General features: G+C 41.6%; 1 protein-coding gene, 1 long non-coding RNA gene and 1 other non-coding gene across 3 annotated transcripts; 2 read left to right on the top strand and 1 right to left on the bottom strand.

The window, feature by feature from the left end:
* Nucleotides 1–33,796: 33,796 nt before the first annotated feature.
* Nucleotides 33,797–36,591, bottom strand: LOC102416423. Its single transcript, XR_006544841.1, has 2 exons — nt 36,128–36,591; nt 33,797–34,198 (listed from the first exon to the last, which is right to left on the bottom strand). It is a non-coding gene; the product is annotated as an uncharacterized LOC102416423 (long non-coding RNA).
* On the top strand, nt 36,190–36,271 carry TRNAS-AGA. The gene has a single exon. It is a non-coding gene; the product is annotated as a tRNA-Ser (tRNA).
* A 42-nt stretch (nt 36,592–36,633) lies between the features above and the next one.
* On the top strand, nt 36,634–61,727 carry CFAP418 (cilia and flagella associated protein 418). The gene is made up of 6 exons (XM_006076254.3): nt 36,634–36,909; nt 42,409–42,496; nt 44,675–44,739; nt 45,265–45,330; nt 53,283–53,378; nt 59,314–61,727. The coding sequence occupies exons 1-6, from the start codon at nt 36,755–36,757 to the stop codon at nt 59,465–59,467; spliced, it is 624 nt and encodes a 207-aa protein (XP_006076316.1). The 5' UTR covers nt 36,634–36,754; the 3' UTR covers nt 59,468–61,727.
* Nucleotides 61,728–72,089: the final 10,362 nt, after the last annotated feature.

Raw genomic sequence — 72,089 nt, 5'->3', positions numbered from 1 at the left:
AAAAAGGAGAAGTTACAACAGACAACATAGAAATACACAGGATCATAAGAAACTGTTGTTGTTCAATCACTCAGTCATGTCTAACTCTTTGTGACCCCCATGGACTACAGCATACCAGGCTTGGCTGATCTTCACTGTCTCCCAGAGCTTGCTCAAACTCATGCTGATTGAGTCAAGGATGCTATCCAACAATCTCATCTTACTGTGCCCATCTTTGCACGAAATGTTCCCTTGGTAATTCTAATTTTCTTTAAGAGATCTCTAGCCTGTCGTATGCTATTGTTTTCCTCTATTTATTTGCACTGTTAACTAAGAAGGTTTCCTTATTTCTCCTTGCCATTCTTTGGAACTCTACATTCAGTTGGGTATTTCTTTCCCTTTTTCCTTTGTCTTTTGTTTCTCTTCTTTTCTCAGCTCTTTGTAATGTCTCCTCAGTCAACCATTTTGCCTTCTTGCATTTCTTTTCCTTGGGGATGGTTTTGATCACCACCTCCTGTACAATGCTATGAACCTCCTTCCATAGTTCTTTGGGCACTCTTGTCTATCAGATTTAAGAACTTCCCTAGTGGTTCAGATGGTAAAGTGTCTGCCTACAATGCAGGAGACCCAGGTTCAATCCCTGGGTCAGGAAGATCCCCTGGAGAAGGAAATGTCAACCCACTCCAGTATTCTTGCCTGGAAAATCCCATGGACAGAGGAGCCTGGTAGACTACAGTCCATGGGGCTGCAAAAGAGTCAGACACAACTAAGCGACTTCACTTTCTTCCTTTCTTTCTTTCTTTCCATCAGATCTAATCCCTTGAATCTATTTGTCACTTCCACTGTATAATCATAAGGGATTTAATTTAGGTCATAACTGAATGACCTCGTGTTTTTCCCAACTTTCTTCAATTTAAGTCTGAATTTTACAACACAGAGCTCATGATCTGAGCCAGAGTCAGCTCCCGGTCTTATTTTTGCTGACTGTATAGAACTTCTCCATCTTCAACTGCAAAGAATATAATCAATCTGATTTTAGTATTGACCATCTGGCGAAATCATATGTAGAGTGGTCTCTTGTGTTGTTGGAAGAGGGTGTTTGCTATGACCAGTGCATACTCTTGGCAAAATTCTGTTAGCCTTTTGCTCTGCATCATTTTGTACTCCAAGGCCAAACTTGCCTGTTATTCCAGGTATCTCTCGACTTCCTACTTTTGCATTCCAGTCCCCTGTGAGGAAAGGGACATCTTTTTTTTTGGGGGGGGGGTGTTGGTTCCAGAAGTCTTGCACATCTTCATAGAACCTTTTAACTTCATCTTCTTTGCCATTAGTGGTTAGGGCATAGACTTGGATTACTGTGATATTGAATGGTTTGCCGTGGAAATAAACCGAGATCATTCTGTCATTTTTGAGATTGCATCCAGGTACTGCATTTCAGACTCTTGTTGACTCTGAGGGCTACTCCATTTCTCCTAAGGGATTCTTTCCCACAGTAGTAGATATAGTGGTCATCTAAATTAAGTTCACTCATTCCTGTCTATTTTAGTTCATTGAATCCTAAAATGTTGATGTTCACTCTTGCTGTCTCCTGTTTGACCACTTCCAATTCACCTTGATTCATGGACCTAACATTCCAGGTTCCTATCCAATATTGTTCTTTAAAGCATTGGACTTTACTCTCACCACCAGACACATCCCCAGCTGGGCATCATTACTACTTTGGCTTATCTTCTTCATTCTTTCTGGAGGTATTTCTCCTCTCCTCCAGGAGCCAATCACAAGCACTGAAATCAAAACTGAAATCTCCCAAAAAGCAAAAAAACCCAGGGCAGATGGCTTCACACGTGAATTCTATCAACATTTAGAGAAGAGCTAATGCCTATCCTTCTCAAACTCTTCCATAAAATTGCAGATGAAGGAACACTTCCAAACTCATTCTACAAGGCCACCATCACCCTGATACCAAAACCATATAAAAACTTCACAAAAAAAGAAAGTTATAGGCCCGTATCACTGATGAACATAGATGCAAAAATCCTCAGCAAAATTCTAGAGAGCAGAATCCAAAAACCCATTAAAAAGATCATACACCATTATCAAGTCAGATATATCCCGGGGATGCAAGAATTCTTCAATATACACAAACCAATCAATGTGATACACCATATTAGAAAATTGAGAGATAAAATCCATATGATAATCTCAATAGATGCATAAAAAGCTTTTGACAAAATTCACCACCCATTTATGATTTTTTTAAAAGCCCTTTAAAAAATTGGCATAGAAGGAACTTACCTCAACGTAATAAAGTCCATATATGATAAACCCACAGCAAACATTATTCTCAGTGGTGAAAACCTGAAAGCATTTCCTCTAAGATCAGAAACAAGACAAGGGTGCCCTCTCTCACCATTATTATTCAATATAGTTTTAGAAGTCCTATTCATGGCAATCAGAAAACTAAATATAAGGAATCCAGATTGAAAAAAAGAAGTAAAACACTCACTGTTTGCAGACAACATGATACTACAGAAAACCCTAAAGATGCTAACAGAAAATTTCTAGAGCTAATCAGTGAATTTAGTAAAGTCACAGGATACAAAATCAATTAACAGAAATTACTTGCATTCCTATATGCTAACAATGAAATGGCAGAAAGAGAAATTAAGGAATCAATCCCATTTACCGTTGTAACAAAACAATAAAATACCTAGGAATAAACCTACCTAAGGAGACAGAAGAGTTGTATACAGAAAACTATGACACTGATGAAAGAAATAAAATATGATATAAACAGATGGAGAGATATTCCATGTTCTTAGTTTGGAAAAATCAATATTGTGAAAATGACTCTATTACCAAAAGCAATCTACAGATTCAATGCAATCTCTATCAAATCACCAATGGCATTTTTCACAATTCGTATGGAAACACAAGACCCAAAATAGCCAAAGTAATCTTGAGAAAGAAGAATGGAGCTGAAGGAATCAACCTTCCTGAATTCAGACTATACTACAAAGCTACAGTCATCAAGACAGTACAGTACTGGCACAAAAACAGAAATATAGACCAATGGAACAAGAAAGAAAGCCCAGAGATAAACCCACACACCTATCAGCACCTTATCCTTGACAAAAGAGGCAAAAATAGACAATGGGGCAAAGATAGCCTCTTCAATAAGTGCCCTCAGCCCTGTTGGGTAAGACACTTGTATGTGTCCTTCGGCTTCAGGGTTCTAAACCCTGGCTTCTTACTTCACATATGAGCCCAACCCTCTCTCCACAGGGATGAGAAGGTCTTCATACCTGTCCTTCAGTACCAGCTCTGCGGACCTTCCGTCCACAGATTCTCCCACTACCCCAGGGGAGGGCAGCATCCTCCAGGCTTTGGCCCCTTAGAATTTCATCCTGGTATCCCCGCCTGTGTTCGCCCAGGAGGCACTGATTCAGGCGGTGAGTCTGCTCATGACGCAGCACTGACTCCGCACAGTTCACCGTCCCGCGGTCCTACCAAGGCAGGTCCTCAGGGCGTTCCCTCTCCCCAGTTGATCCCAGCTGCTTTCTCTCTTTTTCTCTCATCTCACTTACTATAAACCTTGCTTCTACTCCTGTCTTCCAACCCCTCCAGAAGGAATGCATGGAGCCACCAAAAGAGGTGAGGAAGACTTCTCCCCTAGAACCTTTGGAGGGAGTGCAATCCTGCTGACACCTTGATTTTAGACATCTAGACATCTGACCTCCAAAAATGTGAGAGGATAAATTTCTGTTGTTTAAGCCTCCAAGTCTGGGCAGTCTTAGGAATTTATTACTATACTTTAACCACCACCTATTGCACACCTCCTTACTGTGTATATTAATAGGAGTATGTGAAGGAGACCATCAACGGAGCAGACCCTAAAGACATAGAGGAGGGAATCAGGTTAAAGAGGAGAGCCGTGAAATGACAGGAGCTTGACTTGATTGATCCAATGGGCAGCCATAGGTTCTTGGTTAAAGCATTTTTTTTTTAAGGTTCAACTAAAAATAATGGGCAGCATGGATAGAGGGGTATAAGCAGAGAGGAGTGGTTTCTGAAAGTCAGGATAGCATTGAGACGTTTGGTTTTAAGAATCCAGACATTGGATGAAGACTATGTCAGAAGAAGGACCAATGGGAATTAGTATACTAAACATAAAGAATTCCAACTAGATATCAACTAACAGAACAGGAAAGGTAACAGCTCTGCCAAAACTAATAGTGGAAAGAAAAGCTAGCTCAAATGGCAGCTTAGCCAGTGTCCATCTGAGGCCTGCACTTCGTTGGCATGGAAACAGACTGGCTGGATTTTCAGTATCAGAGAGAGGAGTCAGGTATCTATCTCAGTTGTCAAAAAAAAAAAATCCCTCTTGGTGAGTTTCTTAGTCATTTTCCATCCTGGCCTTCCACCGCTCACCACTCCTATCACCTTACACCTGCAGTATTCCCTTTGCAGCTAGCAGTCCCTCTGACTGGGACATTCAGTAACTATGAGATAACCCTAGTTTGATCATGAAGATAAGCTCTGATCCATGTGGCTGGTGACTAGACATACATCACCTTAACAAGAGCCATACTGCAGGTATAAAGAAACTCGAACAGTTAGGATCCAAAAAAAAAAAAAAAATGTAATTTACTCCACCTCTCTGCTAAGGAGATTTCCATGAGAACTTATATTCGGGGCCTGGAGAGGAGGGTGGTTGACAGGAATGTCATTCAATTGCAAGATGTTTCAGCCCAGTGAAATGGCTGTAAGAAGAAATGGGCCAGTAGACAGATGAGGAGGGAGGGGGTAGGCATGAGCACTACCCATGTATGTTTGTTAAACACATTTACTTGAAGCTAAACAATTTTTAACTACAATTGTGTTTTTTAAAATTGTTTTATTTTTTTTAATTTATTTATTTATTTTGGCTGTGTCTGGGCCCCCTACATTGGGAGTGCAGAGTCTTAGCCACTGGACCACAAGAAAAGTCCTGTTTTAATTTTTTCAACTTTGTGAAAAATGCATGCTAGTCCAGTAATGACAAAAATTCATTAAAATAGCAATGAAGTAAAAGTTCTGTTATTGAATCAGACTTCAAATTAAGGTCAATCAAGGAGCAGCTTCAGAACTGATTGGGGTTGTGGGAGACCCCCTATCTAACAGCATGAGTTAATTCATCTCAGAAATGTTTATTGGGTAACTTCTGTTTGCTAGACCTTCTTCAAGGGGCTGAACAGACTGTGGTAAATATGACAGACCAATCTCCCACCTCCTTAGGTGGCTTACCTAAAAGGTATGTTGGAATGGGAGCAACAGAACTTCCCAATCCAGTCAAAAGATCCAAGTGTTGCTAGGTCCTTAAAGGTCAATAGGATGTATTCACACAAAAATATTAATGGAATGTAAAGGATATAAAGGAAACTCTAACCTGCTCAATTGCACTGTAGCAACATGAGCCAATAGTTCTTTCAGAGGTAGAGCTTTCTTCTTTAAAAAAGAATTCGAGGATCTTTGTGGTGATGGAAGAGTTCTGTATATGACTGTGGAGGGGGGTATGGCAGCCCACGAAAGTGTTCTTGCCTGGAGAATCCTGTGGATGGAGGAGCCTGGCGGGCTGCAGTCCATGATGTTGCACAGAGCCTAACACGACTGAAGCAACTTAGCATGCACACACACACACGTGATAAAATTGCATAGAGCTATTCACACACACACAAACAAGCACATATAAAACCGGTGAAATCTGAAAAAGGTCTAATGGACCATGTCAACGTCAATTTCCTGGCTCGGTACTGTGCTCTAGTTAGGTAACAGTACCACTAGGGGAAACTGTACCACTAGAGGGACTGCTCTGCACTATTTTTACAAGTTCCTATGAATCTGTAATTATTTCAAAATAAAAAGTTTTCTAAGTATTAATAATCTGAGAGTAAAGAATGTTATGGTGACTCTGATCCACCCACTGGAAGGTGGTCTGATTCTGGTCACTGTCAGAGTTCTAAGCACATCCCTAGAAGGAAGGGCAATCCATGCAGCTTCCTAGAGTCCTAGAAATGAAGTCTCCTCTCTGGCACCTCTTTTAACATTTCTCAGGATGCCCACACCAGAGGTACACATAAAAAGCCATGGCAAACACTGGACTCTGGCTCAGGAAACTCTTCCAAAATGCCTCCCCATAGCTTGCTTAGAGCCTTTTCACACAACACACATGTTCTCAGTTCTCTTGGCATCTCACTTTGGCTCCTTCTCTGCTTATTTCCCAGGGCAGAGCTGGTAACCGTGCCCCAGACTCTTAGCACTGACCTAAGACTTCATGGATTTAGGCATCACCTCATGGTTCCTAACACTGATATGTCTCCAAAAACAACAGCTGGGGCCGTGTAACCTGGAGCCCAGCATGCATGTGTGTGTTAGTGCTCAGTCATGTCTGACTCCCATGGATTAGAGCCCTCTAGACTCCCCTGTCCATGAAACTTTCCAGGCAAGAATACTGGGGTGGGTTGCCATTTCCTTCTCCAAAGGGTCTTTTCAATCCAGGTATTGAACCCGAGTCTCTTGGTCTCGAGACCCGAGTCTCCTGCATTGACAGGTGGGTTCTTTACCAGCTGAGCCACCAGGGAAGCCCCAATCTGAAGCCCAGCGGGACCAGTAATGCTCCCTAGTTCCCTATCATGCAATCTGATTAATTTTTTAAATTTCTTTTTTCTGGTTTTATGCTCATCTAGAAGGCAATGGCACCCCACTCCAGTACTCTTGCCTGGAAAATCCCATGGACGGAGGAGCCTGGTAGGCTGCAGTCCCTGGGGTCGTGAAGAGTCAGGCACGACTGAGCGACTTCACTTTCACTTTTCACTTTCATGCATTGGAGAAGGAAATGGCAACCCACTCCAGTGTTCTTGCCTGGAGAATCCCAGGGACAGAGGAGCCTAGTGGGCTGCCGTCTATGGGGTCGCACAGAGTCGGACATGACTGAAGCGACTTAGCAGCAGCAGCAGCAACAGTTGATCATAATTTGGACATTTAAGTGGATTTTCTCCTTTAAGTGGTCACTTCAGTGACCAGAGAAAATAATCAATGTTTATTATCATGATTATTATATCTCTTGTTATAAATAAGGCAGTCTCCATTCTGGTTTCAGTGACAGTTAAGTCTATCCTTCAGTAGAATATAATAGTTATAACTCCAGGATGCTTTTGAACTGTGGTATTGGAGAAGACTCTTGAGAGTCCCTTGGACTGCAAGGAGATCCAACCAGTCAGTCCTGAAGGAAATTAGTCCTGAATATTCATTGGAAGGACTGATGCTGAAGCTGAAACTCCAATATTTCAGCCACCTGATGCGAAGAACTGATTCATTGGAAAAGACCCTGATGCTGGGAAAGACTGAAGGCAGGAGGAGAAGGGGACGACAGAGAGTGAGATGGTTGGATGGTATCACTGACTCGATGGACATGAGTTTGAGTGAGCTCTGGGAGCTAGTGATGGACAGGTAAACTTGACGTGAGGCAGTCCTTGAGGTCGCAAAGAGTCAGACACGACTGAGTGACTGACCTGAACTCCAGGATCCGGCTTCTTGAGTTTAAATCCTTTACCTTCACCAGCTCTGGGACCCCAGACATGACCACTCACTTGCTATGGGACCTCAGGCAAGAACCTCATCTCTCTGAAGCACTTTTTGTTTCTTCATTTGTAAAGTGGGTGTAATAATAGAACTTACCTCATAACAACCGCCAAAGCATTAAATGGAATAATATATCTAAAGTACTTAGAACTACAGGCTTCCCCGCTGACTCAGTGGTAAAGAATCTGCCTGCCAATGCAGGAGACGCAGGTTCGATCCCTGGTTTGGGAAGATCCCTTGGAGAAGGGAATGGCAACCAGCTCCAGTATTCTTGCCTGGGAAATTTCATGAAGAGAGGAGCCTGATGGGCTACAGTCCATGGGGTCGCAAAAAGGGTCGAACACACCTTAGCAACTAAACAGGAGCAACTTAGAACCATGCCTTCACACTATAACAGTTCTGTAGTAGTTATTATTACAGCCTGGAAATTAAGGAAAGAAATGTGGAGGTTTGTAAATTTAGGAGAAAGACTCTGTAATTGTAAGAAATGAGTTACTCCTAAGGACCGACACACTAGCAGACCCAAGCTGAGAAATGAAACAGCTTCTGAGATGTCTCTCGCTTCCAAGGCCCTAGAAAATTGGTCATTGGTCTGCCTGGTGATAAAGGACACAAACCAATGCTAAGTTTTGCCCTATAAAGTCAAAACCATTTGGCAAGTGACACAAGGCAGAGAAACCATTTAGGACCTCAGACACACCTGTTATCCTGCTGAGCCAGTTGACACACTAAACAAAAGGAGATGCAAAGACAGCCCGTGTCATGGTGCCTGAAAGTATCCCCAGTAGCAGCGTTTTAAGAGCAAGTACTGCTTGACAAAGAACCACAGCAAATTAATACTTGCGTTTGCATAGGGTTAGGGCAAGTGAAACCGTTGTAGGCTCTATCTATATGATAACAGATCCACTGTTCAAGAAAAGTTGGCTAAGGGAACCAACAAATTAATCTCACTAAATTAATTCAATTAACTTGCCAGTTTAGTATAAGATTTGGTTAACTTTGTGTTCAATTCGGTCAAAGTGTTTAAACATTTTTTATTATAATCCCAGCCTTTATCTTTAGCTCATTGCCAAAAAAATGAGAATGAAAGTTCACCCAGGGAAAGATACGAGAGTTAGACAGTGATTTACCCCATTTCATAAAATTACCAAGACAAGCTAAAACTTAGGTATGGAAAGAGCTTAGAAAGCCAAGTCACCGTGCCTGCCAGTATTACTATAATTAGTGTTCCCCCAAAAGGTGAATTTGGCTAAGCTGCATACGCAAAAACATACCTTAAAGACCAGTCACAGAATAATTAATAAATACCAAAGAAACAGCTAAATCAGAGCAGGTAATCCAGGCAATTAGGAAGGGACAACTGGATGGAGCTGGTTCCTACTGATTCCCTCAAGGCAACCAGGGAAGTGATACAGCTGTTTTCCTGAAAAGACATAGACAAGGCTGGAAACCTCTTTTGTTTTCCCTGTGGGGAGTCACCGTGCCCATCAGAAGAACTCCAGACGCAAAAATCCTATGCCCATACTATGCACAGATCTAGGATCTCAGAAGTTAGCAAAATAAAACCAGAGATTTTTCAAAAAAGAATACAGTTCCAAGGACCAATGTCCATTCATAGAAGTGCTCCTAAGGGAGGTGGTTTGGAGAATGGAGCCAGAACATGAAAGTGTCAAATCATAAAAGCCAGTATAGTCTGGGTGCTTACAGTGTGCTAGGCACTCTTCTTAAGCATCCCCATGCATAACTCATCTCAGTCACAGGAGAGCAGTGTTATCAGCTCCATTTTACAGATGAGGAAACCGAGGCACAGAAAGACTATGTAACTTCCTCAAGATGCACAGCAATTAGGAAGCAAAGCTAGAATATTCTATCTGGGCAGTATGGCATCAGCATTTATTTGACTGAATATATATTCACTTATTTTCCTGAATATATATATATATTTGCTTGAATTATATTCAAGGCCAAAGAATCCCCTTAAATAATGCACTATGTGGTCAAACAAGAGACAAAGGACTATCAAATCCCCTTTGGCTCCAACAGTGGGTGCCAGTCAATTCCCTCTGCAAACGTACTCTCAGATTTCAGCTGTTTTTAACTGCAGGTGGGCATAGGGCCTTTGATTTTTTTAAATAGATTTTTTCTTTCTTTCTCTGGAAAACCAGAGAAGTGTCCTCTGTTTGCTCAGAGTTCTTATTGGACCCCACTAAGGAAGATGGAGGGCTTCCCAAGTGGTGCTAGCAATAAAGAACTTGCCCGCCAATGCAAGATATAGAGCACACGGGTTCAATCCTGGGGTGGAAAGGTCCCCTGAAGAAAGAAATGTCAACCCACTCCAGTATCCTTTCCTGGAAACTCCCATGGACAGAGGAGCCTGGTGGGCTACAGTCCATGGGATTGCAAAGAGTCGGGCATGACTGAAGCGACTTAGCACACACACAAGGAAGATGGAGGGCTTTTTTGTGCCTTCATCCCAGGAAGCCTGGTGTCCTGAGCAGAGAAGGGCTATATCACCCAAGCCATGAGGGGCTTTCAAGAGAAGATGGAACCGTAAAGGCAGAGCAGCCATTTCTCACTGGGTTAAACTCCCATAAAACCTTTGAAATGATGCAACACATGGGACGCACCAAGAAAGGCCCCACTGGGCTGGGGTTGGAGAGTATTCTCTCCTTTTACTCATAATGATTCAAACACTGAGGGATGCCAGACAAAAATGAGGAAGCGGTGGGGGGAGGAAGGATCCTGACAGAGCTTGTGTCTGCAACATATGGAATAAGTTATTGAAGAAAGTGGCTCTTACAGAATTTTTAAAAGTTGAGGAGGGGCAGCTATGCTTCTTTTGGAGACAGAGAAGATTGAGGGCGTGGTGAAAAAATAGCAAAACGGGATTAAGATAAACCAAAAACAGAGGAGAAATATTGGGCCAGATGAACTTTCACCTTCCCTAAAATGATTTATGTACTTATGAATAGCTAGACTGGACTTGATTTCTGGGGGTGAAAGTTGCTGGTGAACCTGCACTAATCCAGCATTTCTTCAGGGACTCTGGGCAGAGCTACAGTTTTACAGGCTGAGCTAACATCAAACAGTTGTGATAAACAGGGTTAGTGTATAAGTGGACACACCACAACTAAGTCTTGACTTGAGCATCTCACTCTGAGGAGAAGAAAATATGGAAGGGAGAGAGAGAGGGAGAAAGAGAAGAGAATTTGATTGTACAGAAATCAGATTGTACAGGTCATCAGATCTAACCAGGGAATTTAATAACTGCTTGGACCAGAGAAGGCTGGGCAGAATACACTGTTAGCACACAGCTGAGCTAACTGTCAGAATATCTAAGTAACGATAGGAGCCAGGATCCCAGGGAGATGAAATGTAAAATAGAGAAATCTTACTGGGAGTTGGGGAGTGGATAGGGAGATAGGGAGAATGAAGACTTGCCAAGTTAAGGCCCAAGGAGTCAGTTGAAGGCTGACCCTTAAGCTTTACTAAGGGTTCAGGTCCACAGAGGGCTTCCAAAGTGGCGCTAATGGTAAAGAAACCAGCTGCCAATGCAGGAGACAGAAGAGACGTGAGTTCAGTTCCTAGGTCAGGAAGATGCTCTGGAGGAGGGCATGGCAACCCGCTCCAGTATTCTTGCCAGGAGAGTCCCATGGACAGAGGAGCCTGGTGGGCTGCAGTCCAAAGGGTCGCACAGAGTTGGACACAACTGAAGCAACTGAGTACAGCACAGGATATAGACTACAGCAGATTATACTAGACAAGGGCATCACCTTCTGTACTAGGATAAATATTCAATGAAACTTTTTTAGTATTATTTATTATTTTATTTATTTTGCCTACGCCAGGTTGTAGTTACAGCACGGGGAGGGGGGATCTTTGATCTTTCTTGTGGCATGCATTATCTCTAGTTGCAGCATTCAAAATTGCAGTTGCGGCATGTGGGATCTAGTTCCCCAACCAGGGATCAAACCCTGCATTGGGAGCCCAGAGGATTAGCCACTGGACCACCAGGAAAGTCCCTATTCAATGAAACTTTTTTGTTTGTTTGTTTGTTTTGGTTTTTTTTAATTTTATTTTTAAACTTTACATAATTGTATTAGTTTTGCCAATTCATGGTGTGTGTGTATTTATGTTTGTATACTGAGTTGTTTTATAAAATCCACATCTTAGCATGTATATTTACCAAAAAAGTTTGAAACCGTTGATAAGCAGAAGCTCCAGGAGAAATAGAGGACGAGGGAGAAAGAGTTGTAAAATTCATGAAAATTGGAGTTCTTAGCAAATTCCATGAGAGTTCTAATGCCTTCCTTGAAGAATAGAAGCCCAAAGAAACAAAATAAGGTGCCCAAGGCTCTAGGGTTCAGGACAGTGCAGAAATGGTATCTTCATTCCTGTAAGGTCAAAATGCCTGACATTAAGCTTTTGACTGCTGAGGCATCCATTTCAAAGACATCCATCTGTAATAAATATATTACAGGTTGTCTGACACACCTACTAGCAAAAAATCAGGTAAGTTAGACTGACCTCACCTATGCAGGTCCCTCTTTCAGAAAGCCCCGGGTCACCTAGATAACTGACAGCTTGAGTGACTTCACTTCTCCCTTCTTGTGCCCCAGTTCTCCCTGTTACCCTTTAAAGTGGTCAATAGTGAGCCTACAAACCCTAGACTTCCCACCTTTGGGCCCTAATGAAGGCGGAGCCCCAGGTTCCCTCTTTCTCCCTCTCTTCCCCTCTTCTGGGCTGTGTAGCCTTCATGTGTGCCATGGACCCTTCAGGACCCCTAAATAATAAGTCTTGTTCAGCAAAATTCCCTGGTGTCTTGGCTGAAGTGCATCCTGCAAGGACAGAAAGAACCTCAAGGGTTGTTCCAGCCACAGCACTGGCCTGGAGTCGGGGAATGTCTGGGGTTGGGGCATGGGGAGTTCCCTACAAGTAATGCTGGCCAGGCCTGCCAAGTGCCTCAGGCATTCCAGCAGACAGCATCACCGTCAATAAGCTGGAACCCCACAACAAGGCCAGTGAGTACTGTTTTCTAAACTGTGAAGGAAAGAGGATAAGCAAGGAAGAGGGGAGGGGCAGAGGAAGGGCGGAGGAGGGGGAGGTGCTGCAGACAAATGTCTGCTTTGAGCTTTGTCTTGGGTTGGTTTCACTGTTGAAGTGCACAACAGTTCGACAACTGGAAGTGTCAATTCCGCCATTGCTGAACTGTGAGATCTTGGGCGTCCTTCAACTTCCATAACCCTGTTTTTTCCTCTGTAAGTGAAGTCACTCAGTTGTGTCCAATTCTTTGCAACCACATGGACTGTAGCCTACCAGGCTCCTCCGTCCATGGAATTTTCCAGGCAAGAGTACTGGAGTGAGTTGCCATTTCCTTTTCCAGGGGATCTTCCTGACCCAGGGATCAAACCCAGGTCTCCCGCATTGCAGGCATTGCTTTATCATCTGAGCGACCAGGGAAGCCCTTTCCTCTGTAAATTAGCACCAAATACTGGCAGTAAATCCTGTTGAGTGCTACCAGTATCATTTCCCTTCTGCTTATTTCCTAAGAGAGACTAGACTTTGTTTGTTCATCCACCCCTTCCATGTGACTCAAGGGAAACAGACTCCCTGTCCAGCTCCAGGGAAGAATCCTGACTGGTCTATGCCAATCACAGTAACCCCACCCTTCCCTGGCAGTAGGACTTCCCAGGTGGCTCAGATGGTCAAGAATCCACCTGCAATGCAGGAGACCAGGGTTCAATCCCTGGGTTGGGAAGATCCCCTGGAGAAGGAAATGGCCACCCATTCCAGTATTCTTGCCTGGAGAATCCCATGGACAGAGGAGCCTGGCAGACTACAGTCCATGGGGTCACAAAAGTCGGACACAATTCCTTGCCAATAATTGGTCCAGGAACCCAAAGCAGTCATTGTAGGTCAACACCCCACCTCATTGACCCCCCAACCACGGGATAGACACATTGTCTAATTTGACTATTCAGGATAAGAGAAGGATTTCTCTTCCATGCTTGGGTGAGAGCTTTTTCTTCTTTTGAGCTAGAATAAATGAGATGGGTAGCCCCAGCTGCTATTGAGGTAGTTCTTAACTACCAAAGGGAAAGTGGTCTTGAGCTGATGATGCCCTGGCTAACAGCATGAAAGAGAGAGAGGAGAACTGTTGCAGAAAGGGGCACCCCTTTCAGGGCCCAAAAGGAGGCTCTGGTCTAACACTTAGAAATGAATTGTCTGAGGAGACAAACATGCTGACAAAGCAGAAGACTTCATTGGGAAGGAGTGCCCAGGCAGAGAGCAGGAGGGTAAGGAAACCCACATGGCTCAAAGTCTCAGGTTTTATGGTGATGGGATTAGGTTGTCTTTGGTCAATCATTCTGACTCAGGGTCCTTCCTGGTCCTACATGCAGTGCTCAGGCAAGATGGATGCCAACGAGAAAGATTCTGAGAGGTAGAAGAACACGGGGCATCTCCTTTCGAACTTTCCCACACTCTTCCAGTTGGTGGTGGCTTATTAGTTCTGTGTTCCTTACCAGGACCTCCTGTCCTAAAAAACACTCGTGTGAATGGTTACTATGGTGCCTGGTCAGGGTGGGCAGTTTCAGTCACTGTGCTTCCCCTAACAGTACCTAAGTCCTCATCAACCTACTAGATTAACAAACCAAAACCATGATACCTCTGGATTTGGACTTAAGCCAATCATAACTTTTCTTATTGTTTGATGCAGTTTGAGTCAGGTTTTCAGTTGCTTGCTACTGACTAGATCACAATGCAACAATGCTAAAGATCAATCTATGTAAAAAGACTTTATAAACTGCAGAAATTTTATATAAATGACAGTTTTTTCCAAAATTATAGTTTCAACTAACCTAGACAGGTGGAGTTTTTAGGAAAAATCCATAACACTCTTTAGGGACATATTTGCCCTCTCTTGACCTCTGAACAGAGATTGTATTCTGTACAACTCCTATTGCATTATCAACACTTAATAAATGCAAAATAATGTTGTGTTAACTACAAATTGCCACCAGATGTTCTTAAGACTTTGGAACCTTCAAGTGAAACTGATTGCACAAAATAGTAGTTTAATTATTACATCATCCTTCTCAGTAATGGCGAGCGTCTGTCTGTCTCAGGACTGAAAGCTCAAGTGAGACCACTTGCTGCAGTGTTGAAGATCAAATGCTCAATATGTGGTCCCTAAAGGCAGATTTTGGGGAAAACCAACAATCGGCTTCTCTATACATCATCATCTTGAGTTATTTTGTTCAAAGACAAAGCTCAGCATCCAAAATAAGATGTCAAACAAGAAGAAGTCAAAAAAAGAAGTTTCTGGTTGAAATGAAGTTTAGGAAGACAAGTACTCCCAGCAGTGCAGACAAGCAACCAGAAGCATTATCCATAAGTGGTTAATAAATAATAAGATAGGATGACAAGTCTGTTTAGAACAGCTAGAAGGAATTGTCTCCTATGCTGAAGGGCACCAGAAAAGGATTCCTGCATTCCCAGAAAATGTTCCTCCCATGCAGTGAATCTCAACCCTAGCTGTGTATTGGAATCACCTGAGTAGGGTTGTTTTTTGTTTGTTTGTCTGTTTCATTTTGTTTCTTCCAGCTGTCCCAGAACTCCACTGCAAGCAATTAAATCAAAATTCCTGAGTAAGGACTTAAATCAGAGATCCTGAACCAACATCATTAACGTCACTTGGAGAATCTCAGGGACAGGGGAGCCTGGTGGGCTGCCGTCTATGGGGTCACACAGAGTTGGACACGACTGAAGTCAATGGCACCCCACTCCAATACTCTTGCCTGGAAAATCCCATGGACGGAGGAGCCTGGTAGGCTGCAGTCCCTGGGGTCGTGAAGAGTCAGGCACGACTGAGCGACTTCACTTTCACTTTTCACTTTCATGCATTGGAGAAGGAAATGGCAACCCACTCCAGTATTCTTGCCTGGAGAATCCCAGGGACAGGGAAGCCTGGTGGGCTGCCGTCTATGGGGTCGCACAGAGTCAGACACGACTGAAGCAACTTAGCAGCAGCAGCAGCAGAAGTGACTTAGCAGCAGCATAAATTTGTTAGAAATGCAGATTCTCAAACCCCACTCAAGCCCCCATTCAAGGACTACTGAGGTTTGAGAAATATAAGCTTAGATGACAAAAAAGCTTATTTTTCTTCCCAGAACAGTTACAAGGCTAAAAGTCCAGGATAGCAGGGAAGACGACTCCACACAGTCAACTGGGATCCAGGTTCCTTCCTTTCTGTTGCTCTGTGGCCCTCTAGGACATTAACATCTACCTGGTCAAAGCTGTACCACTTCAGTTTGCAACCTGCAGCAGGGAAAGAGAGAACTGGAAGAAAACCTATTATCCTGAGGCCTAAGGCCAGAAGTCCTACACAGTGTTTCTTTTCTGAATTTAGCCACAGGACCACATCTAATTCAAAGGATGTTGGGATATTTAGTTTTGTCTAGTCTAGGAAGAAGGAAAGGACAAAGATCAGTTTCCATGCCAGACACATGGTAGTTCAGTTCAGTCGCTCAGTCGTGTCCAATTCTTTGCGACCCCATGAACCACAGCACGCCAGGCCTCCCTGTCCATCACCAACTCCCAGAGCTTACTCAAACGCATGTCCATCAAGTCAGTGATGCCATCCAACTGTCTCATGCTCTGTCGTCCTCTTCTCCTGCCTTCAGTCTTTCCCAACATCAGGGTCTTTTCCAATAAGTCAGCTCTTCATATCAAGTGGCCTAAGTATTGGAGCTTCTGGACTGGTTTGATCTCCTTGCTGTCCAAGGGACTCTCAAGACTCTTCTCTAACACCACAGTTCAAAAGCATCAATTCTTCAGTGCTCAGCCCTCTTTAAGGCCTAACTCTCATATCCATACATGACTACTGGAAAAACCATAGCTTTGACTAGACGGACCTTTGTCAGCAAAGTAATGTCTGCTTTTTAGTATGCTGTCTAGGTTGGTCATAACTTTTCTTCCAAGGAGCAAGTATCTTTTAATTTCATAGTTGCAGTCACCATCTGAAGTGATTTTGGAGCCCCAAAAAATAAAGTCTCTCACTGTTTCCATTGTTTCCCCATCTATGCCATGAAGTGATGGGACCGGATGCCATGATCTTAGTTTTTTGAATGTTGAGTTTTAAGCCAGCTTTTTAACTCTTCTCTTTCACTTTCATCAGGAGGCTCTTTAGTTCCTCTTCACTTTCTGCCATAAGGGTGGTATCATCCGATTATCTGAGGTTATTGATATTTCTCCCGGCAAAGAAGGAAAGAACAAAGATCAGTCTCTGTGCCAGATGATGGCTATTATTAGAGCTATTATTATAACCAGGATGCATGCTCCGCAAGCTTAGAACACAAACACTGTTTCATCTATTCTATCCTTCTAGTAAATTCCTTCGACCCAAAGACCTTACCAGCAGGAAACATGGAATTCCTTCCTTGAGGCCTTTTCCATTCTTTCATCCCTAGGGCCTTTCTCAGTTCTAAAGAGAACTGAGAATCCCAGGTGAGAGAAATACTAGAAAGTTCGACTAGCTCACCAGTACCACTGCTTTGGAGACTACCTCATGGTCATACCAGACCTGGTCACACCCAGTCCAGTGGCTGATTTTCCCTGCCATGCAGATGTGTTTTTTTCACACAGGCCACAATCAAGCCTCCACTCCACTCCTCATTTTAAGTCAAATGCATCTTCTCAGTCATCATCTCTAAGGATAAAACGATGCCTGCCTCACCCAAGTGCTGTAGAACACCCTTTCTCATAGTCCCAGGGCCCCATGAAACCCTGACCCTGAATCCAAGCTAGACATGCCCATGGTGAATTCCACTCTAGGACCCTTGGTGTTCTTTCTTTCCAACAAATATCAGTCCAGTACATCAATGTCTAATGACATTAACCCTTAAAAGAGAAAGACCAAGGACTTTATTCCTTTCCTTCCAGAGGGTTCCTTGGCTACTTGGAAAAACTAACAACTCCTGCTCAAAACTAGCTCTGTATACCAAGGACTATAGTAAGGGGGCTATCTTTTTCAGATCGTGAACACAAATCTCTTAAAAATATTATCCCAAGGATAACACATATCTACTGGCCTTACACTTTTATATAACTAAGCAAAGCACTCAAGTGATTTTTTCCTACTAGCACAAAAAATCTGCTCCAAGACTGCTGCTGGATATTAAAGAGGCTGACACCATTTTAAACATCTCATTTCAGCAGTTTTCAATAATATCTAATATCTCTTCAAGGCAAGTATCATTATCATTATCTTGGTCTATAATTTTAGACGTACAGAGTTTAAGAAACCCCTAGTCTCAGTGACCACAGAGCCAGTATTCAAAACCTGGTCCTTCTGACTAATAATAATAACTAACTTTTATTAAGCACTTTTTATTCACTGTGTACTGTAAATAATTAATAAACAGAAACCTCAATTAAACAGAGCTAAAAGACCAGAAGCGACTGCTCCAATACCCAGCAACCAGAGCAGAACCCAACAGGAGCAAGGACAACTCATCTACTTTCCTGGCAAGGACTCAGACAATGAAAAGCCATCGACTCTTCATTTTCTCTAGCCCTCCCAACTTCCTTTTCCCCTCCATAAAAGTGTTCTCCTTCCCTTGCTGTGCAGGGACCTGCGTGTTGCTCATCATCATTTGTAGTCCCCAAATTGCAATTCTTTGCTGATTCTGAATAAAACTCCTTTCTGGAGAAATATCTGGCAGTCTATTTCAGGTCAATATTTTAGTGGCCCGTATGGGAACCGGAGAAGACCCCTGACAGCTCTGGGTCTCATGAGCAAACAGATGTAATACTCAAAATTGAATCCATTGTCACTATTTTTCTCACCAACCCTGCAGTTTGAAGTATTCCTTAATCCTCAGTGCAAACGCTTTCCCTTTTTGCATTTAAAGATTTCCAGGTTTTACTTGGGATCTATTTTAAAGTTTCATCTTTCTGGTTAAGGCCCTGTTTTGTATATGAGTATTCATTTAGAGTTACTCAGTCTCTTTCATCAGGAAGCTTCCATAAGCCACTTATCCTTCTCCATCGGAGGGCAGACAGATGAAAACAACAATCACAGAAAACTAACAAATCTGATCACGTGGACCACAGCCTTGTCTAACTCAATGAAACTATGAGCCATGGCATGTAGGGCCACCACAGACGGACAGGTCATGGTGGAGAGGTCTGACAAAACGTGGTCCACTGGAGAAGGGAATGGCAAACCACTTCAGTATTCTTGCCTTGAGAACCCCATGAACAGTATGAAAAGGCAAAGAGATAGGACACTGAAAGACGAACTCCCCAGGCAGATAAGTGCCCAATATGCTACTGGAGATCAGTGGAGAACTAACTCCAGAAAAAATGAAGAGGCAGAGCCAAAGCAAAAACAACACCCAGCTGTGGATGTGACTGGTGATGGAAGCAGAGTCCATTACTGTAAAGAGTAATATTGCATAGGAACCTGGAATGTGAGGGTCCATGAATCAAGGTGAATTGGAAGTGGCCAAAAAGGAGATGGCAAGACTGAACATTGACATTTTAGGAATCAGGGAGCTAAAATGGACTGGAATGGGTGAATTTAACTCAGATGACCATTATATCTACTACTGTAGGCAAGAATCCCTTGGAAAAAATAGAATAGCCATTATAGTAAACAAAAGAGTCCAAAATGCAGTACTTGGATGCAATCTCAAAAATGACAGAATGATCTTTGTTTGTTTCCAAGGCAAACCATTCAATATCACAGTAATCCAAGTCTATGCCGTGGCCATTAATGCTGAAGAAACTGAAGTTGAATGGTTCTATGAAGACCTACAAGACTTTCTAGAACTAACACCCAAAAGAGATGTCCTTTTCATTATATGGGGACTGGATGCAAAAGTAGAAAGTCAAGAAACACCTGGGGTAACAGGCAAATTTGGCCTTGGAGTACAGAATGAAGCAGGGCAAAGGCTAATAGACTTTTGCCAAGAGAACGCACTGATCATAGCAAACACCCTCTGCCAACAACACAAGAAACCACTCTACATATGGACATCACCAGACTGTCAACACAGAAATCAGATTGATTATATTCTTTGCAGCCAAAGATGGAGAAGCTCTATACAGTCAGATAAAACAAGACAGGGAGCTGACTGTGGCTCAGATCATGAACTCCTATTGCCAAACTCAGACTAAAATTGAAGAAAGTAAGGAAAACCTCAAAACCATTCAGGTGTGACCTAAATCAAATCCTTTATGATTACACTGGAAGTGAGAAATAGATTCAATGGATTAGATCTGATACACGGTGCCTGAAGAACTATGGATAGAGGTTTGTGACATTGTACAGGAAGGAGGCAGGGATCAAGACCATCCCTAAGAAAAAGAAATGCAAAAAGGCAAAATGCTTCTCTGAGGAGGCCTTACAAACAGCTGAGAAAAGAAAAGGAGCGAAAGGCAAAGGAAAAAAGGAAAGATAAACGCATTTGAATGCAGAGTTCCAAAGAATATCAAGGAGAGATAAGAAAGCCTTCCTCAGTGATCAATGTAAAGAAACAGGCAAAAACAATAGAATGGGAAAGATTAGAGATCTCTTCAAGAAAATTAGAGATACCAAGGGAAATTATCATGCCAAAGATAGGCAAAATAAAGGACAGAAACACTATGGACCTACCAGAAGCAGAAGACATTAAGAAGAGGTGTCAAGAAAACGCAGAAAAACTGTACAAAAAAGATCTTCATGACCCAGATAATCACAATAGTGTGATCACTCACTTAGAGCCAGACATCCTGGAATTCGAAGTCAAGTGGGCCTTAGAAAGCATCACTATGAACAAAGCTAGTGGAGGTGATGGAATTCCAGTGGAGCTATTTCAAATCCTAAAAGATGATGCTGTGAAAGTGCTGCACTCAATATTCCAGCAAATTTGGAAAACTCAGCAGTGGCCTCAGGACTGGAAAAGGTCAGTTTTCATTCCAATCCCAAAGAAAGGCAATGCCAAAGAATGCTCAAACTACCGCACAATTGTACTCATCTCATATGCTAGCAAAGTGATGCTCAAAATTCTCCAAGCCAGGCTTCAACAGTACATGAACCGTGAATTTCCAGATGTTCAAGTTGGTTTTAGAAAAGGCAGAGGAACCAGAGATCAGCTTGTCAACATCTGTTGGATCATCAAAAAAGCAAGAGAGTTCCAGAAAAATATCTACTTCTGCTTTACAGACTATGCCAAAGGCTTTGACTGTGTGGATCACCACAAACTGTGGAAAATTCTTCATGAGATGGGAATACCAGACCACCTGACCTGCCTCCTGAGAAATCTGTATGCAGATGTACAAGCAGCAGTTAAAGCTGGACATGGAACAACAGACTGGTTCCAAATCAGGAAAGGAGTACGTCAAGGCTGTATATTGTCACCCTGCTTATTTAACTTATATGCAGAGTACATCATCAGAAATGCTGGGCTGGAAGAAGCACGAGCTGGAATCAAGATTGCCAGGAGAAATATCAATAACCTCAGATGTGCAGATGACACCACCCTTATGGCAGAAAGTGAAGAGAAACTAAAAAGCCTCTTGATGGAAGGGAAAGAAGAGAGTGAAAAAGTTGGCTTAAAACTCAACATTCAGAAAACTAAGATCATGGCATCCAGTCCCATCACTTCATGGCAAATAGATGGGGAAACAATGGAAACAGTGAGAGACTTTATTTTGGGGGCTCCAAAATCACTGCAGATGGTGACTGCAGCCATGAAATTAAAAGACACTTGCTCCTTGGAATAAAAGTTGTGACCAACTTAGACAGCTTATTAAAAAGCAGACATTACTTTACCAACAAAGGTCCATTTTGTCAAAGCTATAGTTTTTCCAGTAGTCATGTACAGATGTTGGACTATACATGAGAGTTGGACTATAAAGAAAGCTGAGTGCCAATGAATTGATGCTTTTGAACTGTGGTGTTGGAGGAGACTCTTGAGAGTCCCTTGGACTGCAAGGAGATCCAACCAGTCCATCCTAAAGGAAATCAGTCCTGAATATTCAATGGAAGGGCTGATGCTGAAGCAGAAGCTCCAATACTTTGGCCACCTGATGTGAAGAACTGACTCATTTGAAAAGACCCTGATGCTCGGAAAGATTGAAGGCAGGAGAAGGGTTCAACAGAAGATGGGATGGTTGGATGGCATCACCAACTCAACAGACATGAATTTGAGTTGACTCTGGGATTTGATGATGGACAGGAAGGCCTGGCGTGCTGCAGTCCATGGGGTTGCCAAGAGTCAGACACGGCTGAGCGACTGAACTGAACTGAACTCATTTAGCACTTTGGTCTCATCTTGAGGTCAAACTATTGATATTTCAGCCAAGGTGGTTGAAAATGCCTTTGGCTCATCCTTCAGGAGAAAGCTGCTTCAAATAAAACTGTGGCCATTCAGCCTTCAGCCTATTCCTCAGGAAGGGGCTATCTTCTGGAAACTGGCTGGAAAAGCCTCTGGCCTGGCCACTTCTCCAGGACCACGCTGTTTCTTTTGAATTGGCTGATATTCAGACTTGCAAGCTGTTTGACTTGACCTGTAAGCTATTTGAACCATTTGAAAACTGTCTTTTTACATTAGAGAAAAACCTCTGAGAAATGGGTTCCCAGTTATCTAAATATTTTGAGAGTGCCCCCCTACACGATAAATGCAGCCAATATGTCCTTTCCTCCTGCACATTTCTAACTAAAAGGGCCAATCTGACCAAAGGCAATCTAGAGTATCAAAGGCCATCATGGGGAGCTTTTTCAAATCCTCAAATTTAATTTCCTTAAAGCCAAATTGGACTACAACAGCTCAAAATTTTCCAGAATTGAGTGGAATGCTTATTTCAATTGGTATTTTGAGGTTTCCCAATGTAATCAGGAATCTAAAAATTGCTTCTCTGCAAAATGAAATTTTAAGATTAACTAAGGCAAACAATTGATTTAAGAGAAATAAAATGGTTCCTGATGGCTCAGGCTCTGCTTCCAGAGCCACCTTGTCTGTCTTCCTTCTGCTGTTCACATCCAGACTCTGCCTCCAGCGCCATCTTCCTTCTTCCCATCTACACTGCCAACACCTTCTTTTCTACTTCAGTTCTGCCGTATTAATTCTCTCACCAAACTCCCTTTCTCTGAAATTCTCTTCACTCCCTTTTCCACTGAACCAATCAGAAACTGTCCCCTTAAAATTAAGCCTCCTAGGGGTCTAGAGGCTAAGCCTTTATACTACCTGGACTAAAGCTGAACTGCAAGCCATAGTCAGACTTTCTCAAAGTAACCAAAAATCTTCACAGATTTGCTGAGAAATGCAGCAGAGTCGTTCAAACTTAACCGCCTGGTTTCTCTGACTTCTATCACCTAATTCATATCATCAGTTCAGTCACTCAGTCGTGTCCGACTCTTTGCGACCCCATGGACTGCAGCACTCCAGGCCTCTCTGTCCATCACCAACTCCCAGAGTTTACCCAAACTCATGTCCATTGAGTCGGTGATGCCATCCAGCTATCTCATCCTCTCTCGAACCCTTCTCCTCCCACCTTCAATCTTTCCCAGCATCAGGGTCTTTTCCAACGAGTCAGCTCTTCACATCAGGTGGCCAAAGTATGGAGTTTCAGTTTCAGCATCAGTCCTTTCAATAAATATTCAGGACTGATTTCCTTTAGGACAGACTGGTTGGATCTCCTTGCAGTCCAAGGGACTCTCACGAGTCTTCTCCAACACCACAGTTCAAAAGCATCAATTCTTTGGCACTCAGCCTTCTTTATAGTCCAACTCTCACATCCATACATGACTACTGGACAAACCATAGCCTTGACTACATGGACCTTTGTTGGCAAAGCAATGTCTCTGCTTTTTAATATGCTATCTAGGTTGGTCATAACTTTTCTTCCAAGGAGCAAGTATCTTTTAATTTCATGGCTGCAGTCACCATCTGCAGTGCTTTTGGAGCCCAAGAAAATAAAGTCTGTCACTGTTTCCACTGTTTCTCCATTTGCCATGAAGTAATGGGACTGGATGCCATGATCTTTAGTTTCTGAATGTTGAGCTTTAAATCAACCTTTTCGCTCTCCTTTTTCCCTTTCATCAAGAGGCTGTTTAGTTCTTTGCTTTCTGCCATAAGGGTGGTGTCATCTGCATATCTGAGTTTATTGATATTTCTCCTGGTAATCTTGATTTCAGCCTGTGATTTATCCAGCCTGGCATTTTGCATGACGTACACTGCATAGAAGTTAAATAAGCAGGGTGACAATATAGAGCCTTGTCATACTCCTTTCCCAATTTTGAATTGGTCAGTTGGTACCTCTTCAGTTCTAACTGCTGCTTCTTGATCAGCATACAGGTTTCTCAGGAGGCAGGTAAGGTGATCTGGTATTCCCATCTCTTTAAGAATTTTCCAGTTTGTTGTGATCCACACAGTCAAAGGCTTTCACATAGTCAATGAAGCAGGTGTTTTCTGAATTGTCTTGCTTTCTCTATGATCCAATGAATGTTGGCAATTTGATCTCTGGTTCCTCTGCCTTTTCTAAACTCAGCTTGTACATCTGGAAGTTCTCAGTTCATGTACTGCTGAAGCCTGGCTTGAAGGATTTTGAGCATAACCATGACAACATGTGAAATGAGCACAATTGTACAGTAGTATGAGGATTCTTTGGCATTGCCTTTCTAGAAATTCCCTGATAGCTCAGTTGGTAAAGAATCTGCCTGCAAAGCAGGAGACCCTGGCTTGATTCCTGGGTTGGGAAGATCCCCTGGAGAAGGGAAAGGCTACCCACTTCAGTATTCTGGTTTGGGTCACAAAGAGTCAGACTCAACTGAGCGACTTTCACTTTCTACTTCTTTGGGATTGGAACGAAAACCGACCTTTTCCAGTCCTGTGGCCACTGCTGAGTTTTCCAAATTTGCTGACATATTGAGTGCAGCACTTTTACAGCATTATGTCTTAGGATTTGAAATAGCTCAGCTGGAATTCTATCAGCTCCACTAGCTTTGTTCATAGTGATGCTTCCTAAGACCCACTTGACTTCACACTCCAGGATGTCTGGCTCTAGGTGAGTGACCACACCATCATGGTTATCTGGTTGCTAAGATTTTGTTTTTGATATAGTTCTTCTGTATATTCTTTCCATTTCTTCTTTTTTTATTTTTTAATTTATTTCTAATTAAAGGATAATTGCTTTACAATATTGTGTTGGTTTCTGCTACACATCAACATGAATCAGCCATAGGTATACATATGTCACCTCCCTCTAGAAACTCCCTCCTACCTCCCACACCATCCAACCCCTTAGGTTGTCACAGAGTTGCTACCTCTTCTTAATCTCTTCTGCTTCTGTTAGGTCCTTACCATTTCTGTCCTTTATCACATTACCATTAATGTTTCTAAATCTCAGATCCATACCTTTTGGAACTCATAAAGTCTCCCTGAGATAGTCACATGGTGCCCAATGCACCTGACTCCTGCTTCTTTTAACCCACAACTGATAAGAGATAGTCTAATATTGCAAAGGCCTAACTACTTCTATTAAATTTGTCAGGAGATAAAGATGTTAAGCATCATACCTTGCAACCTGGAGGTTTTGTGTATTAGCAAAGATATTTCCAGAAGAACTTTCTTCAATCTTGCTGGAAAGGCCCCTATCAGGTACTGCTAAGTGACCCACATGTCACCAAATTCCAGGAAATAAACTCTTGGATTCGCGTGAAATACATAAAGAAAGCAATGAACTGTGGCTGGAACTGCACATCATCTGGTGACCTGAAAGTAAAGATTTCCTTGAATTGAAGCAGAAGACAACTGATGGCACAGCTTCCCCAAGACTTTCAGGTGGCCTGTTGTAAGTTTGTTGCCAAACTTTGATGATGATGCAACACTTCAGATGATCTCTAATGTCTACAATCTTGATAACACGCCTCTGTGTGTGCTAAATCACTTCAGTCATGTCCAACTCTGTAAGACCCTATGGAGCCCCCCAGGCTCCTCTGTCCATGGGTTTCTCCAGGCAAGAATACTGGAGTGGGTTGCCATGCAACCAGGGGATCTTCCCAACCCAGGGATTGAACCCATGTCTCATGTCATTGACAGGTGGGTTCTTTGCCCCTAGTGCCACCTGGAAAGCACCTCTTGATAACATATGGACTTTAGATAAAAAGTGCCTGAGCATTCACCCTCCTACCTTCCTGTTAATTAAATGTAACCTTAATAAGTTTCCAATCTGTTCACTTTCCCTCCAACTTGACACATCTTTCTTAACACTGAGAGACAAAAAGCCACTAAAACTTGAAAATTTGACTCTTAATCAGGGATGCTTTCAGAGAAAGATCTTGATCAAAAGGGGAAAATATAAAAACTTAACAAACAGAAACCTCAGTTAAATAGATTAAGGAGATCAGAAGAGGGAGCTCCCAGGTCCTGCAATGATAGCAGAGCTCAACAGGAACAAGAATGACTTTTCTTTTTTCCTGACAAGACTCAGTCAACGAGAAGCCATGGACTTTGTTTACAATAGCCCTCCCAGCTTCCTTCTTCCCCCTCTAAAAGCATTCTCCTTCTCTTGTCATGTAGAGATCTGCATGGCTTGTCATGGTTGCAGTGCCAAAACTGCAACTCTCTGCCAATCCTGATTAAACCCATCTTTGCTGGAAAAATATCTAACAGTCTATTCATTTCAGGTCAACGCTGTTTTTAAAAACTTTTTAAAAATAATTTACATACAGAAAAGTACAGAAATCACAGGTGCACAGCTTGGTGAATTTTCACAGAGTACATCCACATAGTCTGTTCCCACAACGTAAAAGCCAGCATATCCAGCACCCCCAGATACTCTCCTCATGCTACTTTCTAGTCAATTCTCCCCAACGAGCGCAATCGTTATCCTATTTTCTAGTTGTGCCTGGTTTTGATCTTTACATGAATGGAATCATACAATATTTCCCTTTTCACATCTGGTTACTTTCACTGTTTACTACGTTTGTGAGATTCATCCATGTTGTTACATGTTATAATATTCTATTAGATACAAAAAATGGAATTTATTTATCCATTGTACTATTGATGGGCATTTGGGTAGCTTCTAGTTGGGGCTATTATAAACCATGCTGCTATGAACATTCCAGTAAATGTCCCTTGGTAAATATCTGTACTTATATCTATTGGATATGTACCCAGAAATGGAACATAGTGTATGCATAGTGTTCTACTGGTAGATGCTGTCCAGGTACTATGTAAGTACTTCACATGTATTAACTATTTTAATCCTCATAATAGTCCCCAAAATGTAGATACTATTATTAGCCCCAATTTATACAGATGAGGACATAAAGACATAGAGAGATTAAATAGATTAAATAGCACAACCAGTAAATGAATGAATTTTATTTATAATAAATAGGGTTTAAATTCAAGAGTTTTAGGTCCAGAGCCTGTGCTCATAACCTTCAATCTATACTGTTAAGCTGAGATTTCTTCTAGAACTATACCATTCTTTTATTTTGCTAATTTTCCTTTACCATGCACTGATACAATGATTAAAGCACACACATATACATGTATATAAGATAACCCTAGGAATGATCGATAACTTCTTTGATATCATTGATATAAAACCAGCTATAAGCTGGTCACTTATTTATACATAAGCATTATTACTTGTACATGTTACTACTTATATATTACTACTTATTACTTATATACAAGCTGGTCACTTTCATATATACAAGCTGTGTATATATGAAAAGTTCAGATAAACCAAGGATTATTTTTTTTATTTCTGATGGAATTTAAAACTTAAGATAGGCAAGATATCCTCAGTTACACACACAGTTATCAAACATTCTATATTAACTGGAAAACTTAAGAGTCATACTTATCCCAGCTTCCTACAGCAAGTGGTAGTTCTACACACTAAATCACCCAATACATTATATTATTTGTTCTAAGTGTTTTGCGGGGATGCATGGGGAAAGTATACATGGGGTGAACACATTCCCCATCTGAAAAGGCTCTCACATTCTTGTAAAGGACACTAGAGAGAACTACGACAGACAAGAAGCACCAAAACATGGTTATAAGGCTACAGACCCACAAGGGTGACCGGACCACTTCCCACTCATCGACCAGAGGAGACTAAAATGGTGACATTTTGACTGAGTCAAGAAAGACGGATAAGATTTCCCCAAAAAGGGCAGTTGGGTCAGGAAGGGGTAATAGAATGAACAAATGGACAGATACAGGAGGGCACCAAATTCTTCTGGAAAACAGCCAAAAGTGGAGTATGTTGGGAACCAGAGCATGTCCTGGGCAGAAAACCTTCCCACTAATGTTTACTGAGCACCAAGTGTGTGTTCTCTCATCTGACCCTCACAGCGGCCCAGGAAGGAAGGCACCCTGATCCTCTTTTATAAGTGAAGAGAAGGGACATAAAAAAATGAAGTTAACTTGTCTAAGGCCACAGCACTTCCAAGTGCCACAGACCAGTCTTCAGGTCCAAAGCCCCCAGTCTGCTGCCTCCTGCCAGGGATAATGGATCTGAGGGGGAACTAGGAGGCTTCCAGTCTGAGGACCTTGGACTTCAGATGGAAAGCAACATAAGACCATCAGAGAGTTAGTCAAAGGGGCTTCCCTGGTGGTCCAGTGGTTAAGAATCTGCCTGCCAATTCAGGGAACTGTGGTTCAATCTCTGGTCCCGGAAGATGCCTCATGCCACAAGGCAGCTGGGCCTGCACTACCCGTGTGTCCTAGAGCCCACGAAGCACTCACTGCTCTCAGCAACTGGAGAAGCCCTCTTGCAGCAGTGGAGACCCAGCACAGCTATAAATACCAAAAAAACAGATTTAAAAAGAGAGTAAGAAACAGGATATAATCAGAGCAGTGCTCTAAGAACAGAATACAGCAAACTGTAGGTCACTACTTATTATGAATCAATTGAAGTAGGTTTTGACTAGCACTTTTTTCCAAATAAAATGATAGTATAGGAAATATCAGAATACATCTCACATTGATTAAAATATAATTTCATAAAATTTTTGTCTCATTTTAGATAGATAACATAAAGAGGTAGATTAGATGGATGAATAGAGAGATAGATAGCAAAGAGATGTGTATACTGAGTTGTGTATACATGAACATATTCATAGCTAGAAATAAGACAAGGGGCTCATTCCTCAGGAAGAAGAGCCAACACGGGCCCAGAGGTATCAGAACCTTTGTAAACTAAGTAATGACTTCTTCCTCCCTAAAAAAAGATATCCATGTCAAATCCCTAGAGTCTAATTCTCTTTAGGACTCACCCAAATTGTCCAGGAATATCTGAAAAGGGAGCTTTACCGATGTGATTAACTTAAGAATCTTGAAAGGAAGAGCTTACCCTGGGTAATTAAAGGCAATTAGATGGATCCTCATAAAATAAGCCACATGGAAGGCAATGCGAAGACAGAGGCAGAGACTAGAGTGATGAGTCTACACATCAAGGAATGCCAATAGCCACCAGAAGATGGAAGAGGCAAGGAACTGATTGTCCCTTGAAACCATCAGAGAGAGTGTGGTCCTGCCACATCTTGATTTCAGACTTCTGGCCTTCAGCACTGAGAATAAATTTCTATTGTTTTAAGGTGCCAAGTTTGTGGTGATGTATCTTAGGAAGCCCTAGGAAATGACTACAGCCTTGGACAAGGGTTTGGGCTTTGGACAAAACTTCAGCCTCAGAATACAAACGGGAGTTCAATCTAAAAGTAGAATAGAGGGACTGCCAATCAAGGGGAATTGGTCGGGGAAGATCCCACATGCCGCAGGGCAATTAAGCCCATAGGTCACAACTACTGAAGTCCGTGCTCTAGAGGTCCTGCTCTGCAACGAGAAGCTACCACAATGAGAAGGCCAAGCACCGCAACAAAGAGCAGCCCCTGCTCACCACAATAGAGGAAGTCCACGCTCAGCAAGAAGACCTAGCACAGCCCAAAATAAATACAGAAAAATTTAAAATAAATTTTAAAGAAGTAACAGAAATCCATCACACACTGGTTCATAGGGCAGCCAGGCATGCCAAGTCATTTTAGTCATAACCTGCTCTTTGTGACCCTGTGGACCGTAGCCTGACAGGCTCCTCTGTCCATGGGATTCTCCAGGAAAGAATACTGAAGTGGGTTTCCCTGCCCTCCTCCAAGGGATCTTCCCAACCCAGGGATCAAAGTGGTGCCTCTTACATCTCCTGCATTGGCAGGGGGGTTCTTTACCACCAGTGCCAGCTGGGAAGCCCCATTAGACATAGGCCATCCCAGACCAATTCCAAATCTAGCCATGATGGAGAAGAGTGAGTAGGTCCTGGAGTGACTCAGGGACTCGGGGGGGTGGGGGAGGGGCAGGGACAGGGTGGGCTTCATCATGCAGGTAGGACTTTTCAGTACCAAGCAGGGCAAGCAGGAACTGACAGAGCAATCAGAGATGTTCTGCCAGTCATAAATATCTGGTTGAATCTGGCTGCATGCAATCTGAGATGATATCCGTTTTCAGGAAAAAAAAAAAAAAGAAAGACCAGAAAATATGCTGCTCCTTCCATGGAAGGAATCTGTCCCTTCATTCAAGGGCTAGGCACATGCCAGCGCGGGAGTGTGGAGGTAAGCGCGAGGTCTGCTCTGACCCTCCTCGGTAGCCCTCACAGCCCCTCCTGGAGCTGAGACCTCCCTGAAGGCTCAGAAGATTCATTCTCCTTCAGCCGAGAGCTTCTGAGGCTTAAACGGACCATTCCGCACCTGTGTTAGCAGGAATTGGGGAAAGGAAGACCTAACCATCTCTACAGGCTTCTAACTCACAAGTCAGTCAGAGAACCAGCCTTACTGTTAACATACAATAGGGATTTCCTAGTCCCTAAAAGTCATGTAAGAGGATTTAAATTTAGATGCTCTCAAAATGCACTCTTCTTCCCCACCTTCCTAGGCAATATAGGACAAACAGCTATGCATCCGTTCCAGTCTGTCCCTCAGGAGTTTGTGTCCTCACACATAACACGAGGACTAGCCATAATTCGGAGAAGGCAATGGCATCCCACCCCAGTACTCTGGCCTGGAAAATCCCATGGACAGAGGAGCCTGGTAGGCTGCAGTCCATGGGGTCGCGAAGAGTCGGACACAACTGAGCAACTTCACTTTCACTTTTCACTGTCCACTTTCATGCATTGGAGAAGGAAATGGCAACCCACTCCAGTATTCTTACCTGGAGAATCCCAGGGATGGCAGAGCCTGGTGGGCTGCCGTCTATGGGGTCACACAGAGTCGGACACAACTGAAGCGACTTAGCAGCAGCAGCAGCCATAATCACTAAAACTATAGAGCAGTGGTACTATCACTGAGTCGTGTCCGACTCTTGCGACCCTATAGACTGTAGCCTGCCAGGCTCCTCTGTTCATGGGATTATCCAGGCAAGAATACTAGGGTGGGTTGCCATTTCCTTCTCCAGGGGATCTTCCTGACCCAGGAAGATTCTGGGTCTCCTACAGTGGGTACCTTCAAATAACACTGACAATCAGAGACAAAGAACTAGGGGGGATAAGACAGGTTTTATTGATACATCAATCCAGGCATGAAAGGATTCCAAAATGTGAAAACGTAATCTTTAATCTTATAACCATTAGAAAGTCTTATCCAGAATAACCAGCCTGATAATGAAATAAGATAATGTAACAGTTGCAATGAAAATCTAATAATTAATTTCTAAATTGTTTCACTTCTCTGGCCTCAATTGTTTCATCTGTAAAATGAATATTATACACAATCACTAAAGTCCTTTCCAGTCCCCTTATATTCCTTGGGCAATTATTGTAAGAGAGATACTTTTGTCGGCTTTATCCTTAGGGACTTCTGTGAGGTCTTCAAGTAGGGGGAGCTTTAGGATTTTTCAGAAAGCTATAAGAATCTTTAAGCTATAAAGGTCGGTTGATATGTGGAAGTATGGCTGAGGAAATAGAGCAAAGTGGCCTGCCTAAAATGCTGGGTTCCTCCCTAAGAGGTACTATGGCCAACTGGAGACCAGGAAGACCACTAGGCACTAAACCTAAGCCCTGGCCTGCAAGACATTTCTAATGGCCTCCAAGTCATCTGGTTCTTAGTTTGCCTGGTGGCTGAGACGGTAAAGCGTCTGCCTACAATGCAGGAGATCTGGGTTCAATCCCTGGGTGGGGAAGATCTCCTGGAGAAGGAAATGGCAATCCACTCCAGTATTTTGCCTGGAAAATCCCATGGGTGGAGGAACCTGGTAGGCTACAGTCCATGGGGTCACAAAGAGTCAGACATGACTGAGCTACTTCACTTTCTTTCTTTGCCTTCATTATAACATCTAGCTCAAACTTTTACTCCCCCACATAGCTCCCCAACTGATCCTTTTTTTCTTTTTCTTGAATCAGGTTTAACTTTCTGAAGGCTGAAAATCATAAAGCAAAAATTTATTTGAAACAAGGAGGGAAGAGGGAGCTGGACTCACAGAACTATAGAAGTGAAAAAAAAAATGTTTTCATGTCAAAACCTCAAACAAAGGCTGGACTACTGACTCCTCAGGGGGTTGATGGGTTTGAGCCACAGGAATTAGCACTTGCCTCTTCGGGTTGATCTGTTTGTTGGTTGCTATGTGGATTGGTGATAAAATATCCATTTGGGTGGGATCAAAAATTGTATTATCCTCTTAGAGCACATCTGTGAATACTGCCTTTTGAACAAATGACTGTAGTTCACCAGATCTCTGTGCCGTCAGAAGCTGCTTCCCAAATACCAACTTTGAGCCTAGCCCTACCATATGGACTCATGGGGGTCTGTGAAAAATAGTGTTCGAGGGGCCAGAAAGCATGAGAAGTTCTGACAAAAAGTGACAGGGTTTGTCCAGGCTGCTGAAGAGAAATGTACTGAAACTAGAAAGACTAAGGAGATGCACACCTTTGGAACATGTCTGTGGATAAAAATACACCCTAACAGATTCTTGAGAGAGCGCCGGGAGCCGTGTTAACCTTGGCATTGCTATCATTAAAAGGCTATGCTCATTTCTGGCACCTAACATGGGATACTTTGACAGCAACAGGGTTGATGGAAGAGGAAAGAATCTGTTTTGCAGTTAAAAAAAAAAAAAAAAGTTCTCGGATTTCTCAGGCCATTTGAAATCACGCCAGAGAAATACTCGATTTCAGCATTCTTCAGCTCTCTGAGATGATGCCGCAAGTGGTGTCCCCCACGTGTGATGATGTATTTCAGAGCCAGAGTTTTCTCAAGATGTTCCAAGTCTGCAGGCTCCTGATCCTTTTTCAAATTACAAAGATGATAGGATCCCAGCGAGAGTTGTGATTAGTCTAAACTCTCCACAGCTGTGAGAGACGAGTGTACAAATTCCAATAAAGATTCTGCGTGTTCTGGACCGAATTTACCTACGGGGCACTGAGGCCTAACTCGGGGACCACTTGCAAGAATCAGAGCTGCCCCAGTGCTATTCCGTCTCCAGCATTAGCAGCTGGAAGGCTGGCGACTGTTCTGCGAAGATGCCTCCCCTCACACCCATGACGCTGTCACTGCCCAGCAGTATCTATTTTTGGTGTAGGGGGAGAAAAGCATTAATACATAGACCCAATGGACTGTAGCCTGCCAGGTTCCTCCATCCATGGGATTTTCCAGGCAAGAATACTGGAGTGGCTTGCCATTTCCTTCTCCAGGGCATCTTCCCAACCCAGGGATTGAACCTGGGTCTCCTGCATTGCAAGCAGACTCTTTGCTGTCTGAGCCACCAGGGAATCCCTGTTAATATATGGGAATCCAAAGAGGCCTTGCAATTCATGATGTGAACAGCTAGGACGACTATAAAACACCTTGTAACTTAACAGGTTGGCCTGGACTGTGTGTGAGAACAGAACCAGTTGTATTACCACCTCTAACTCATTTAGATCAGTGCTAGTAAGAAGGCAGGTTCCGAGCAGTCTTCAGTTACTTGGCAAAGTCAGCAGGGCTTTGTTTTCTTATTTTGGACACCTTTTCCCTAAAATACTTCCTTAGAATGCTAAGTAAATGTAATAATACACAGCAAGCCCCTTTTACCATATTTAATAACTGTATTGTCTGAAGACTCTTGGCTATATTCCTTTATGAAACATCTGACGCTTAGCATGCTTTCCAAGACTGGGAAAGAGTTAGGGGACAAGTATTCACACCACTGTCAACACACATTAACAATTATAGAGATAATAAACAAGACTTTATTTTGGAAAAAAAAATGAAAAAATATGTTTTTTTAATTGTTTTCTAATATGATTTGCATGAATTTTCCAAAGCCATGAATACATTCACCACATACAACCACCTCCATTGCTTAAAGTCCACTGAAGTGCACCTGGTGTTGCTCCTGACATCCGGAGTTTTTCTTTTTTTTGGCCACGCTGTGTGGCTTGCAGGATTTCAGTTCCTCCAACAGGGCTTGAACTTGGGCCACGATAGTGAAGACTGGAATGTTAACCACTAGGCCACCAGGGACGTCCCTGGAGATTTTTAGTAGTGTGCTTTCATTTTCCAGGTTATCACACAGCCATCCACATATGTGTATATGGCATTTCTCACTGTAGACATTGAACTTGACTTTCTCTAAAGCCAGAAAGACAACACAACTGAAGTCAGAAGTTCCAAAGAAGAGTTGATAAGCTGTAAGTGAAATTCTCAAAGTACCTACCTCTGGATGATCTACACATGATATCTGCACACTAAAATGGGGGTGGGAGTGGAGGAAGAAGGAAATAAGCTTCATTTTTTCTAATATTCATATAAACAAAACATAAAATTAGAAACCTTCCTCTTTTATCTTTCACAGTCCTTCATGCAAATCTACATGCTAAGTCTTTCAACTACTGATGGTATACCTCAGATTTCATCTTTTCTAAAGAAAAATCAAATTATTAAGTGTATTAAACTGTATGCCAACTATGCATAACTCACCCTGGAACCATACTGCAAGGGTAATTTCAGTATCAAGTGGTTTATTCCTGTCTTTCTGCTGGAGGTCAGTTCTGAGTAGAAATCACCCAGCAAGGTAAATAGGGGAAAAACAAAACAAAATATCAATATATTGAGTGGGATGTCATACTATACGACAAGATTCTGATAGTTAAAATAACAACCAGGGAAGCCTGACAGGTAAGGGGAATGCTGCCTTGCTGGGAATATTCAAGATTTGCCTGGTGGTGGAGATCAGCCCTGGGTGTTCTTTGGAAGAAATGACGCTAAAGCTGAAACTCCAGAACTTTGGCCACCTCATGCCAAGAGTTGACTCACTGGAAAAGACTCTGACGCTGGGAGGGATTGGGGGCAGGAGGAAAAGGGGATGACAGAGGATGAGATGGCTGGATGGCATCACCGACTCGATGGACATGAGTTTGAGTGAACTCCGGGAGTTGGTGATGGACAGGGAGGCCTAGCGTGCTGCGATTCATGGGGTCGCAGAGTCGGACACGACTGAGCGACTGAACTGAACTGAAACATTAGTGACATGCTGATAAATGCCTGACAACTAGCTCTAGCAAGAAAAGTATTTTATACCATTTGCAATATCCTGGTGTAAATACACCCAGGAAGCCTAATCTCAAGCTACCCAAGTGACATCACGAATGGGAAGTTAGGAAGAGGTTCACAACAATAGACCACTGTAAACTATTGCAGGTTATTGTAAATAACCTCAAACATAAATTATAATAAAATATAGGATAATAACCAGACCGTGGTGAATTTTGACTACTGTTTTTGTTTTTTAATATAATTAACTGTAAGTCTACATAATTTAATTTTTTAACAGTGGTTGCATTTAACAACTGGCTCCCAAAAGTCATGAATATTTAAAGGTTGACTCTACCTTTGCGCCATCATATGTTGTCTGTTCAGAATATCTATCAGAATATCTTTAATAGATATTCTGAACATTCAACAAAAAAACCCAACTAAATGAAGCTACTAATTCATTTCGATCATAGTATCTCCAGAGTTTCCAAGGTTGCCAACCTCTTTGCAATTCCCCTTCAGAAATACTCAAAAGTTCAGGTTTCAGTGTGCATACATAGTATTTACAGAAGAGACAATACCTTGCAGGTGTATCACACATCGTACTTTTCCGAGCAGTGTCTTTAAGACACTGTGGCACATTCTAACCCTGCATAGTGAATTTAAATCAGTGGGGAGCACTACTTTAGTGCGTAGTGGGTAAAAAGAGTCCTGGAGCTGTTTGTGCTTAGACAGCGGCGGGGGAGTAGAGCTGATCACGCAAGGAGGCCGGGAGGCTGATCCGGGGCCCTAAGATTCCCAGTTATCGCCGGAAAAATGCACACCTCTGCAAGCCAGTGTACAGAAGCACCAACCTTTCTTCCCTCTCTCTTGTTTTCTGACTAACTAGCGATTTTACTAAAATTCAGTTTTTTATGATTGGCGATACTCTCAAGATCCCCTCCGAGAAGCTAAAATTATTAATAACTAAAACATTCAAATGTGCGCTTAAACTGACAGAAAACCTTTGTAGAGACGCAAACATACCTGTAACTAGACACTTGTGTGCAAGCTCTACATAGATCTCACTGCCGAAACAACCACCAACAGTAGTCGTGGCCGAGTGGTTAAGGCGATGGACTAGAAATCCATTGGGGTCTCCCCGCGCAGGTTCGAATCCTGCCGACTACGGGAAGTCAATATTTTGACACAGGTGCTTATTTCTCTTTTCCAGGCTTCTCCGCAGACCATTTAAAGAATTTATGAACGGCTGGGATACGACTGGGACCCCAAGGGGGCTAGACGAGGAGGAGATGACAGAGCTAGGGAGTCGGGCGATTGTGGTTACAACCTGAGTCCAGGAGGAGAGGGAGACAGGACAAAACACTTCAGACAATCGGGAACAGGAAAGCCAGTAGCGCAGAAACGAACAACGCCGACCTCCCGCCCCGCCGCCGGAACGTTCGCGCCGCCTGGGGGCCTCGCGACCCCACAGCGTCTTTTCGCTCGAGCTCGTCAGCAACCAAGCCTCGCGAGACTCGGAAACGCGGCGCGCATGCGCGGGGACGACAGGGCGCGCGCCCCGGGAGGGGATGGTGGGAGGGCGGTCCTCGCGTTGCCCCTGGAAACCACCGGGAGCCAGAGCGACCCGGGAGCAAGACGTGAGAATACAAGATGGCGGAAGACCTAGACGAGCTCTTGGATGAGGTGGAGTCCAAGTTTTGCCGACCAGACCCACTGAGACTGGGTACGGTCGAGCGGCCCAGAGGCGGCGGAGGCGGCTTCTTCGGCCACGACCAGAACCGAGCCGAGGCGAAAGAGAATCTCAGGTTAACAGGCGGGAGGGGTGGGCTGTTGTGGTGAAGCCTGCTCCAGGCCCTAAGGCCACCCCTCCGCCCCCACACCGAAAAAACCGTACCCCCACCCGCCCCGCCCACGACCTCCAGCTCCTCTCCGTGTTCCGGCCCAGACCCTCAGTTCCTCACTCCCCGGGGCCGCAGCGTACTCCCGCGCCTCGTCCTCGAGGATCTTAGCATCTCTCCCCGAGGCCCGACTCCGCCCCCGAGCAAGCCCCGCCTCTGAGAGCCCGCGGCTTCCCCAGGTCTGTTCCACCTGGACACATCCCCGCGGCTGCCAGGGGGGCAGAGAGGGGGCAGCTTAGGCCCCTGCTCTCGAACCCCGAGGGAGTCACGGTGACCCGGGCCTCCGTGTGCGTGAGTGATTCTCGTCCCCTTTTCAGGTGCGGGGACCCCATTCCCCAGGCAGAACAATCCTTGGGCCAGTTGCTGGAGAAAACGTTTGCATTCTAGTCCATCATTACTGTTGTTGTTTTTCCCTTTGAAGCTCAGAATTGAATGAGGTTGGATTTAGGAAAAAAGGTTTAGTAATTGGTCACACTCTATTAGTCCCACCACCATCCTTCTACCCAGGGCTCCAACTAAGGGTCGCAGAGGATCTCAGGCATCCAAATTGAAATTTGGGGAAATTTCTTAAAGTTTTGGTTTTTGATCTAAAAAAGTATCTTTCATATTTGTCAGTCTTTTTTTTTTTTTTCCTGTGTAATTATTAAATAGCAATGACTTTCTTCTTATCTCCACTTCCCCTCAATTCCATTTTTGCCAGAGTGAGTATAGGCCTTCAAAGTGATAACTTGGGAGGCTCTGCAATAACTCTTGCTTGAATCTCTTGGAAACCCTTGTGGAATTACACGGAGGCAGCTTTGGAACAAACCAAGAGAGTCAGTCTTGTTCATTTATGGTTGCATCTGTGGGTTCTGTTTTGTTTTTGTGCACCTCTGTGTGATTTCCCAGAGCCCGGCACCATTGCTACCCAATTTACTAGCTTTACCTCTAATGACAGATGTTTGTTTAAAAACTCACCGTCACAATAAAAACATTCCAAAGAGTCTAAAAGTTCAGAAACAGAAGCTCTAAAAATTAGTTGAGTGCTGGGCAGCATTCTAAGAAATAAATGTTGAGCCAACTAAAATGACTGCTTTGAATGGGCTAAGGCTCACTTGACTGTATATGCAAATATCACTCATTAATTTGTATATCGTTATCTTGAAGGCTGGACATCCTTCTGTACTGATTTCCAGCAGATCTACCATTCCTGTCCTACAGCAGTGTTAGCTTGCAGTTTCTTTGTTCTTTTTATTCACTCCTTTGAGGGTGGAGAGAATTTATCAAAGAGCCTTCCAGAGCCTATTCATCTTAGGAGAACTAGCACAGAGGGATAGGATGACTTGGAGCTGGCTGCTGAAAATGGTAAGGATTAGTAAGGTGGACAGATCCTTTCCAAGCACAGGTCCTTTTATGCCTCTCTCTGTAAAATCCATCTGTAATCCTAGCACCCCATCCCACCATACTAAATCAAATTCTTCAGTAATACAGGGCTGAAGCAAGCCAGTGCTACTGTCGTTCACATGTTAAAACTTTTCACTTGGCAGTATATTTATAAAGGTAAACTGCACAGAAAGCACCAGCAAAGACCCTAAACTTAAATATAAACGCAATATATAATGTCAAACATTAAAATTTTATCCTGAGCCAAAATTGATACCAGAAACTTAGGAACCTACTTATATTATGAATTTATTAATAGGAGACTACCTGCCAGTTGTACAGTGATTTAGCCTGTATCTCTTTTTCTTAAAAGAGTTAAAATACTGGAACTGTGTCTTTAAAATGACAGTTCTGCAACTAATACATGACTATGCCACATCTGGATATCAGGAACAGCTGCTAATATAAACAGTCAGAACATAGCAATTTGATGAAGACTTCAAAATGATAAAGAGAAATATATGATTAGTTTGTTGTTTTTTTTTTTAAAAAGACTGATGTGAGTTGAACTGCAATAAGAATAATGTGGTTCAGGATGATACAGATGGGGAATATTTACAGATAATATCATAACCTCCTAGATAATAGGTATGATAATAAGCAACATTTATTGAATCTGTATACTAAGAGCCTTATGTGTGTTTTTTCATTTAATTTCCAAATCCTTATGAAGTGAATGCTATTATTACACTCATTTAACTGACCAAAGCAAGACTTAGAAAAATAGTTACTTGCCCAAGTTCATGTTTCCAAGTCTACCAGGACATTGTACACCTAGATATAAACTTTTTTGTATACCTTTCACATTTAATTGTGGTTCAAGTGTTAAACCCCAGTTGTCTGTATTATGTAGAATATGTATTTTATTTTTGACAGAAACTATATTTTAAATGAGTCAATATAAGAAGCAAAATCAGAGAACCAATAGCTATTTATTAACCTTTGATAAAGATTATTGTATTGTAGCATCAAAAAACCAAACAACATTATATCGTCCTTTAAAATGTATATGCTTTCTCAGTGAAATGATGGCATTTTTTTCCCCACTTCCATAGGAAAACATAGGCAAGCATAGACATCATAAAATTGTGTGCTCTAATAACAGACCAGTCTTAATGTAAGCTGGTAGTTCAAACCCCTAACAGTACTGAGTAGACTGGTAACATCTGAATGCGTCTGATTCTTGAAATTGTGAAACTGCAGGGGAGAGGGGAATCCAGAGAGAACATCCTGAAAACCAAAGGAGAGAATTTCTCAGGGACATTTTAGCAACCTGCTGTCACAATAGAAATTGAAGGAATTGGTACCCAAGTGTCAGGTGCTTCTGAAAGATTAAAAAGGATTGTTACTGAGAAAGGCCATTGAATGTAATGATTTGGGCAGTAGAGACTTTGGGGGCAAAAAAGGAGTTTCATTGTAGCTGAGGGATATAGAGGCCAGAGACCGCATATTACACCTGGAAGAAGTTTTAAATAGTTGTCTAGATCTGCTTGTTACATACAAAATGTCTGAGGTTCTGTGTGCTTAGTCACTTAATCGTGTCTGACTCTTTGAGACCCCATGGACTGTAGCCCACCAGGCTCCTCTGTCCATGAAGATTCTCCAGGCAAGAATACTGGAATAGGTTGCCATGCCCTCTTCCAGGGCATCTTCCCAACCCAGGGATGGAACCCAGGTCTCCCACATTGCAGGCAGATTCTTTACCATCTGAGCCGCCAGGGGAGCCCAAGAAACAAACGCTTTACCCTCTGAGCCACCAGGGAAGCCAAGAATAGTGGCATGGGTAGTCTGTCCCTTTTCCAGGGGAAATTCCCAACCCAGGAATCGAACCATGGTCTCCTGCATTGCAGGCGATTCAGAGAGATTAAATATTGGGTTGGCCAAAAAGTTCATTGGGTTTTTCCACAACAGCTTATGGAAATTTAATTTAAGCTTAAATTCCATAAGCTTAATTTAAACTAGGTGGATAGTTCTCAACTGTTGATGACTTTACCACTCAAGGGGCATTGACAACAGCATTTTTTGATTGTCACAACTGGGGAAGGGTGTGCTACTGGCGTCTAGTTGGTAGAAGTCAAAAATACTATAAAACATCCTACAGTGCACTAGCCTGCCACTGTGACACACACATCAAAGAATGATCTGGTCCAAGTGTCAGTATTTCCAAGGTTGAGAAGCCCTCAGCCAGGTCACCAGCTGATGCTAAATCCAGTGTATTAATACTTGTAAGGAGGTAGAATAATGGATAAAAACTACTCTTCAGTAGTGATAAGAGAGGGTGGCAGCTTCCAGAGGGTTTTTGGAGTGCTTCTGTGAAGAGGAAAGCATCCTTGGCAAGAAATCAGTATGGTGGTGGTTTAGTCACTAAGTCGTGTCCGACTCTTGCGACCCAATGGACTGTAGCCCGCCAGGCTCCTCAGTCCATGGAATTCTCCAGGCAAGGATACTGGAGTGGGTTGCCATTTCTTTCTCCAGGGGATCTTCCCAACCCAGGAATCGAACCCAGGTCTCCTGCATTGCAGGCAGATTCTTTACCAACTGAGCTATGAAGGAAATGTAGAATGGAAAATAATAAAGGTAAAAGTTAGAAAGGGAAAAACTGAAAAGGCAGAGTCTATACAGAGATGGAGTCAGTCATTCAGTGTTAGCAGCCTCTGCATTCTCTTAAGTCAGGTAAGTATCACACTCTAAGCAGTATCAGGAGCTTTCCTGGTAGCTCAGCTGGTAAAAGAATCCACTTGCAATTCGGGAGACCTGGGTTCCCTCCCTGGGTTGGGAAGATCCCCTGGAGGAGGGCATGGCAACCCGCTCCAGTATTCTTGCCTGGAGAAGCCCCATGGACAGAAGAGCCTGGTGGGCTACAATCCATGGGGCCACTACTGAGCGACTAAGCACAGCACAGCACAAATAGTATCAGAGACTATCAGGACTGTAGTCCTGATGTTAAAAATTTCAGAGCAAATACATTTCTAGAAATAGACTGAAAAGCCTGTCTTTTAAAATAAATAATTTCATGATCCAGTGAAGTTATAAAGTACTAACAATGTATAGCATCTGTACAATAGCAACTCTGAAGAGAGTTAATCTCCTTTACTGTTAGGTATCTTGAACTGCCCTAGATTCAATTCCAAGCCTCTCTTCCCACTATTTATATGACCTTGGGCACGTTTTTTAATCTCTTCAGATCTGTGTATTCAGTAAATGTTACTGAATTCCGTAACATTCAGTAATGTTGCTGCTGCTGCTAAGTCGCTTCAGTCGTGTCTGACTCTGTGCGACCCCATAGACGGCAGCCCACCAGACTCCGCCATCCCTGGGATTCTCCAGGCAAGAATACTGGAGTGGGTTGCCATTTCCTTCTCCAACATCTAGTAAATGTTAGCTGTTAAATAGAAGTCCCACGCAGTAACAGTTTTTCAGTAATCCTGTGATGGCTTTACCTGCGGAAGATAAAGAGGTAGTTGAGGTACTCCATCAAGCAACTAACACTGTTCTGTGTGGGTTTGTAATTGATCGTTTGGTTATATAACCTTTGGCTCCTGTAGTAAAGAGACTATTATTTGACTTACAATGGAACCCTTAGGGGAAAATTAGACATATGAAAATTATCTTTGTGTATAATTCTCAGGTTCTACTTACAATTGTACATATTTTTTATTCTTAAATAAGTGGTTGATATAATTTGGAAAAGTACATACCTACCTTTCTCTTATATATCATATGGCTTTAAATGTTATATTTTAAGTATGTAAAAGTACACATGTGAATTTGTACTCAATAAACTACATCTTTTTCTCAAGAAACTTGGGCTATGCCCATAGTACAAAAAAAATTACATCACATTTGTCCTTTTGTTATCAACTCTAACAATAGACTTTATTGAAACAAAACTCTGCGGATACTTGGCTGACTTTATCTGCACTTAAGCTTCAAATGTTTTCTTGGTTTTGTTGTTGTTGTTGTTGTTGTTGTTTGTTTTTTCAGATCAGCAGAAACATTTGAAAAAGAAGATGATCTTGACAGTCTCATTAATGAAATATTTGAAGAGCCCCACTTCAACAAAAAACACTTTGTAAGTAAAATGTCGTAAAGGTAACAGCAATTCTTTCATTATCTCAAGACATGTTTAGAATAATCTGAAAGCTTATAGAATTTACAAGTATCTATAGTCCTGAATTATGAGAAGTAAAATTGTTTAAAGAAATTATTCCACTTAGATTTATACAGGAAAAAAGTATTAGAAACTGTGTGTGTTTTGCTGTTTATTTCTCATCAAGAATAATAAATTAGAAAAGGCATTGAACAAAATGCAACTTACAGATGAAGTTGATTACTTGTATTTATTTGTAGACTCTAAGAGCACTCCACTAAAAGATTAAAATCAGCTTGCATTATAGGAATGTGCCTAGCATCTCAGATGCTTTGCCATTGCTCTCATCCCTGAACTAATGAGTTAGTTGGTAATATTTTAATTTTTTAAATACTTGTGTATCTATGACAACTTTATAAAAGCTTGTAAAATAATGTAACAGCCACCTGTATATTTACTACTCATACTGAACATACCCTAACATTTTCCCAGATTTACTTCTTTGTTTTTTTTTTTTTTTGGCCACGCTGCATGGCTCACGGGATTTTAGTTCCCCCACTGGGAATTGAACCCGGGCCAAAGTAGTGAAGGTGCCACTGAACTACCAGAAGTTATATATCTTCAGATCAAGGCATTTCAGAAAGAGAAGGAAGTACTTTTCTAAAGAAGTATTAGAGAAGATAATTTGAAACAAAAGTAGCTTTTATAATCATGAAGAAATACACTTTTACACATTTCTTCTGTGTGCTCCCTTTTTTTTGAGGGTGAGGAAACAGATTTTATTTATTTATTTGGCTGCACGCTGCAGCATGCAGAATCTTAGTGCCCCAAAGAGGGGTTGAACCCATACCCCTTGCATTCAGAGCTTGGAATCTTAACCACTGGACCACCAGGGAAGTCCTTGTATGCTCCCTTTTTGAAGTTAGTGATTATATTCAGTTTTCCAACCTGCAGGAGAGAAAGCAACCCAAGTAAACTTCTGGAGAAAAGCAGGTTGATGTCAAACATTGATTGGATGAGAAAAGAAGAGTGTGAATTGCCAGTCCATGCCCAGCTTGTCCTAAGAGGCCAGATTATGCTCCTGAGAACAATACTCCCTCCCCCATTGCTCACCCATTGCGTTGTTTTTCTTTCTTTCTTTTTCTTTTTTTTTTAGTTAAAGTATAGTTGACTTACAGTATTATGTTATTTGCCAGTTATTTTGTTCATTAACCATTTTCAGACTCACCCAAGAAAGCCCGGAAACAGCTGCAGCTGTCCCAGTGTGCCGGCTTTGAGTCATAAACGCAAGCCAGGATGGCACATGGAACGTGCTTCCAAAGACAAAAAGAGACTCAGGCACATTAGTATTTGTCAGATACGCACCAAAAATGTTTCCAGTTCTGTTTAACAAAAGAGTTAAGAGAAAATAGTAAAACAGTATTTTGCCTCCATTAAATTTCCTCACCTACTAGGTAAATTGATGGCATGTCTCTGCATAGTTTAAATTGCCTTTTCTCCTTCTCATTTCCTCTCCTTGGCGGTGGTCCTAGGATGTGGTTGGCTTATGTTGTTTGGTACCTTATGCCAGTTAACACTTAATAAATGCTTGCTAATGATGACATTATGGAACCATATAGGAACTACTGTATGGCTGTGACTAGGTAGCTCTACATTTTCATTGAATATCTAATGGTTGATACCATTCCGTGTGATCAAAACTAATATTCCTGAAGTTACCCAGGAGTTTGGTTAATTTATTTTTAGTTCAGGTGAGTACCATTCACAGCCTTTAAAATGAGTCTGAGGTTTTTTTCCGAAATTGCATTTTTCCAGGATGAAGTTTTAAATAGCAGATCCTTCATATTAAATCATTGAACTCTAGTATTAACTGAAGAGTTATAAAGTGACTCTAAATCTTAGCTTGCTAATAATGGCAGTATGTCAATTTTCTAGACTAAATGTTAGCGTAGTAATTTGTAAATTCCTCAGGGAGGTCTACTTCCCTTTTGCTTTTAAAAGATTTTGATCATTGTTTTTATTTCTGAAACTTTAAAATCATAGGAAATTTTTATTTAAGCCATTTTAAAATACTTTTGTTACAAAATAACGAATATTAGTTTTCATGTTACAATTATCCAAGTTACCTGTGGTCTTTTATTATTTTGGTTTTTTTAACAGAAATTAAAATCTAAATCTTCAGGTAACACATCTGTCAGAGCTTCCATTCAAGGCCTTGGTAAAAGGTAAGTCGGGATTGCTTCAGTGAATTACACCCACTGCTAAGCATGGTCTAGTAGATTTTGTTACCATTTAACAACATTGAGCAACAAAGCACTGGTTAGTTTTCAGGGGAAAGACCAAATAGCAGCATTTTCGGTGCTCTTCTGGTCTATGACTCCTTAGTGCAAAGGAACTTAAATGGGAGGTTATTGCTGTTGTAAATAATTTTCTGCTGTGTAAAAAAAAGTGTGAACAGTTTCTCAGAATTAATGTGCTGTTATACTCTTCAGTATTTACTTTGTCCCTTACATTATTTGGCAAACACATTTTCCTCTGACTCATTTTAACTCTGAGTGGTCCTGAATGTACAGGTTTTATCCAATAAAGCACTGACCCTGGAATGAATACCTCTTCGTTGTAATAGTTGACTTGCTCAGGAAAATATACAATTTGATTTCAAGAATATAGAGTCAATGAGGCCAAACTAACTTCTCATGCTTCTTTTATGGTTTGGTTTTGTTTTTCTCCCCTCTGTTGAATGTGTCTAGCTGCAGCCCAGTGTACATTGGCGGAAGCACTGTTCCGTGTGGGATTGGGACAAATACTTCACCAAGGTAAGATGTCAGAAATACATTACACGTTAATTAGGTCTTTCCAGATTGATACCCTGTTGAAACATAGTTCTTATCATCTTGGCATGAGTCTGTTTCATCATAAGAGGTATGTTTTGTTAGCCAGTCCAAGGACACTTTACTGAAATGTGTATTATTCATAGGGGATGGTGTGAAAACTGTGATGTTGGGTATGTGTTGTTCATTGTGTTGACACCTTCTCTAAGATCCACTTGAAGTGCCTGGCTCACTTCCATCCCAGCTTGGTTTCCACAGGACACCAGGAGCTGAGCTTCTGCTCTGCCCTGTTTCCCTCCAGGCACTGGAAGCCAGTGCGTAGACAGGAGAACAGCCAGCCATGTGCTGTATGATGTGCTGTGCACCCCGCCTTGGCCAAGCAGCGTGAGAAGCTGCAGGTCTGGAGTACCCAGAGTTCTGAAGCAGAGTCTCTTGATTCTACATATTTCAAAAGCAGAAGCCCTCCTTTTGGCGTCTCTTCCCCAGCCCACCTTTTACGCAGTGTCTCACTCAGGACCTGGTTCGGGGTGGTCTTACAGTCACGGTGCTGCCTGTCCCAAGCCCCCGCAGCCCCAGACTCCCACTCCACTGTCATTTGTCATAAAGTGGGGAAACAGACTGATCTTTAGTGAATCTTTTTTTTATTAAAGTATAATTGTTTACAATGTTGTTAATTTCTCCCGTCCAGCAAAGTGATTCAATTATACATATATATGCCTTCTTTTTCATATTCTTTTCTATTATGGTTTATCACAGAATACTGAATATAGTTCCCTATGCTATACAACAGGAGTACCTTGTTGTTTATCCATTTTATATATAACAGTTTGTGTCTGCTAGTCCCAGACTCCCAAGCCATCTCCCCCCCCCACCCCTTCTCCTTGACACCCATAAGTCCGTTCTCTTGTCTGTGAGTCTATTTCTGTTATGTAGATAAGTTCATTTGTGTCATATTTTAGATTCCACATATAAGTGATATCATATAGTATTTGTTTTTCTCTTTCTAATTTCATTTAGTATGATTATCTCTGGGCCCATCCATGCTACTGCAAATGGTATTATTTCATTCTTTATTATGGCTGAGTAGTATTCCATTATGTATATGTGAAATGAAATGAAGTTGTTCAGTCGTGTCCAACTCTTTGCAACCCTGTGGACTCTGGCCTACCAGGCTCCTCCATCCATGTTATTTTCCAGGCAAGAGTACTGGAGTGGGTTGCCGTTTCCTTCTCCAGGGGATCTTCCTGACCCAGGGATAGAACCCAGGTCTCCCGCATTGTAGGCAGATGCTTTACCATCTGAGCCGCCAGGGAAGTCCATTGTGTTTATGTGCCACATCTTTATCCATTCATCTCTCAATAGACATTTAGGTTGTTTCCATGTGTTGTTTATTATTAAATAGTTCAGCAAATCATTTTACTCTCCTGATAAATTTGGTTCTACTTTTACAGAAGCCTACTTAACTAAATTATTATGTTTTGTCTAATTATTTCTAAAACACTTTTTCATTTTCTGGTAATTTTTTAAGAAATGAAAGACTGTGCTATATGATGACACAATCACACTTCAGGAGAGATAATCATTGTACTGAATAATAAAAGTGGGATCCAAAAAGACATTGTTGGAGGGTGCAGCTGGCCTAGACCTTGGAGGCCCAGAAAAAAGGGCTGTGGGAGGGAAACTGGGGATCTAAACCAGGAAGACCAGGCCGTGGACAGGCTGCAGCAGCCCACAGGAATGATGCTTGCTGTGAGGGCTGTAAGTAAGTGTTGATAGCACCTGACTCATCCTGCATTGAGGACTGTCTATACAAAGAATTAGAGACACAGACTGCCCTTAGGGAAGAATTCCGTCTGGTTGCCATCAGTCCCGACTTACCTGTGTCAGCCCAGCTGGACTTGTCTCAGCCATTGCCAGACCACTCTGCCTTGGATCCAGGCTTCTCTCAAGTCACCCGTGAACTGTACAGCAAAGGTCTCCTAGTTACCATCCACTTCTGTCTCCTGTAGTCTCACCCACATAGAGCATCAAAGAAAAGATCCCTCACATACAGCCTTGAGCACCTCTCCCCTGTTCAGAAGGAAAATGAGAGCTGAAATCTGTCTCATATTAACTCTAAACTCAGTGTTTGCCTTACCAAACTGTTGTCCTTGTTCTTCCTCTTCTTTTTTCAGTTCTTTTACCTCCAGTTGAAGCTTAGGTCAGATACTCTACTTCCAGTAGAACACTTGTTATGCTTCTATTAATACTTTCCACTTAACATTTTTCTGCCTTTGAGTATTTTTACCTTTATTCCCTGTCTAGAATGGAAAACACACATACAATTTGCATTTATATGCCAGGTAAATGTTTATATTCACAGATCTTCTTCACCCATCATAAAGATATCAATCATTGACCACCCTCTTCATGACACAAATCAGCACCCACTGAAAGATAAGCACGTACCTATTCATGTGCATGTAAAATATTATATGTGTGAAGTACTTTATACTGTTCAGAGTACTTTTTTTTGTGTATGTGTATTGGTTCATCTGCTCACAGGAAAAAACCAAGATGCAGATAGAACAAGAATTTTTAACCCCTTGTTATAAATGAGGACATTGAAGCACTGGTGTTATTTTCATTAAACATGTACTAATTCATCATGTGCTTGCTAAGTCCTAGGTTTTAAGTGAACACCTTGTGGCAAACAAATAAATGGACACTTCCCTTCCCTCAGTGAGCTTTCAGTCTAGATAAGGAAAGAGACTTTAATTCTACAAATAACTATTTAATTTCCACATAGTATGTAATGTAAAAGATAAGTGCAGGATACTATACACATAGATAATTGGCATTCTAACTGATATGAAAGGTTAGGGAATGCTTTCCTAAGCTAATAATATTTAATCAGACTGTGATGCGGTAAGTAGGAATTAAGCAAAGAGAGGGGAGCATTGGCACCACCGTGTTAAATGAGGACGCACCACCTTAGACGGGCACACCACGTTAGGCGATCCTGAGCTGGAGAAGCCGGAGGTTCTGGAGGAAGGGAGCAGCCAGGTGAGCTGGAGTGTGGCGAGTGGGGGAAAGGGTGGCTCCGGAAGGAGCTAGAGAGGTAATCAAGGGATGTTTGGTTTGGGGCCCTGAGGAGGATTTTAGAAACATAAGTCCTAGAGCAGTGAAAGCCATTGGGTTGTTAGATTTGTTTTTTGTTTTGTTTTAAGCAAATAAAGGTGACATAATCATATTTGTGTTTCTAAAGAAATTTTGGTTCTAGAATAGAAAATGGATTGGAACTTGGAAGGACAAGACAGGAGGGAACACTGGAAGACCAGTCAACAAGCAGTAGTTAGCAGTGGTCCAGGAAAGAGGCAATGATAGAGACAATGATAGCCGCGGTGCCCTAAGTGCTGGCAGTGGCTGTAGGGAAAAGGGGTGTCACTTGAGATACTTAAAATATATAAATGACAGAATTCAGTGATTAAATGGCTATTGGAGGTCAGAGAGAAGGTTGTCAAAAATGACTCCCAAGTGCTGTTCCTTGCCCAAGGCAAGGACTCAACTGTGTAACTTGATTCCTAGTCCATTATGTTTTCTAGTATACCAGTTGATTATATAATGTATGCAAGAAGGAAGCTCTGTTCTTATTTTCCAACTGCCCAAACAGCAAGACTCCCCAGTGCACTGTGTAGATCTGACTGAGAACCACAGAGTCTGTGCAGAAGACTGTATTGGGCTGTGTTTTGGACCTTCCCACCGCTAACATCTTTCTACTTACTAGCCAGATAAAAGGACAGAGCCATTGGTGACACCTTCACGTTGGTATTTCCTCACATTTTAGAGGAAAGACCTGACAGGTATCTTTAATTGGAACCATGACTTTATGTTAGATATTCTTTTATATATAGTTAGGAAAGAAAAATATATTTAAGCTCTGAAAATAAGCCCTGATGTACATGCTGAGGGTATAAAGGAAGGTCTGTTCTACCTGTTGTATCTGTTTAATTTTGGATAAAGCTCAGGTTTGAGAGTAATCCTGAATGATTTTAGAGTATAAAGATTTGAGTCTTTTACCCAGCTGGTGGAAAGGAGGAAGAGTAATAGCAAAGCGTGGTGGCATTGATAAGGTATAGATAAAACCAAGGCGTCATTTTCAAGCCAAACTGAATTTTACCCTGCTCATTTTTTAAACTACTTGCAAGACTGGAGTATTCCATAGACTGGTACTAATTATGATCTAATAGAGAGAATCGTAGCAGCAGAATGATTTCTTAGCTGCAAGTTGGTTTTATGTTTCTCAGAGGACAGTGTTTGTAGGAAAATGTGGTAGTGTGAATAGATTTGAATAAACTACTAAATTTTAAATTAAAAAGCTGTATTTAACATTATGGTTGAAATTTTACACATACAAAATGTCAGGAAATTCTAAATTATAGTTCCCACAACAGCAGTAATTCAGCCAAATTGCACATATGTATTAAGGCATTAAAGTTAACACTCTGTGCAGTCATGTAATAAACTACATATGCATAAGAAAGCCAGTTATAGCAGCTTTGGGAACCATCATTTTGCATTTTCCTAACCTGTACATTCAAAATCCAAGTTCAAATGTGTACAAATATAAGTGTGTTGAATTTCCGTATGTACAAATTCAATTTCATAGATTTCTAACAGTTCAAAAGAAAATATAGGTTTTTCAGGCTTGTATAGATTTTAAATGTTTAGTTATTGTTATAATTAATATTTTTAGAAATATAAAGCATTATCAAACTTTCAGGCCAGAATATATTTGTAATTTTGAAGTTGACATATCTGAATTTTAGAAGGAAATAAATGAAAATAATATAATGATGGACTTTATTTTTTAATTGTAGTATTATATGTTTATTGAAAAAAAACAAAAATGAAAATAGTATAATGATGGACTTTATTTTTTAATTGTAGAAGTATTATATGTTTATTGAAAAAAAAAACAAAAAGAAATGTCAAAGTGTATAAGGAGAAAGATAGCAATCTCCTTCCAAACCTAGACAGGATATTAAAAAGCAGAGCCATCCTTTTGCCAACAAAAGTTCGTATAATCAAAGCTATGGTTTTTCCAGTAGTCACGTACAGATGGGAAAATTGAACCATAAAGAAGGCTGAGTGCCAAATAATTGATGCTTTCCAACTGAAGTGCTGGAGAAGACTCTTGAGAGTCCCTTGGACAGCAAGGAGATCAAACCAGTCAATCCTAAAGGAAATCAGCTCTAACTATTCATTGGAAGGACTGATTCTGAAACTGAAGCTTTAATACTTTGGCCACCTGATACAAAGAGCCGACTCATTAGAAAAGACCCTGATTCAAATGTATTCTTTTTAATGGCAGAGTAATACTCCATTGTGTATATGTACCATAGCTTTCTTATCCATTCATCTGCTGATGGACATCTAGGTTACTTCCATGTCCTGGCTATTATAAACAGTGCTGCCATGAACATTGGGGTACACGTGTCTTTTTCAATTCATGTTGATATTTGGCAAAACCAATACAATATTGTAAAGTTAAAAAATAAAATTAAAAAATTTAAAAAAAAAAAAGAAAAGACCTTGATGCTGGGAAAGATTGAAGGCAGGAGGAGAAGGGGACAACAGAGGAGGAGATGGTTGGATAGCATCACCGACTCTATGAACATGAGTTTGAACAAAGTCTTGGAGATGGTGAAGGACAGGGGGACCTGGCGTGCTGCATGCAGTCCATGGGGTCACAAAGAGTCAGACAGGACTGAGTGACTGAACAACAGCAAAATGTTTTTATAAACTTATAAACACCTGTACAGGAAAATCTGGGCAGTAGTTTTTACAAAAACAGGATCATGCTAAATATGTTATTGTGCACCTAGCTTTGTGCACCTTTAGGTCAATAAGTAAATGTAATTATCTCTTCATCAACTACCTGATATTCCATGGTATAAATGTTATTCAATCTTTTCCCTCTTGGATAGCTATACAGGTGATATCCTATTTTTCTGCCATTTCAACAATACTGCAGTAGAAATTCTTGAGATATATGCCTATATTCTGGTACTTTTATTTGTAGAGTCCCCAAAACGGGATTGCTGTCACAACAGCTAGGTATAATTTTAATTTTAAATTATACTAAGATTTTCCCCAAAAGGTTATAAGTTCACATACCCACCAGAAATGTCTGAGAGTGCTAATTTTTGCTAACATAATTGGTTTAAATATATATTCCATAGTTGCTTTAAATTTTAATTCTTTATATAGTGTTTTAACTTTAACAAATGCTATGTGCCAAGTACTGTTATAAGCACTATTAGTATTAGCTTGGTTCGCTCCTCCTAATTGTGAGTGTGTAAGTATTATCACCATTTAAGAGATAAGGAAACTGAGTCACAGAGAAGTTACTTGACTATAATTACACAGCTGGGGAATCAGCATTTGAACCTAGGCAATCCTGTCTGCACTCTTAGCCACTCATCTATGCTGCCTATATTAGTGAGTATATTTTAGGTTTTTTTCATTTTTGTAGTTTGTAAGCACTGTTTGTCAGTATAAGTACTTGATTATGTGTTAAAGATGTTTTCTTTCACTCTATTACTGGTCTTTTCACTTTGTTTTTGGTATCTTAGAAAACCCTTATTTACTTACAATTTTTAGATGATCAAATGTATCTATATTGATTCTAGTTTTAAAATACTTCAAACAATGGAGATTTCTTTAAAGTAAATCACAGTTACTATACAAGTCAAATTGTTTGCAGCAGCAATTACTAATTCTTACTGTATGTTATTGTTTTACTCCTGTCGTTACCGTATAGTACATGAATTTTGAGATCTGCTTGGCATTTCAGTTCCTCAGGTTGTCGCTGACTACCTGCTATGTGCTAAGTATCGCTTTAGCAGTTCTGTCCTCTCTCATCAGCTGCATTTGGCCCTTTACTGCATCTCTGCCATCAACATACAAGCCTGCTCTTTTTCCATCTTTTTTAAATACAACAATTTCTTAATCCCACCTCCTTTACAACTACCACTTCATCTAAAGAAACTGCTTATATAGACATACCTTCCCAGTGAAACCTATGCAGACCACTGTATTTAAAATTATAGTACAGTTCCTCCCAGTGCTTCCAGTTTTATTGACTCGACTCTACTTTTTATTTTATATAAAGCGTTTTTATCATCTAATATAGTATATTAGTTATTATAAGTATTGTTTATTCTCAAATTAGAATCTAAGCTATATGAGGACAGAATCTCACCAGCACATAGTAGGCTTTCAGTAAATATTTTTTAAGTGAGTGAATGAATACATTAATACAAAGTAGTGGGGAAACAGAAGCAAATAAGATATTGTCCCAGCACTTACAGGAGAAACAGATTCATTTCAATACAGTGTGGCAATTCTGTGATAGAGGTATCCTGAAATTTCATTAGGAAGGGAAACACTTAAAAAGTTATCTTAAGTGAAGATTTACTTAGGTATAATTTAAAAACTAAAAGATCTACACATCAGTTTTTTTCTTTAAATCTGTAAATATATATGTGTACATATATATATATATCAGTATGTAAGATATTAGTAAAATAGGTTTATGCAGAAATTTAACCTAAAAATTCAAATAGGTAATCAGTCCATAAGTATAAAAACTTATAATCAGATTCATCTTTGTGTTTCTGTTGTTTACTCAGTAATCTGTAATGTATGGTATAGTCTATGAATAAATCAGCAGATTTTCACATTTTTAAAATACTGTATTTATTTATTCGGCTGCACCAGGTCTTAGCTGCAGCATGTGGGATCTAGTTCCCTGACCAGAGGTGGAACCTGGGCCCCCTGTATTGGGAGCATGGAGTCTTAGCCACTGGACCACCAGGGAGGTCCCAGATTTAAACTTTTCAAATTTAAATTTACCAATCATTTCTAATGTACAGTTCTTTTTCTCTGAACAGAGCATGTGACCATCTGCGTTGTACAGCCTGTGATTTCTGGGTAGAAAGCTACGATGACTATAGGTGGGACAAATCATGTGATTACCTGTTTTTCAGGTATGTTTCTAAAAACTTCACTCTGTGAAAAATGTACTTAATGCAACTTTATATTTCTTATTGTGCTATGATGCTTCTTGGTGGCCTTGGCCAGACTGTGTGACCTGCACTCTTTGATATTTCTCGCATCATCTCCTTTCCATCTGTGCTGTCAGCCTAATTAAGGACATGTTAGTTCTGGACAAGAGTTCAGAAGTAGCCTCCTCACTATTTTTCCTGAGTATAGTCTCTTCTTCCAGACCACCCTTTACTTGCTGAGAATTAAAGCATAACTCTGAGTATGCCATTCTCTTGCCCCAAACCCCTCTGCTTACAGGATAATGTCCAAATTCCTTAGCATGGCATATGAGACCCTCCACGAGTCAGTCCCCATCTGTCTGTCACCCAGCTTTGTTTGTCTTTCCACCATACAGTCTTCACCTTCACAAGATTATAGCTATGTCAGAGCACTCAGTGCTCCCATTCCCTATGACGTGGTGTAAACTCTCCGCCTCTTGGGGTACCTTCCCACCATTTTATCTACCTAAACCCTTCATGTCCCTCAGTACAATTCATTGCTCATTTTCCATGATTCCCTTACCACTCTCTCAACTTGGAATTAAACTCATCCTTTTCCATGTGTAAGTCCACAGCACTTTGTACCTGTTACAGTACTTAACTGTAATAAAAGGTTAAAAAACTCTTATGTTGGTATGTGTCTGCCTCCCTCCTTGTGGTTGAGATAATGTTTTACTCATGTTTTTGTAATACTTACTGAATGCCTAATTTTTTTTGTTTTGGCTGTACTTTGTGACATGTGGGATCTAGTTCCCTGACCAGGGATCAAACCCGAGCCCCCTGAATTAGGAGCTCAGAGTCTTAACCCCAGGACCACCAGGGAAGTTGCATGAATGCCTAATATTCTTAAGTTATAAAAATATATTTAAAAAAAAAAAAAAAAATATATATATATATATATATATATTTGAGCTATACCTTCACGTTTTCAAATAAAAATAAGGGCTAAAAATTAGTAAAATACATACATCATGCATTTTGGGGCCCCTAAACCTGTGCCTAAACAAAGACTATATTCTCAGATACAAGTAATCAGAATTATTACAGCACTCTTTTGTAGCATAGGAAACAGGTGAATGGCTTTCTTCACACCTTTCTGGCAATTGTTCTCTTGTAAATCTATAGGAGTCTCCTCTAGTGTTAATGTAAGAGTTTTTAAACTTTTCACATCAAGAAGTGTTCTGAATATCTTGTGAAAACTTTGAATCCTCTCCATATGTGCAAAGAAAAACTCAAATATGTAAATACATAGAAAAATTACAATTTGAGAGATTCCACAGTCCCCAACCCCAAAAAAGCCTAGTGTAATCCCCAAATCCAGGTCAGGAGCCCTTATTCCTAACCTGGATTTGTGTTAATCCACTTTTTAATCCCATTGTTGGAAAAGTTAGCTTTTAATTTCAGATTCATTTCATCTTTTCTGACTTATCTAAGCCTTCTGCTGTATGCTTTCTTCTTGTTGATGCAATGCATGGGAAATAGTCCACACATTTCACTAAGATGAACCATCAATTTTTGTAAAACTAGCATAATAGAATGCGTATACCATCAAAACGTCAATGAGCACAGGCATAGAGGAAGCTTATTGGTGATTTCGTTGTACTTGAGGAACTTACAGTGTCTCCGAGTTATCAAGAGCAATCGCAGTTGGTTTACTGTAGATCTGGTGGTGGTGGTTGTGCGTACTCGCTCAGTCATGTCCTACTCTTTGTGACCCCATAGACTGTAGCCTGCCAGGCTCCTCTGTCCACAGAATTTTCCCGGCAAGAATGCTGCAGCAAGTTGCCATTTCTTACTCCAGGAGATCATCCCAAGCCAGGGATCAGACCCACATTTCTTGCATCTCCTGCATCAACAGGCAGGTTCTTTGCCACAAGCACCACCTAGGAAGCCCATAGCTATGAGCAGCCTGGTTTTTAAAAACTACAGACTTCTAGATAGAGCTAGAAGATTCATTACATTATTAAAAATAGATGAGTGGAACATATAAAGGAGAGGCTGTGAATCCCCATCAGGATATAGATCATCGATATGATATTCTATAGAGCTTACTGCTGCTGCTGCTGCTAAGTCACATCAGTCGTGTCAGATATGTGTGACCCCATAGAGGGCAGCCCACCAGGCTCCCATCCCTGGGATTCTCCAGGCAAGAATACTGGAGTGGGTTGCCATTTCCTTCTCCAATGCATGAAAGTGAAAGGGAAGTAACATCAGTCATGTCCGACTCTTCGCGACCCCATGGACTGTAGCCCACCAGGCTCCTCTGTCCATGGGACTTTCCAGGCAAGAGCACTGGAGTGGGTTGCCATTGCCTTCTCCGTAGAGCTTACTAGCATTTCTTTTTATCAGGCTTTCTTTAGGACCTAGTCTGTAGCATTGTTAAATACCGGGCTCACAAGATGAATAGGACACAGTGCCTGCTCTCAAGCAATGCTCAGTTTTGAGAAGGAGAGACACTGTTACATCACATGATAAATGTGAAAGAGGAGTTTCACAGGGCAAGGTGGATGCATTCTACCCTGAGGTATCAGAAAAAGCCTCAGAGCCCTGAAGGATAACCAGGAGTTTGCCTGGCAAGCCATATGGACACTGGTATTCTTTTAGGGGATATTTTTAAAAACACAGGTGAAACCACATGGTGTGTTTGGCAACTTCCAAGCAGTTTGGACTCTGTGGAGTTTTGGATATAAGAGCAGAACTTGGCAAGAGGTGAAGTAGGAGTAAGAGATCAAAAAGAGCAGAGGCATAGAAGAAGTGCTGAGGAATTTGGACTTAATTTTTTTAGGCAGTGGATAGCCACTGAAGGTTTTTAATCAGGGGAGAGATCTGAATATTTGAACTTATAAAAGATTGCTCACTATTTATGGGAACCAGATCAGTTTAGAATCACAGGAATTAGTAATTCCTAAGATCATGGCATCTGGTCCCATCACTTCATGGGAAATAGATGGGGAAACAGTGGAAACAGTGTCAGACTTTATTTTTTTGGGCTCCAGAATCACTGCAGATGATGATTGCAGCCATGAAATTAAAAGACACTTACTCCATGGAAGGAAAGTTATGACCAACCTAGATAGCATATTAAAAAGCCGAGTCATTACTTTGCCAACAAAGGTCCGTCTAGTCAAGGCTATGGTTTTTCCAGTGGTCATGTAGGGATGTGAGACAGTGGGGACTATAAAGAAAGCTGAGCGCCGAAGAATTGATGCTTTTAAAGTGTGGTGTTGGAGAAGACTCTTGAGAGTCCCTGGACTGCAAGGAGATCCAACCAGTCCATTCTAAAGGAGATCAGTCCTGGGTGTTCATTGGAAGGACTGGTGCTGAAGCTGAAACTCCAATACTTTGGCCACCTCATGCGAAGAGTTGACTCATTGGAAAAGACCCTGATGCTGGGAAGGATTAGGGGCAGGAGGAGAAGGGGATGACAGAGGATGAGATGGCTGGATGGCATCACCGACTTGATGGGCATGAGTTTGGGTGAACTCCGGAAGTTGGTGATGGACAGGGAGGCCTAGTGTGCTGGTGTGTTCATGGGGTCGCAAAGAGTTGGACACGACTGAGTGACTGAACTGAACTGATTGCGGATATTGTGGTAATCCAGTGGGAAGGAAATGAGGATCTGAGTTATGACAGTGGGGAGGATAGACTAGAGATGGATTCGAGAGCTATTTTAGAGGTAATCCTGACTGTGGAAGATGAGAGACAAATGTTACTCAGGATGGGTCCTGGATTTCTGTCTTGGTTTACTAACATGGGCCACGATACAGTCCACTGATAGAATTTAAGAACAGTTTTGAAGGAGGCGTCTATACGTTCATTATGGGAGCTGATGAACCTGTGGCTCTGAAGCTCAGATAAGAAATGTCTGTACAGTGGTAGTCAGAACCAGGAGACTGGAAGATGTTACCCAGAAAGGTGACTTGGAAACCTGTCAGTGAGTGCAGAGTTAAAGGCTCATTTGGTTAAGATAGGAGATGCTTTGGTGTTTGTATTGTGGAGGGGAGAGAAGACATTGGAAGGGGAGGTTATGTGAGTAGCAAGGTCCTGGAGGCTTTGGTGCAGAGTGCTGATGGAAGTGAGCTGTGGGTAGGAAGAGGCCTGCTCTGTGCCTGGGTAGAAGGTGGTCATATGCTGATGCGCTCGGGGGGATAGCTAGGAAATGGAAACCTTTTCACATCTCATTGCCTGGTTTTGTGAATGAAGATGTGATCTGCTTGAAAGTAGAGAAGTAGAGGGGAGATGAAACACTTGAGGAGGATGGGAAATGTTCACTAGGGAAACCAGAAGTAGGTGGTGACTGAAGGCAATGTAAAGGTTCTAAGAGTATCCCTGAATGCCCAGCAGGACATTGGGAGCCATTCATTTTTAGTGGTACCAATCTGCATGTTGGTTATACAGTAAAATCCCATTTAGTTGTTTCATTGTCCTTGTCTTACAAGTGAGGGCAATAAGTGTAAGTAAGTAAGTAAGTGTAGCTTTGACAAGTTCTAGAACTGTCTAAAAGAAGTGTAAGCTATACTTGACCATCCTCCGTAATAGCTAAATAAAATGCTCTTATTTTTCTATTAAATTGTATTTCCTTTATGGAAAATAATGATATTTTCTTTCAAAGCTTTTAAAGTAATGCACTACTTGAAATGTATTAATTAATTAGTTCCTTGGCTTTTGTGATTCCTGTTCCTGAAATCTGTAAGGATTCAATCCAATCAAGTGTCAGATGTTAAGTTTGTCAAAATATATTACAGATTGAATAAAGGATACTTCTTCACGTAGCCATTTAGTTTTAATCAAACATATTTAGTTTTGTTCAGCTGTTCTCTTTCCCATAAAATTTACTCATTCCTTCCCCTATCTCACTGTAACCTTAGCTGAGTCGTTCAGCTGGTCAAAGTCGCAGTTTCCTGAAGTCAGACCCTTGGCCTTGGAAAGCCTCTCAGGTTTTTGTCAGTGTCAGACTTGTGCCTGAATTTTGTGCGGTGCTGCGTGTGGTGCCCATTGGCCGCCAGAGGGCACTTTACATCCTGCTTTCCTTTGCAAACATCAAATAACAGCACTGCCTTTTTTCTTTTAATTTGTACTGTATTCCATCATTTTTACTGTGTATTTTTTCAGCATTCCACTTTGAATTTTTTCATCTTCTTTTGCCATGGAATAGTTACATTACATAAATTCAGTACATGAACTATGAAAATCATAGTTGATTTTCTGTTAATTTCTATGAATTAAATTTAACTTCTGTAGTCTTTTTTATAATAGCACCAAGTCAGATGGTTATCATTTTTCATGAGTTCTGCCCATTGACTCAATTATGTTAAAATTATTGACATTTATTTCAGGATAGGCTTTTTTTTTTCCTGATACTGTAAGTGAATAAGAACAAATTGAAACAAATGAGATACAATATGAATTCAACACATAGAAATAACAAGCACTTTTTCTCTATTAATGAAAAATTTGCATAGTTAACATATCAGAAGCCTGTTCCTTTATGCCTCTTACATGCCCTCCATGTGCAAGCTTTTAAAATATGGCACGGGTGAGCGTTTGAGGTTGGAGATGAACCACCGTCTTTTCCACTCTGTTCTTACATCATGTTGTCTCTGATAGGACAAATCAGTGATTCTTCAGCTCTTTACATCACTGTGTTCTACAGCAGCCCTAATAAACAGACATAAAGGATTACCATTTTAAAATATTGAAACCCTCAGAAAGAGAACACCAAAGTGTATCTTCTGTTTTGCATGTGAAAACATGGAGTAGTTTAGTGTTTGGATGTTGTAAAGATTGGAAAATAAAGCAATGAGGATTTCTTTTTTTTTTTAAGTCATTAAGCACTGAACAAAACTATTATACTAAAACCTTCTTGTTTTACCAACAGGAACAATATGCCAGAATTCCACAAATTAAAAACAAAGCTGGTAAAGAAGAAAGGAACACGAGCATACGCCTGCCAGTGCAGCTGGAGAGCTGTTGAAGAACTGACTGACCTTCAGAGCGACCATCAGCTTCGCTGGGTTTGTGGCAAACACTAAGGATCCAGACTTCCTACATTCAGACAGCTGCATCCATGAGAGCAGTCTCTGTTCATCGCCACAGTGTTTAGGTAAAGGTACATAGTATCATGCCCTTGGGAAAAGACAAAGTTTCATTTAATGGCTATACAAATTTTCAAGGACTAAATGGACTTGGGAAGATAATGTGCTTTAACATTTTGGAATTATTCATTTTTGATATATGAGCATTTCACTTAGTAAGGTAACAGGTTATCCAAATACTTCTTTGCTAGGCTGTCTCCTGGAGTTTCATACAGATATATAGCCATTCACTAGTAATTGCCATACTCCTGACTGCTAATACACTTAGCATGAGTATTCCTCATTATAGCAGTTAAAGGGGATAAAGCAGACCTCTGGCCCTCAGAGAGGTCACTGAAAGGGGTATACATCACCTGCTCTGGTCAGATCTGCTGTTAGCAAAAATAATAATTTAGACATGTCAGAATCCATATAGTCAGTGACTGATGAAAGGGTTTTCAAGAGTGTGGGTGAATTGTAGGTGAAAACACTGCCTGTATCTGATCTTACTTCACAAACTCAAAGCAATTCTATGCACAACAGTCAGTATATATTACCAGTTTTAACTTATTCTCCTCCTTTTGTTCATTTAGATAGCAAAAGGTATCTAGTTTTGTATTTTAGCAAATATTCATTTCTATATAAAAAAGATTGTTTTGATGCACCTAAAACTAAAAGGAAAAATCCTGATACAAATCATTGCTGGATTTTCCAAGTATCTTCTTGCCTTTAATGCCCTAAAACTCCATTAAGTAAAGAGAACAGCAAGTAAGATATTTTCTCAGGCAGCCTGTTGATTTCTCTGGTAGGATCAGGTTGACATGCTGTTCATTAGATAACTACATGAAAAGAGAAATAAAGCATAGCTGAACCAGCAGGTAACCTGTTGGGCTCCTTAATATGACTAAGACCTGAGGAATCCTACAAAGCAGCACATTTGGAAAAGCGGTTACCTCAAAATTACCAGCTTCCAGCCTCATCAGGAGATTCCAGTTTGCCAGACGCTCTTCACCACATGTGTCTATTATGCAATTCAGATATGTGACACAAGGCTTCCTTAAAGGGAGTAACCAAACACAGTTATGATCTGTTTAGTCTTATACTGAATCTGTTCCAGCCATTTTACGCAAGCAAAGAAAGATCTGGTCGTTAAAATCCTTTTCCTAACCGTGACACTTTTGCATATGTGTATAATTTGCTCTAGTAAGTAAGTCTAGTATTCTGATAGGATAACTCTCACTGGCAGATGCTCACATTCTTATATTAAGGATATGTTTACAGATCTTATCTTTCAATAAGTGTTTTATCCCCTAAAATTTTATCAGAAACATAGGAGGATCTGGGTTGAATTGCCTATTGCAAAAAATAGCAGAGCACCAAGATCCACACATTCAGGACCTCATGGAATTTGGCACATTTAGTCATAATGGTGATTTTTTTTTTTTAATGAGCAAATTTACTAAATTATGGATTTGAATTTTTTGCTTTTATTATTTCATTATAACTATTCTATAACTTAGATATATTGCCCATGTTTAGCAGTCCGTAACATAATAGTTATAATAATTAATTCCCCAATGTCAGAAATGTGTAAATGAGTTCATATTTTTGTTGGCAATTTACTTTATAAGCTTTTTAATATTGTATAATTTTTAATCTAAAATGTAGAAAGTATGTTTATATACAAATGAGTAGACTAGTACCGGTTGTAACTTATTAGCCAAAACGCAGCTACTTTACTGTCAATGTAGAAGAGTGTAGCTTGTAATCAATTATAATTTTTAAATGGAAAGTCTATAAAACTTTCAAGATGTTTTGCCCATTTGTTTTCAATATTTATAATAATTTTCTACTACCTTCAAGTATCTTATTTTTTTTAATTAAAGTTTTATTGAAACACAGTATGTAACAAACCCACTTGTTTATCTAGTTGTAGAGCCCTAGTGCTGGCTCAGTGCTTGGCAGCATGGGGGCTCGTAGTTTCTGGATCAGGGATCAAGCCTGAGTCTCCTGCATTGCATGGATTCTTGACTGCTGGACTACCAGGAAGGTCCCAGCAAGTGTCTGTTTCTTATCAAGCCAGGTAGCTACTTTATTTGAACTCTGTTGTACTCGCATACCTTTATCTTGCCCAGAAGTAAATAAATAATAAGTAGCTTTACTCTGTATTTAGGTGTATTTTTTTTGTTTTATAATAAAATATTCATATGGGGATTAATGCGATGTAATTTTGATAATTTCCTCTAAAATATCAACAAAAAGTTTTGAGCCGTCCAGTCGAACAGAGAATGTATTTATTTGCATTGAGGAAGAGAAGCATGCCATAAGTTTCAGTGCCTGTGTAAGCATGTGTGTGTACGTGCACGTGTAAGAGAGTGTGGCAGCCAAAGGAACAGGTCTGAGTGTAGGAACGAGCCTGCTGACAGTGGTTGGTGTCCATCCAGACCCATATGATGATGTCTGTACACTTAACACCCTCCTTTTCTTGGGCCAAAGAAATGCATCAAACTATGATTTTTAATGGTTTCCCTCCTTTTCTTACTCACCTGATATTTTTTAATGTGGGAGGGAAGAGTCTTAAATCTAATAAGTATTGTAATGAAGCTTAATAGTAACTCAAATGCTGACTTTTTTTTTCAGATGGTAGGTTTTTAACGAAATCTCTATCAGCCACCATACTAGCTTTATGTATTGTTTAAGGTAATTCTGAAAGGAACGAAAAATTTCAAAATATACAATCTCTTTTGAGGTTTTACATTATATCACATTTATTTGGGTTTGTGACACCAAATGTACCCTGTTTTAAAGTGTGGCATGGAATATATAGGTATGGTTGATAATTAAAATTTTTTTCAGACTTTCCCCAAGATGGGTGACAATATGAAGTGTTACAAAATCACAGTTGGAAGTCATGTCCCTTGGAAAGCTACTTAACCTTGGGGCTTTATTTGCCTCATCTTTGTGAATGGTGATATCCCTTTTGTAAGCTTGTTGTGAAGATTAAATTATATACATGTGAAAATGATATGACATAGTATGGTGTTCAGTTCAGAAAAAGTGCTTAATAAATGCTCTCACTCTTCTTCCTTCTATCTAAATTAATTGTAACCACATGTTTCTTACAGTAAAGCATTTGATCACATGTTTATACATTCCCTAACATTCAATCTGTGAAAACCTACTCTGCTGTCATTTTATCTTATTTCTAGTAAATATAAACATGTCTAGCTTTATTTTCATGTAAGTGGAAATAACTTTCAAAAACACCCACTCACTCTAGCCTTCTCTTCCTGTCTACTTTAAACCAAATGAGCATAATGAAGGCCTCCCAGGCCTTTCACAGCATCTTTTTGGCTTCTTCTGCCTCCCTCCTCTTCCAACTAGATCTACAGCGCACCCACTGTTCCTTAGACTACTGCATGTTTTGCTGTCTTAATGTTCTTGCTCACCCTCATCCAATTCTATCAAAATTTGACTCATTTCTTAAAGTCTATATTTTGTACATCAGTGGTTTTCATGGTGTTTTCCACTGTCAGAGAAGTCCCCTGGAGTCTTGCAGGGCGTCCACGTGGTCAAACCTATTTTTGTAACGCTAAGACGTTAATGCTTTTTCACGTTTTCACTTTGTTGACATTTAATACTGTGGTGGAGAGGCAGAGGAACCAGAGATCAAATTGCCAGCATTCGCTGGATCATAGAAAAAGCAAGAGAGTTCCAGAAAAACATCTGCTTCTGCTTTATTGACTATCCCAAAGCCTTTGACTATGGATCACAACAAACTGTGGAAAATTCTTCGAAGAGATGGGAATACCAGACCACCTTACCTGCTTCCTGAGAAACCTGTATGCTGGTCAAGAAGCAACAGTCAGAACCCGACATGGAACAACGGACTGGTTACAAATTAGGAAAGGAGTACATCAAGGCTGTATATTGTCACCCTGCTTGTTTAACTTATGTGCAGAGTACATCATGCGAAATGCCAGGCTGGATGAAGCACAAGCTGGAATCATGATTGCCAGAAGAAATATTAATAACCTCAGATATGCACCCTTATGGCAGAAAGCAAAGAAGAACTAAAGAGCCTCTTGATGAAACTAAAAGAGGAGAGTAAAAAAGCTGACTTAAAACTCAACATTCAAAAAACCAAGATCATGGCATTCTATCCCATCACTGCATGGCAAATAGATGGGGAAACAGTGACAGACTTTCTTTTCTTGGGCTCCAAAATCACTGCAGATGGTGACTGTAGCCATGAAATTTTAAAAAGACACTTGTTCCATGGAAGAAAAGTTATGACCAAGCTAGACAGCATGTTAAAAAGCAGAGACAATACTTCGCCAACAAAGGTCTGTCTAGTCAAGGCTATGGTTTTTCCAGTAGTCATGTATGGAAGTGAGAGTTGGACCATAAAGAAAGCTGAGCACCGAAGAGTTGATGCTTTTGAACTGTGGTGTTGGAGAAGACTCTTGAGAGTCCCTTGGACTGCAGGGAGTCAAACCAGTCAGTCCTAAATGAACTCAACCCTGAATATTCATTGGAAGGACTGATACTGAAGCTGAAGCTCCAATATTTTGGCCACATGATGGGAAGAACTGACTCATTAGAAAAGACCCTGATGCTGGGAAAGATTGAAGACAGGAGGAGAAGCGGATGACCGAGGGTGAGATGGTTGGATGGCATCACTGACTCAGTAGACGTGAATTTGAGCAAACTCTGGGATTTGGTGATGGACAGGGAAGCCTGACATGGTGCAGTCCATGGTGTCACAGGGAGTCAGACACGACTGAGCAACTGAACTGAAGTGGGAGGGGGGTACACAGAAAGCACTTGTGCAGTTGAGTTGTGAGCTGAACAAACCACTTTTTTCATGGAATCCATTTTTGCCTGAAAGAACAACTGACAAACTACAGGTGTTCAGACTTATTTAGCGTACATTTTCTCAAAAATTAACAAAGTGATCCACCTCCGGGAAAGAACTGATAGTATTTGTTACCAATGATAAAATTTAAGTCTTCAAGCAAAAATCAGAATTTTGGAAAACTTGAATCTACCACTCTGAGCATGAGAGTTCCCTGATGAAACTAGTAGTGATTTGAACAAGTGATTTGTAATGGATTCAAGTTAACTAAATAGTTTTTCATGTCCTCAGTTTTAACTTCTAATATGATAAATATCAATAGATATAACCACAAATAGAACAAGCTCTTCAGGGTTTGCAATAATCTTTAAAGCAGGAAAAGGGTCATGAGACCAAAAAAGTTGGGAGCTATTGCACACTCACGATCACCTCCCTCCCGCACCTCACGCCAGGCTGCAGGTGTGATTGCTCCCCCTCCCACCTGCTCTCAAGCTTTCATTCCTCATGTAATGCCTTGTATTTTAATTATTTGTGTGCTTGTTGTATATCCGTCTTGGAGATTAGATCTCAAGCTCTTTATGGTTTTGAATGCTCTCCTAGCAGTTCAGGGAAAACTGTCTGCACCGTTGCTCCACTGACTTCCTGGAGCACCGTGGGTAAGCCACTGTGTCTTGGGCTTCAAATTTAAAATGAGAGTTGCATTGACGGACATGAGTTTCCTTCCAACTTGAGATACTTGAATCCTGTTCCTCTCAGAATGCAGTGCTGTGCTAGCCATGCATTGGGAGATGGGGTTTGTGTTGTGGGGAAGAGCCCACATTCTGGGGTCAGGGATGTGGGGTTTCAAAAACACATGATCTGATCCTCTTGGAGCTTTCAGTCAGTGGTGGAAAGAAGTGAACCACCAACTGCTGAGACCTTGAGTGCTCTCAGAGAAAAGTAGGCAGGGTTCTTACAGAGCACAGGCGTTGAAATCCAAGCGGGAGGGAAGGAGGCTCTTCCTTCTTGTAGATGATTCTTAAGTTGCCTTTAAAGAACTAGAAGTGAATTTCCTTGGCTTGCTTTATACTGTCAGTGTGGGAGAATGGTAGTAAGACTGAGGCTGCACCGGCGAGGTAGGATTGAATTCAGAACCTGCCCCAGTAGTCCTGTGGGACAGAGATGGAACTAACTGGAAGCAGCAGTTGAGGGAGAAGATGACAAACGCTTTTTCCAGGTGGCACACACTTTGTATGTGGTGCTTTTGTTCACAATTCCTCTTTCCTGTCCCTCCAGGAAGACTGCACGTCCTCATCTGAACTCAGGCAGAGAAGAATGGCATCTCAAACTTGTAGAATGAAAGGACCTCAGGGAGGCATCCCAAGAAAGCCATGTTTGTTAAGGGGGTATGAGGGCATGTGGAGTTCACCACAAAATGGACGTTCCAGAAGGCACTGGAAATGGAGTTGGCCAAGAGGCAAGAGTAGTGGAGGTGGGGCAGCAGGGGTTGGCTAGAGATGTTGAGCAGTGTTGAGATGAGAGCCTGGAAGGAACTTATATTCCATCCAAAAAAACGATAGGGAGAGAGCTCTGGGGGATGGCTGGCCTCACACATCTAACCAACTGGTTCCAACTAGAGGCAGGATGGTTTCTGTGCATGACATAGGCTCAGGGCTCGAATGATGACCCAGGCTGCCGGACTGCTATTCTTGCATCTGGTCAGCAGCCTACACCCTTTACTCTTAGATTTGAATAGAAGTGATTCTGATAAAGTCCAAACTGTTAGGAGACTACAGAGTTCATGTCTTCTGGCTGCTGCCGCTGCTAAGTCACTTCAGTCGTGTCCGACTCTGTGCGACCCCACAGACAGCAGCCCACCAGGCTCCCCTGTCCCTGGGATTCTCCAGGCAAGAACTCTGGAGTGGGTTGCCATTTCCTTCTCCAAGGCATAAAAATTAAAAGTGAAAGTGAAGTCACTCAGTCGTATCCAGCTCTTAGCGACCCCATAGGCTCCTCTATCCATGGGATTTTCCAGGCAAGAGTCATGACTGGCTAGAAGAATACAAAGTACCCATGAAAAGAGGTTTTGTAATGTAGTCATTGTCTTCAGAAGACCGTTTAGAGGAACTCTGAATATTAGTGAGCGAGGCCTTTCTTAAGGATTTGTTCATCCAAACAAGTTGTTTTCAGGGGCCTGAGAGGATTGAGATTCGAACAGATAAAGAAGACTGAAAAAGACTGCTGGCCTAGGCTTCAGTTTTGCTAGAGATAAATACGAGAGGAGAGGCAAGAAGGCTGGACTCTAAGAGATAGTTTTATCATTATTCTTATTTACAGATGAGGAAACTGAGGCACAAAGAACTGGCCCCAAATCACTTAGGTTGTAAATAGCAGAGTAGGATCCGAACTTTGGTCCACTCGACTCTGCATCTGTGTGTAAGGGAAGGAAGAAGTTGCTTTCTGCAAGATGAGCTACAACCTCAGTTGTGTAACCCAGGGCTTTCACCCTGGTATTCCCCAGCAGAGCCCTGGTAGACTAACTGATAAATACACTGGACTGTAAAAATATACAGTCCCGGCTTTACCAAAATAATACTTGAAGACATTTCCATGACTTTGTTTAGAGGAAGCAAGACACAGTGCCAGGTGCACTAGGCTTCAGGTTGGCTCCCAGTGCCGAAGGACAGGTGGTGGACTCTGATGAGGAGGCCAGGTGAGATGCAGTGAGAAAGAGCTCCAGATCCTATTAGTCAAGTCTTCCAAGGGCTCAGGGGTGAGGAAGGAGAGCCTGCCCTGAATTTGATAACCCTGGAATATTAGGGCCCAGATTCTTGTCTGGTGCAGTGGTTCTCAACTTTGGCTTCAGTTGAGTTGCCTGGTGAGCTTTAAAAGTGTCAGGGCCTGGTCCTAGGCCCAGAAACTGATTAATCTGTCTTGAAGTTAAGGCCCAAGCATCAGTATTTAAAACAAAAAACTCCCAGTTATTTCAGTGTGAGGCCTGAGTTGATAATCTACTAGCAGTGATAATGACCTTCAGCACATCACATTCCTCTCTGGTCTTTAGTATCATCACCTGTCTAAAAAAAAAAAATTATTTGCTAAAAGCTCTCACTGCCAGTATTTTTATATGAGGCTATACTAAGTGATTTTCGATGTCCCAGGATTAAATCTTCATGAGTCTCTTTTCATGGTGTAAGCATCTTAAAGTACTTACTTCATTTAGGGTTCAGTGCACTGTCATCAGTGTTTCCATTAGAACTAGAAACAGCGTGGGGTCAGTGCTGAGTCTGAGGCTTGAGACTCATCATAACTCATTCACCTTAATACAGAGAAGAACAGCAGCCTCCAGATTTGGACCACCAGCAGAAGCACCTCAGAGATGTAGCCCCCCAGAGAGTGAGTCACTGGCACCATCTTCCATTGCGAACAGCAGCCCTCACTAGTAATATTAGGCAGAAAACAGGACTCTAGAATGTGCATGAAAGACAATTTTAAGTCAATAGAGAAACTTGATATACTTTCAGGATTCATACATACAATAGCCACTCTGGAGAACAGTGTGGAGATTCTTAAAAAACTGGGGATAAATAGAACTGCCATACAAGCCAGCAATCCCACTGCTGGGCATACACCCTGAGGAAACCAGAATTGAAGGAGACACATGCACCCCAGTGTTCATCTCAGCACTGTTTACAATAGCTAGGACATGGACACAACCGACATGTCCATTGGCAGATGAATGGAAAAGGAAGTTGATGTACATACACACAATGAAATGTTACTCAGCTATAAAAAGGAACACATTTGAGTGAGTTCTAATGAGGTGGATGAACCTGGAGCCTATTATACGGAGTGAAGTAAGTCAGAAAGAGAAAGACAAATACTGTATATTAACACATATTATGGAGTCTAGAAAGACAGTACTGATGATCCTACATGCAGGGCAGCAAAAAAAACCAGACTTTTGGACTCAGTGGGAGAAGGCGAGGGTGGGATGATTTGAGAGAATAGCATTGAAACATGTGCATTACCGATGTAATACAGATGACCAGGGCAAGTTCTACGCATGAAGCAGGGCACCCAAAGCCAGTGCTCCGGGACAACCCAGAGGGATGGGGTGGGAGGGGAGGTGGCAGGGGGAAGCACATGTATACCTGTGGTCAGTTCGTGTTGATGTATGGCAAGAACCATCACAATATTGTAAAGTAATTATCATCCAATTAAAATAATTTTTTTAAATATACATTACAAATTTTCTTTAAAAGATTCATACACACATTCAAGATTTTTATTTTTAAACTGACATGTGTAGGGGAAATTATGAAAGATTTGCTCTCAAAGAATACCATGTGTTATTTTTACATTTTTCTAAGGGGTAGAGGTTTGAACAAGACTTTTCCCAGCGGACGGAGGAATATCCTCTTATAAGTGTCTTCAGCCTCAGCATCTGGAACCTTCCCAGTTCTTCTCTTGGTTTCATCCCACAGCAGGCTATGCCCTGAAGACCACTTGGGCTTCTTTCCATTCAGCTTCTATGGCAGACGTTTACACATTTAATCACCAGCACTTTTATTCTGAAAGATCCACGGTCCAATAATAAACCCAAGAAATGAGAAGGGAAAATGTGTATGGCCCCACCTGTAAAGGCATAGATGACGCAGGTGTGCCTGTGGCTCAGCACCGTGTCCTCAGCGCAGGGGCTCCGTGCCCCTCCTTGCCTTGGCCCTGTTCATCAGCCTTTAGTGCCATAAACGAGTGGCTGGAGTGGGTGAGGTGAGGAGCGCAGACCTGGAGGCAGACGGCCTGGCTTGGAATCCTGGCTCTGAGCTCACAGGGAATGTGGTCATCTGCAGGTCACTTATCCACCCAGAGTCCCTTCTCCCCATCTTGTGCAGGGTGATATGAATGCTGACATCGCAGAATTGCTGGGAGGAGGAGAATAAGATGATCCACGTAAAACATTTAATGTGGTACCTGGCACTTAGTAAGTGCTTAGTAAATGTGAATGCATACCTTAAAGATAACTCCCCCTCCAGCATTCTCCATTTTGCCTTAAACATGTCTTAGTACCCGCAAGCTTGCCTTATAGCAGGAGACCCAAAGCAACCCATTTAAAGGGAGCATCAAAACACAGGCGCTTTTCACCTAAAGTGCCCTCCTGCACCGTGCCAGGTTTGTGGTAAGAGAGGTGCCCGTTTTCAGTCAGGAGTCGAGTTGGTAACACATGGGTCACTTCCTAAGGAATCGTGATAACGGGTCTTTTACGTTACGTGTCTTGGACTCTGCTGCTACTGCTGCTAAGTCACTTCAGTCGTGTCCAACTCTGTGCGACCCCATAGACAGCAGCCCACCAGGCTCCACCGACCCTGGGATTCTCCAGGCAAGAACACTGGAATGGGTTGCCATTTCCTTCTCCGATGCGTGAAAGTGAAAAGTGAAAGTGAAGTCACTCAGTGGTGTCTGACCCTCAGTGACCCCATGGACTGCAGCCCACCAGGCTCCTCCGTCCATGGGATTTTCCAGGCAAGAGTACCAGAGGGGTGCCATTGCCTTCTGGCCAATACCAGACATCCAAGTGTGGACATCTACAGGCAGAGGTGGCGCAAGGCGATGATTTCCCCACCGCGTGAAATTCACTGCTGGACATCCCCCCGTTTGCTCATAATTGATTCTAACATGATGAAAATGGAAACTGCTAACCCATGTGTTGGTACTTGTGCTAGAAACACGCCCTGCTCCCCAGGAGGGAGAAAGGAAAACACTCGGTTAAACTTCCCCTTTCATAGTCTAAAATTCCTGCTGCAACTTCGGGTCAGCTGTCCAGTCATCAACCCACAATCTGAGCCCAGCACCAGCCATCCCCAAGACCTGGACCAGCAAAGGAAGGAAGTCCTGAAGAAACCTTCACATGGCTACAGCTCATCACAGTGGACAAGAAAGGGGCAATTTTTATTCCAGGAACTTGGGGGATTTTAAAAGACCCATCTTCTGAGTAGGGATTCCCCAGTGGCTCGGTAGTAAAGAATCCACCTGCCAATGCCAGGGACACAGGTTCCATCCCTGGGTGGGGAAGGTCCCCTGGAAAAGTAAATAGCAACCCACTCCAGTATTCTTGCCTGTGAAATCACATGGACAGAGGAACCTGGTGGGCTACAGTCCGTGGGGTCTCAAAGGAGTCAGACACGACTTAGCAACTAAACAACATCACTCTGTTGTTCAGTCTCTGAGTTGTGTCTGACTCTTTGTGACCCTGTGGACTGCAGCACACCAGGCTTCCCTGTTCATCACCATCTCTTGAGTTTGCTCAAATTCACGTACGTTGAGTCAGTAATGCCATCCAGCCATCTCATCCTCTGTCGTCCCCTTCTCCTCCTGCCCTCAATCTTTCCCAGCATCAGGGTCTCTTACAGTGAGTCAGCTCTTCGCATCAGGTGGCCAAAGTATTGTACCTTCAGCTTTAGCATCAGTCCTTCCAGTGAATATTCAGGATTGACTTCCTTTAGGATTGACTAGTTTGATATCCTTGCTGTCCAAGGGACTCTCAAGAGTCTTCTCCAGCACCATAGTTTGAAAGTGTCAATTCTGTAGCACTCCACCTTCTTTATGATCCAACTCTCACATCTGTACATGACTACTGGGAAAACCATAACTTTAACTATATACACCTTTGCCTGCAAAGTGATGTCTCTGCTTTTTAATATGCTGTCTAGGTTTGTCATAGTTTTTCTTCCAAAGAACAAGCATCTTAATTTCATGGCTGCAGTCACCATCCACAGTGATTTTGGAGAGAAGATAAAGTCTGTCACTTCCCATTGTTTCCCCATCTATTTGCCATGAAGTGATGGGACCGGATGCCATGATATGTGTTTTTTGAATGTTGAGTTTTAAGCCAGCTTTTAACTCTCCTCTTTCACTTTCATCAAGAATCTCTTTAGTTCCTCTTCACTTTCTGCCATTACTGTGGTATCATCTGCAGGTCTGAGGTTGTTGATATTTCTCCCATAAATCTTGATTCCATCCCGACATTTCATATGATGTACTCTGTATATAAGTTAAATAAACAGGGAGACAATATACAACCTTGACGAACTCCTTTCCCAATTTTGGGAAACCAAAAATTGAACCAGTACAAGCTGAATTTAGAAAAGGCAGAGGAACCGGAGATTAAATTGCCAACATCGGTTGGATCATAGAAAAAGCAAGAGAATTCCAGACAAGCATCTGCTTCATTGACTAAAGCCTTTGTGTGGATCACAACAAGCTGTGGAAAATTCTTAAGGCTGACTTAGTGACCCTAATAAATTGAGAATCTAGCCCATAGGGGGCAGACCTGCACTGAGGACTGGATCTCATTTTTTTTGTTGGACTTTGGTCTCTGCAAAAGCACCCAGAAGAAAATTCCTAAATATCAGGCATTTCAGTTTTTCATCGAAATCCGCCTTCTGTGTTTAAAGATACCTTGTAGTGGTGGAGCTAAATGTTTTTTCTCTGGCTGAGAATAGAAACCCTCCCTAGTCTAAACCACCTGCCTTGTTCTTAGGAGAAAAGGCCAGGCACCAAGCAGCTGAGCAGTCTCACCCAGGAAGTTTCACAGCCCTTCATACCCGGAAGCACTTGTCATCTGATCTTGTGAACCCACCTGGAAAGTCAAACACTTTAACTGATTCACTTCAAAATTCAACTCCTTGAGCACTTCAAGGAATATAATTGAACCTAAAGTTAAAGAGGAGCAATGAAGTGACT

This window comes from Bubalus bubalis, chromosome 15 (assembly GCF_019923935.1).
Source record: "Bubalus bubalis isolate 160015118507 breed Murrah chromosome 15, NDDB_SH_1, whole genome shotgun sequence".
NCBI classification, from domain to species: Eukaryota; Metazoa; Chordata; class Mammalia; order Artiodactyla; family Bovidae; genus Bubalus; species Bubalus bubalis.
Note: the sequence above shows the minus strand (reverse complement) of the source record. Positions and strands in the feature narration are given on the sequence as shown.

Excerpts from the sequence above, each read along its gene's own strand:
- CFAP418 (XM_006076254.3), top strand. The coding sequence starts at position 36,755 with ATGGCGGAAGACCTAGACGAGCTCTTGGATGAGGTGGAGTCCAAGTTT. Across the intron at positions 44,740-45,264 it reads ATTCAAGGCCTTGGTAAAAG|CTGCAGCCCAGTGTACATTG; the intron begins GTAAGTCGGGAT and ends GAATGTGTCTAG. Across the intron at positions 53,379-59,313 it reads TGTGATTACCTGTTTTTCAG|GAACAATATGCCAGAATTCC; the intron begins GTATGTTTCTAA and ends TTTTACCAACAG.